This window comes from Mesoplodon mirus, assembly GCF_964341445.2.
Source record: "Mesoplodon mirus genome assembly, chromosome: 19".
NCBI classification, from domain to species: domain Eukaryota; kingdom Metazoa; phylum Chordata; class Mammalia; order Artiodactyla; family Ziphiidae; genus Mesoplodon; species Mesoplodon mirus.
In genome coordinates, this window is record NC_138995.1 from 53,613,482 (window position 1) to 53,672,215 (window position 58,734).

Here is a 58,734-nt window from a genome sequence, read left to right on the forward strand (position 1 = left end):
TTTAAAATTTGTATGGAGACACAAAAATCCCCATATAGCCAAAACTGTCCTGAGAATGAAAAATGGAGCTGGAGGTATCATGCTTCCTGACTTCAGACTATACTACAAAGCTTCAGTAATCAAAACAGCATGTTAGGGCTTCCCTGGTGGCACAGCGGTTGAGAGTCCACCTGCCAATGCAGGGGACATGGGTTCGTGCCCTGGTCCGGGAAGATCCCACATGCCGTGGAGTGGCTAGGCCCGTGAGCCATGGCCACTGAGCCTGTGCATCCGGAGCCTGTGCTCTGCAACGGGAGAGGCCACAACAGTGAGAGGCCCGCGTACCACCAAAAAAAAAAAAAACAAAACAGCATGGTAGGGACTTCCCAGGTGGCACAGTGGTTAAGAATCTGCCTGCCAATGCAGGGGACATGGTTTCGAGCCCTGGTCCAGGAAGATCCCACATGCCTCAGAGCAACTAAGCCTGTGCGCCACAACTACTGAGGCTGCACTCTAGAGCCCACAACCCACAACTACTGAGCTTGCGAGCTGCAACTACTGAAGCCCGTAAGCCTAGAGTCCATGCTCCGCAACAAGAGAAGCCACCGCAGTGAGAAGCCCATGCACCGCAACGAAGAGTAGCCCCCGCTCACCACAACTAGAGAAAGCCTGTGTGCAGCAACAAAGACCAAACACAGCCAAAAATAAATAAATTAATTAAAAACCCCCCAAAAACCAAAAAAACAGCATGGTATGGTTCTCTCTTTCCAGACCTGGCTAAGGAGGAGGCTCCATTATGGGAGCTGACATCCGCCGTGACAAGGACTGAAAGTTTTGGCCCAAGGAGCCCAAGAGCCAGGACATCCACCTAAGACTGTTGGTCAAGCTGTACACGTTTCTGGCCAGACGAACCCACTCCACTTTCAATCAACTTGTGCTGAAGAGGTTGTTCATGAGTCGCACCAATCAGCCACCTCCATCTATTTCCCAGGTGATCTGGAAGATGAAGCTTCCTGGACAAGAAGGCAAAACAGCTGTGGTTGTAGGGTCTATAACCAATGATGTGCCCGAACTGAAGGTGTGTGCTCTGCAAGTGAGTAGCATCCTCAAGGCCGGGGGCAAGATCCTCACCTTCGACCAGCTTGCCCTGGACTCTCAAAAGGGTTGTGACACTGTTCTCCTCCCTGGTCCTCGAAAGGGCTGAGAGGTGTACAGGCAATTCTGCAAGGCCCCAGGAACCCCACATAGCCACACCAAACACTATGTATGCTCCAAGGGCCAGAAGTTTGAGCAGGTCAGAGTCGATGGGTCAGCCATGGCTACAAAAACTAATCCCAGATCCTGCCTTGTTATTAAAAAGATTTTGGATGCTGAAGAAAAAAACACAGTATGGTATTGGCACAAAAACAGACACATAGATCAATATGACAGAATTGAGAGCCCAGAAATAAACCCACACATATATAGTTAATTAATGTATGACGGGGACTTCCCTGGTGGTCCAGTGGGTAAGACTCTGTGCTCCCAATGCAAGCGGCCCTGGTTCAATCCCTGGTCGGCGAACTAGATCTCGCATGCGTGCCACAACTAAGAAGTCTGCGTGCTGCAACTAAAAAAAAAAAAGATCCCACATGCCTCGAGGAAGATCCCATGTGCTGCAACTAAGACCTGGTGCAGCCAAAATAAATAAATAATTAATTAAAAAAATTAATATACAAAGGGGAAAAGACAGTCTCTTCAGTAAATGGGAAAACTGGACAACTCATGTAAAAGAATAAAATTAGGACATTTTCTAACATTATACACAAAAGTAAACTCAAAATGGATTAAAGACCTAAGTGTAAGATCTGAAGTCAAAACACCTAGAAGAAAACACAAGCAGAACAGTTTTTGATATAAATCACAGCAATAATTTTTTTTGGATTTGTCTTCTAAGGCAAAGGCAAGGATGAATGGATAAGCAACATGTCATGTATCCATACAATTGTACATTATTCAGCCATAAAAAGGAATGAAGCGGGGCTTTCCCTGGTGGCGCAGTGGTTGAGAGTCCGCCTGCCGATGCAGGGGACACGGGTTCGCACCCCGGTCTGGGAAGATCCCACATGCCGCGGAGCGGCCGGGCCCGTGAGCCATGGCCGCTGAGCCTGCACGTCTGGAGCCTGTGCTCCACAACGGGAGAGGCCACGACAGTGAGAGACCTGCGTACCGCAAAAAGAAAAAAAAAGAAAAAAAAAAGAAATATTACTCTAGTTTCAAGTCTGTGTTTTTGTCAGGAGGCAGTGTCAGTACAAGTACTTCAAAGGCAAACGTTCAGAATCAAAATACCTGTCCAGTGGTTGATGATCCCACAGTGTGGGAACCAGTTCAAGAATCCCATACAGTTATCTGTGTCTTCTGAACGTGCTTATCATAATATTTGAAATATTTTTCCAGTTTCAAATCCTCTTTTTGTCAGGGAAGCAGAGTTGGGATTTATAATTAGCACCAAAACTTACATTTCTGCTGTTATGATGGGTTATCTTATACAATAATATGTGATGTTGTCTTTTAAGATTTCACAAAGATATTTTAGATACAGAACAGATATATTAGGAGAAATTAAAGCACCATCACTTCTGCTGGTTGGCGACCAAACATCTTTTTAAAGATATATGTGATCTTAGTTTTTTAAACAACTCATGTCCAACTGGTTGTATGCCACCGAAGCTATCTTGTCTAGCAGAAATATCAGTATCCTTTTGGTTTGGTATGTAACCAACCAGATTAAGGGTGTCAGGGCCTGCTCCGTTCCATGTATCATTAGTTTATCTTTTACGATATTCCTTACTTTCTCTGTGAGAGATTCAGCCACCATACCTCCTAGAATTTCCATGGCCTTGTCCTTGATAAGAGAACTAAACAAATCCATGGGGGAGAACGTGAGGTGTGTCTGCTCATTTCAGTCCCTGTCCTGAATTTATCTCCTCTTAGAGAAGTCATGGGACATGCATATTTCACAAAGAAAGTGGTCCTGGACAATGAGCCTGTGACACAGTACATGGCGTCACTTGATGTACCAGGTTACTTCCCTCCCACTTGTTTGACCGCCATGATGTCTAATCATAAAAATGCCAGAAGTCGTGAGATGCAATGAGTCCTTCCTCCTGCAGTATTGTGGGAGCACCGCCGAGTGGTTCAACCACTGGGGCCACATCTCACCACCATCCAGTACTCAGAAGGGGAAGTGGGCGGTCTTTAAAAGCTTTTATATAAGAAATGAAACATTTTGAAGTTGTTTTCATGCTGTGGTAGGCTGAATAAGGGTCCCAAGGATATCCACAATCTGATCTCTGTGAGCTGTGAAAGTTACATTACGTGATCAAGGGGCCTTTGCTCATGGGATAAAGTTAAGGATCTTAACTTGGGGAGATGATCCTGGATTATCCAGGTAGGATCTAAATGGGATCACAAGGGTCCCTATACTGGGAGTAGACAGAGAGAGATTTGAGTACAAGAAGGAAGAAGGTGATGTGAGGATGGACCAGAGGGAGAAAAGGTGATGGATGTAGTGAGGGGCCATGAGCCAAGGGATGAGGAGAGCCTCCAGCAGCTGGAAAGGCAAGGAATCCAATTGTCTCCAAGAGCAGCAGAAAGGAACGTGATCCTGCAGACACTGATTTCAGCCCAGAGAAACCTACTGGAGATGTCAAGACCGCTGACTGTTAGAGGATGAATCTGTGCTGTGAATCTGCTAAATTTGTGGTAATTTGTCGCAGCAGCCATACATGCTATTGCCAATAGTATGCACGTCAGCCAAACGTAAATTTCTAAAGACTTCAGCATTAAGACCTAAATTGTTTATTTTTTTAAAAAAGCTTCTTTTTCAACCAGGTAAACACTAAGTATGTATTTTTATTTTTTTTTTTATGTTTTATTTTTTTTTTGCGGTACGCAGGCCTCTCACTGCAGTGGCCTCTCCCGCTGCGGAGCACAGGCTCCAGACGCGCAGGCTCAGCGGCCATGGCTCACGGGCCCAGCCGCTCTGCAGCATGTGGGATCTTCCCACACCGGGGCACGAACCCATGTCCCCTGCATCGGCAGGCGGATTCCCAACCACTGCGCCACCAGGGAAGCCCTGAAGTTTTTTGTTTTTTTTTAAGATGTTGGGGGTAGGAGTTTATTAATTAATTAATTTATTTTTGCTGTGTTGGGTCTTCGTTTCTGTGCGAGGGCTTTCTCTAGTTGTGGCAAGCGGGGGCCACTCTTCATCACGGTGCACGGGCCTCTCTTGTTGCAGAGCACAGGCTCCAGATGTGCAGGCTCAGTAGTTGTGGCTCACGGGCCCAACTGCTCCGCGGCATGTGGGATCCTCCCAGACCAGGGCTCGAACCCATGTCCCCTGAATTAGCAGGCAGATTCTCAACCACTGTGCCACCAGGGAAACCCCCTGAAGTTTTTTTTAAGGAAGGTGATAAGTCATGAAAGTCATCTTACATACTAAAGTATTTCTGGCTTTTTGTACAAGCTCTTTGGAGAACAACAAAAGAGAAAATGCACTGATGTTATTTTGAGTGAGGTGAAGAACATGTGGCCTGTGTTTCCTAAAGGAACATTCTCTCCTTTGAAATGAACCGAGCAAGCAAACAAAATCCTTTTTCATGAGATTACTTCCTTAAGGCTAGAGAGTAAAAATGTATATGATGGAAGCTTAAAAGCAGTTTAGTTAGTAAAAGCATGTGACAAAATGAGACTTTTCTCCATTTGACAAGGAGCCTCCATACTCAGAGAAGGGACTCTGTCTTGACACAGTAAGTGTGTGGTTAAATTTCATCTTAATTGAACCTAGCTTTGGCCAACTAATCTGCTCCTTAGAGCTCTTTTACTCTAATCAAATTTATTTTAAAAAGAGTGGGAAAAGAATCTAAAAATAAAAGAGTGGATATATGTATATGTATAACTGATTCACTTTGCTGTACACCTGAAACTAACACAACATTGTAAATCAACTATACGCCAATAAAAATGAAAAAAAATCTTTCAGTTTTGAAAGAGCCCTTTCAAAAGAAAGGCTCTTTACAGGCAAGTCACTTCCAGTGTTAACTATTAAAATATTTTACTGTTTGGCGTAAGTAGGCAAGCAGCAGTGCGTGTTTACATGGAGGCACAACGGCATTGCGTCCACGGTCTCAGGCTCCCTCCCAGTGTAGTCCCAAGAGATCTGGACAACCGGCAGAACAGCCCATCAGTCCTGGCCCACTATACTGATAACCACAAGGTAATCAGACCTGATGAACAAGAAGTGGCAAGTATTCTGAGTGCCTAGTATGACACATACGTTCCAAAGGGCAGTAGAGGAATACTATTAATATTGATCAGTGACAATGACATCAAAGATGACTGTGACATCCATTGGTGAGAATGATGCCAGTGGCAAGGTTCAGCTCTAGTTATCAGCAACTTAAGCAGTGTGTGAGGGTTCCATGGTCTGTGGGGCATCCTCATCTGTGACCATTCAGGGACCTGCCACATCTATGGAGCTCTTAGGGCTCCAACAGTCTGAGGGCTGCTGGACCACCCTCCAGAGTATAGGACAAGTTACTGCACATAAATCTCCATAAACTCCATGTAAGAGGATGAATGGTACTTTGTGGGGCTTCTGGCAGAACCTAAGGAGAGAATTCCATGCAGCAAGGCCATGGCTCTACAGCAGTAGCAAAACAGCTCCTAATCTGCTCCTAAGCCTCAGGAGACAGACGTGGGATGTAATGTGACCAGTTAGCCAGAACTTGGCATCATGTCCTTCATTCTATTACATCCCGCAAATTAAGGTCAGGTGGGGAGGGCAGCATTCATGACGAATGGAAGTGGTACGTCCAGGATTAGACAAGGGCAGGTGGCCCAGACCATTGGCACCTGTACACAGCTCTCTCCTGTGGGCTCCTGGGATGTTCACTCTGACTGGTCAACAAAGGAGAAGGTGGGCTTCCCTGGTGGCGCAGTGGTTGAGAGTCCACCTGCCGATGCAGGGGACACGGGTTCATGCCCCGGTCCGGGAAGATCCCACATACCGCGGAGCGGCTATGCCCGTGAGCCATGGCCGCTGAGCCTGCGCGTCCGGAGCCTGTGCTCCACAACGGGAGAGGCCACAACAGTGAGAGGCCCGCGTACCGCAAAAAAAAAAAAAAAAAAAAAAAATCTCTAGGAGGAAAAATCAACACCATTGAGAACCACTGAACTAGACAAATATTTTTTAAAGGCTAAATCTAAACGATGAAGATAATAATGAATGAAAAAAATAGAGATAGATAAACCTTATATGTAGCAAAGTGCCATTTCAATAAATACAAAATAATATTTCAGGCATAATACAGCAGATCAGAAACCAGGTAAGAGGTCCTTTGGGCACTTTTCATGTTCTGTTCTTTTCGTTCAAAGCATCTTTGAACACTGTTTAAACATGAATCTCATGGTTTTCCCTAATTATAGAGTCAGAAAATACAGCTGCAAATAAAGCAAAGTCACTTCTCTCATGGAGTTGTGGAGACAGAAGATAAACCAGTAACTAAATGTCTACTGTGTCAGTTGAAGATATGCACCATAAAGACAATTAACGGGTTCATTTCCTTTGAAGAGCTGACATATTAGCATGTTGGGTGGGAAATTCCTTGCTTTGTGGGACAGTCCTGAGCCTTCTACCGCGTTTTAAAATCTTGTCCCCACGTTCTAAGCTCTGGAAGGCCCGTCAAGTCACAGATAGAGCCAAACTATGGCCCGCCCCTACATTTTCTAATGCTGAGTGGCGGTCAGTGCCATCGCCAGTTGAGAAAAAATTCTAAATCTTTAACATTTATCTCCAGGGGTTTTTTTTTGCCTTCTCTTTGGGGAGTAAGGGACTTCCTGGGAAAGTAGACAGGTCTGTGACCTCCCCAGGATCACCTGGAAGTGATCTGAATAAAGAGGACCCTTGCCCTTTTAATTTTTTAATTTTTTAATTTTTTTGCTCAGGGCGATTTTCTCTTAGAAGAAATTCACCTGTAACTCGGAGTCCATTCTTTCCTGGGGCACACAGGAAAATATTATGTCTAAATTATCCCAACTCCCATCCCTATTTCCTGGGAAAGAGACGTTTTGGTGGCAGAATGTGGTGGGGAGAATATTAACAGGAAAGGATGACATTCCCAAGCGCTCTTGCCCAGGGAGGGCAGCTCTGGGCTGTCCTCACCGCGCTGAGGACCAAGAGACCATGGACAGCTCCCAGCCTTTTTTCCTTTGCGAATGCAGGAAGGGACACAGGAAAACAGGGCCAGGCAGGAGATATGGGGATATATGGATACATAGAGCTGATTCATTTTGTTGTACAGCAGGAACTAACACAACACTGTAAAGCAACTATACTCCAATAAAGATGAAAAAAAAAAAAAAAAGAAAACGGGGCCAGCTGATGCCCACACAAAGATGAGCAGGAGGAAGCAACCAGAGGTGGTAGACACATCATGAACATAACTTCTTCTTAGCCCCTTCCAGTGTCCTGAGCCCTCCTGGTCTCTTCAGCCCAGGCTCTGGGGGAAAAGATACCTATAAAACACACCAACACTTCATGTTTCATCTCACCTTTCCCCAAGAACTCCCTCTCACCTGCTCCTCATCACCCCCTTTCCACATGCACTGCCCCCTCATAACTCTTGGTCCATCAAGACTTGCTCCTGTCTCCCCGTATCTGCTTACACAGTCCCCGCCTGGGGTGCCCTCTTCCCCTTTCTCCATCAACCTGCTCCTTCCCCTTTTACAGCCAGGCTCATTGGCCGTCTGCCACAGTTTATCCCAGCCTCCAAAGGTGGACAGTAGGGACCCCCTCTGAACTCCCGCCTCCGACTCTCTTCTCCTTTGTGCTGTAACAACGTGTTCAGGAGCAGTTCCTCTACTCACGTCATGTGTCCTGTGGATCCCCGAGCACCCGAGAGACAGGCAGGCTGAGCCTAGATGTGCTTCTCAATGGGGCCATCACTCCTACTCAAGGGTCTGGCACAGAAAAATGGCTATAAAGTGTTCAGAGCATGAGGAAAGGAAGGAAAGATGGATGAATGGGTGGACACCTGCTTCAGCTCCCACATAATTACTATGGGAGTGCTTAGGGTGTGAAGAAACGGACATCCACATACACCCACAGCAGTGTGTTGGTGCCAGTTTTATACAAGGTAAGGTGTAGGGTTCTCTCCTAAATGTTTTTTGGGGGTTTTTTTTGTTTATTTTTTGCGGTACATGGACCTCTCACCGTTGTGGCCTCTCCCGTTGCGGAGCACAGGCTCCGGACGCGCAGGCTCAGCGGCCATGGCTCACGGGACCAGCCGCTCCGCAGCATGTGGGATCTTCCCGGACCGGGGCACGAGCCCATGTCCCCTGCATCGGCAGGGAAGCCCAGTGTTTTGTTTTTGAGGTAAAATTCACATAACCTAATATTCACCACTTTAACCATTTTGAAGTGTGAGACCAAGGGAATGTGGCCCATCCAGTCCTACCAGAGTTCTACTGTGCTGCAGGATATGCCCAGGGTGGCCACAGTCCTGCACTGCCTGCCTTGCAGGCAAGAGTCAGCCCATCTCTGCCTGGCAGTTGATGTCCAGAGCACTAATCTGAACCAGAGGGTGACATCAGGACACATAAAGGTATCTCTCACACACCCACACACCACACGCCCACACACCCACACACAACCCCCGTGGGAACTGCTAGACTCACTCGACCCAAAAATGTCCTCAAGTAGCCTGAGCATGGAGACAGGATGATTTGGGGAGGAGAGTAACTAACCACCATCCTTAGACAAAATGATAGACGTGCCTTTGTTTAAAAAGGATCCTGCTCTCATGAGAAGTGATGTCCCAGCGCACACCTCCTAGGGAGGGTGGTGCTGAGACATGCATCCCATCCGAATGGGGTAGGGGTGAGTCTCCTGTAAGTGCAAACACTGCAGATTTCCTTCTCCCTGCTCTTTCCCCATTAATGGACCTGCCGAGGAGCCTCAGCACCTTTCTCCCTGCAGAGGATATTTTGGGAATCATGACTGGGGTCCAAGCTGGGCTGACTCTGACACAAAACCCCTGACTGTCTTCTGTTCCCAGAAACCTGTGGGGTAGTGGCGCCCTTCTTCAGACTAGGCTCTCCTCTGCCAGACTTCCTCCTCTGCTTGGGGGGAGACAGAGGGCCCTCTCTCATCTGCAAATGGGTCTCCCTTTTTGTCCGCATCCCTCATTCTCAACTGCATGACGTTCTCATGCACTCATCTAAACAGGATGACTTTTCAATAGGCACTTCCCCCAACTCCATCCTGTGAGCCCAGGTCATCCACATCCTCCACCTCCTACCTCCTTGCACTGGGATCTTGTCACCATGGCCCAAGTTCCCTTCAAGTCAAAAGCACAGAAGATCTCACGGCATAGGACATTTTCAAGGAAAACAGAAACCCCCAATGGGGGACCCTCCAGACTGACTGTGTCACTCCTGACCAGAGGGCCCACATCCGTGAGCATCTCCTCATCTGGCTAACTCCCCTCAGGCACTCCAGGAGCACCTGGGACTCTGTGTGAGGTATTCTCTCTCTCCCTCCTGTGGGGCTCCATGGTCTGGGACATGTGAAGGTCTTCTCAGAGAAAAATACCTCCAAGTTTTTCCCACTCAGCTCACCAGGTCACTGCTAAGTTTTCCATCTGTATGTGTTTATCTTGACAGAAACACGAGGTATCTGTATCAGAGAAGAGACCATTTACTCAGAGAGAGAGAAAGGGATCCAAAGACTTGGAGAGATTGGAATGTGGTATGGATTTATCATTTCAGACCTGCTCACCCACCCTGGGAGTGTTCAGAGGACACACCTTTCACCATGACTGTGAGATATGAGTTTGTAAGGGAGCCCCAGCAGCCTTGAAGAGCTCTGTGATGGCTCTTCTCTGGAGGTCAGGAATTACAGGGGGAACTGCTGCTACAGAAGTGGGAAGTCTCAATGCAATGGGGGTAAACTGGATCAAGAGGTAGCAGAGCTAAGAGGCAGTACTTAATCACCAAAGGCAAGGTGGGCCATGCTCAGCATAATGGACAGCAGAGTCAAAGCCGCAATCAGAAGAGTCTGCCACAGAGAACAGTGGCACTGGTTAATTGATCATGGTTCCTAGAAATGAAAGAAATAGGAAGTCTACCAAATTCCTACTTGATCCATATAAGTGAAAGAGTTCTAAATCAAGTGAACAAAAGTTTAATTGAATCAAGAAAAAAAGAGTCAATGTCCTTGGATCAATTCCCAGACTGGGCCAGTTTAAAGACCCAGAATCCTTGGGGTACATGTATCTTTTTCAGCACTATTTACAATAGCCAGGACATGGAAGCGACCTAAATGTCCATCAAGAGGAATGGATAAAGAAGATGTGGTACATATATACAATGGAATATTACTCAGCCATAAAAAAGAACAAAATAATGCCATTTGCGACAACATGGATGGACCCAGAAATTGTCATACTGAGCGAAGTAAGTGAGATGCAGAAAGACAAATATCATATGATATCGCTTATATGTGGAATCTAAAAAAAAGGGTATAAATGAATTTATTTACAAAATAGAAGTAGAGTCACGGATGTAGAAAACAAACTTATGGTTACCAGGGGATAGGCAGGGGAGGGATAAATTGAGATATTGGGACTGACGTATACACACTACTGTACATAAAATAGATAACAAATAAGAACCTCCTGTATAACACAGGGAACTCTACTCAATACTCTGTAATGGCTTATATGGGAAAAGAATCTTAAAAAAAAAGAGTGGATATATGTATATATATAACTGATTCACTTTGCTGTACATCTGAAACTAACACAACATTGTAAATCAACTATACTCCAATAAAAATTTAAAAAATTAAAAATAAAGACCCAGAGTCCTGAATAAAGGGGAGGCCAGGTCTCCTTGAGGAAGGACTGCACTATACTACCCAAATTTTTACTGTTAATATTTCTTTTGTTTTGTTTAGTGTTTTTTTTTTTTTTTTTTTTTTTTTTTTGCGGTACGCGGACCTCTCACTGTTGTGGCCTCTCCCGTTGCGGAGCACAGGCTCTGGACGCGCAGGCTCAGCGGCCATGGCTCACGGGACCAGCTGCTCCACAGCATGTGGGATCTTCCCAGACCGGGGCACGAACCCGTGTCCCCTGCATCGGCAGGCGGACTCTCAACCACTGCGCCACCAGGGAAGCCCTGTTTTTTTTGTTTTGTTTTGTTTTACTGTTAATATTTCTCCAAGACTTCCTCCCCAAAGTGACCTTTGACCTTTTACCAGAGTGACTATACATCAGGGAAAAACACATAATCAGACTTTTGGGGGGCTTGATGGACACAGGCTGTGAACTGACACTAATTGCAGGTGACCCAAAATATCACGGTAGCCCACCAGTCAGAGTAGGACCGTATGGAAATCAGACAAGCAATGGAGTTTTAGCTCCAGTCCATCTCACAAGGGCCCACTGGGTCCCAGAACTCATCCTGTGGTTATTTCCCCAGTTTTGAAATGCATACTTGGAGTAGATATATTCAGCAACTGGCAGAATCCCCACACTGGTTCCCTGAGCTGTGGAGTGAGGGCTATTTTGGGCGGATAGGCCAAATGGAAGCCACTAGAACTGCCTCGACCTAGGAAAATAAATCAAAAGCAATGCCACAGTCCTGGAGGGACTGCAGAGATTAATGCCATCAAGGAATTGAAGAATGCAGGGGAGGTGTGATATTGTGGTTTATAATAAGAAGCATACATTTGGTCTTCATCCCCATTTCTGACACAGAGCTCCTTAAAACCCTTGGAATTTCCTAAGTGCTTAGAGCTACGAAGGTGTCTTTTGTTATGTTAATGAGGTCTCTACTGGACTGCATCTAAAGATGAGGGCTGGTGCCTAGTGGACCCAAAGGAGTGATTAGAGGGTTGGAACTTTCAGTCCCATCCTGCCGCTGGACAGCCACATGCAAAAGAGTAAAACTGGATGACTATCTTACACCATAAAGAAAAATTAACTCAGAATGGATTAAAGACTTGAATGTAAGACGTGAAACCATAAAAATCCTAGAAGATAAACATAGGCAGTAAGTTCCTTGACATTGCTCTTGGTGATGATTTTTTGGATTTGACACAAGCAAAGGCAACAAAAGCAAAAATCAGCAAGTAGGACTACATCAAACTAAAAGGCTTCTGTGCAGTATAGGAAACAAACCATCAACAAAATGAAAAGGCAACCTACTGAATGGGAGATAATATTTGCAGATCATATATCTGATAAGGGGTAAATACCCCCAATGTATAAAGAACTGATACAACTCAATAGCACAAAAGCAAACGATCTGATTAAAAAATGGGCAGAGGATCTGAGTAAGCATTTTTCCAAAGAAGACATACAGATGGCCAACAAACAGGCACAGGAAACGGTGCTCAGCACCACTAATCATCAGGGAAATGCAGATCAAAACCACATGAGATATTACCTCACACCTGTTAGAATGGCTATTATCCAAAAGACAAGAAATAACAAGTGTTGGTGAGGGTGTGGAGAAAAGGAAACCCTTGTGCACTGTTGGCGGGAACGTAAATTGGTGCAGCCACTAGGGAAGACAGTATGGAGGTTGCTCAAAAAGTTAAAAATAGAACTACCATATGACCTAGCAATTCCACTTCTGGGAATTTATCTGAAGAAAATGAAAACACTAAGTTGAAAAGATTTATGAACCCTCATGTTCACTGCATCATTATTTACATTAGTCAAGATATGAAACGAACCTAAGTGTCCATCGACGGGTGAATGGATGAAGATAATGTAGTGTACATATATATAATGGAATATTATTCAGCCATTAAAAACATGAAATCTTGTCATTTTCTACAAACATGTATGGACCTTGAGGAGGTTCACTTAACATAATGTTAAGTGAAATGTCAGAGAAAGACGAGTACTGTATAATCTCACCTATCTGTGGAATTTAAAACAAATCAAAAAACCTCAAGCTCAAAAACAGAGAACAGATTGGTGGTTGTCAGAGATGAGGAGTGGGGTGTGTGTGAAATGGGTGAATGGAGTCAAAAAGTATATATTCCGGTTTAAAATAAATAAACCATGGGGATGTAATGGACAGCATGGTGACTATAGTTAGTAATACTGTATTGCATATTTGAAAGTTGCTAAGAGAGTAGATCTTAAAAGTTCTCATCACAGGAATAAGATTCTATAACTATGCATGGTGACAGATGTTAACTAGACCTCTTATGGTGATCATTTTACAGTATATACAAATATTGAATCATTACGTTGTACACTTGAAAGTCATATATGTCAAATTATACCTCAATTTAAAATAATTTAAATTTTTAAAAAATAAAGCACTCACTAAAAAAAGAACAGGGTTCAGAGAGCTTCCAGACTGGTGAACACATGGAGATTTGGGGAGAGTGGAACACTCAGAGAGCATGGAAGCTCTGTGCCTTTCCCCCCATACTTTGTCCTATGCATCTCTTCCATCTGGCTGTTCCTGAATTACATCTTTTAATAATAATCCCATAATCTGGTAAGTAGAATGTTTTTCTGAGTTCTGTGAGCCGCTCTAGCAAATTAATCAAACCCAAGGAGAGGGCTGTTGGACACTCCCATCTGTAGCCTCTCTGTCAGAAGCGCAGGTGACAACCTGGACTTGTGATTGGTATCTGAAGGGGGAGGGGAACGGTTGGCAATCTTGTGAGGAAAAAGCCCACACAGTGGAACTGGTGACCAGAATGATGAGGAGGTGATTTCCACCATATCCTCTTTCAACTCCATTTGGCCTGTACAGAAGACAGATGGGTCAAGGGGAAGGCACAGTGGATTATTATACACTTGTCCTATCTCAGGGGTTTATCACCTCTCCAGCCCTGAGTCATAATTTAGTCCACGGGGATCATGATAGCCTTCTCCTCTCACAAGACATCACTCTGGTCCTTGATGACTTTATGCTGATTGGACTAAGAGAGCAAGAAGTAGCAACTACTCTAGGCCTAGTTTACAGATAGTTCTGCTTGATATGCAGGCACCACGTGAAAGGGGACAACTGCAGCACTGTAGCCCCTTTCTGAAACTTCCCTAAAGGTCAGAGTGAAGGGAAATTGTCTCGGTGGGCAGAACTTCAGGCAGTGCACCTGATTGTTCATTTTGCTCGGAAGGAGAAATGGCCAGACGTGTGATTATATACTGATTCATGGGCTATGGCCAATGGTTTGGCTGGATGGTCAGGGATTTGGTAAGAACATGATTGGAAAATTGGTGACAAGGAGGTCTGGGGAAGAAATATGTGGATAAACCTCTCTGAATGCTCACCATTCACTTCGGCAGAAGAAGATTTAAATAATCAAGTGGATAGAATGACCCATTCTGTGGACACCAGTCAGCCTCTTTCCCCAGCCACCCCTGCCTTCACCTGGTGGGCTTACGAACAAAGTGGCCATGGCGGCAGGGATGGAGGTTATACATGGGCTCAGCAACACAGACTTCCAGTCACCAAGGCCAACCTGGCTACAAGCCACCGCTGAGGGCCCAATCCGTCAGCTCAGAGACCAGCTGGGCCTCTGATAGGGCACCATTCCCCAGGGTGATCAGCCAGCTACCTGGTGGCAGGCTGATCCTAGTGAAGCACCTCTGTTATGAAAGGACGGCATTTTGTTCTTACTGGAATAGGCAGTTACTCTGGATACAGATTTGCCTTCCCTGCAAGCAAAAGCTTCTGCCAAAACTACCATTCATGGGCTCACAGAATGCCTTATCCTCCAGCATGGTTCTCCACACAGCATTGCTTCTGATTATAGCAAATGAAAGGCAGCAGTGGGCCCACGCTCATGCAATTCACTAGTCTTACCATCCTGAAACAACTGGCTTCACAGAAGAGTAGGGTGGTCTTTCGGAAACTCAATTTCAGCACCAGCTAGGTGGCAAGACCTTGCAGGGCCAGGGCAAGGTATTCCAGGAGGATGGATATGCTCAGAATCAGAGTCCACTATGTGGTGCTCTTTCTCCCATAGCCGGGATTCTCAGGTCCGGGAATCAAGAGGTGGAAAATGGAAGCGATACCACTCACTTACCTCTAATGACCCACTAGCGAAATGTACACTTCCTGTTCCCGTGACTTTATGCTCTGCTGGCCTAGAGGTCTTAGTTCCACCGGGAGACACAAAAATGATTCCACTGACACATCAGGGTTCCTAGCTTTCAAGCTGCCCCAGAAGTGTAGAACCTGGAGAGTATAGCAATCTCGGCTTCAACCCCCTTTCCTCACAGGGATCAGGGGTCAGAAAAATGAGAGAGACTAGTGAGGCCCAGAGATTGTGAGGGGGCAGAGATCACAGGGGTAGCTGCCTAGAACGGAAGCAGGTGAGGTCACTGGCTGAGGCTGTCCACAGAGGCCCCGGGAGAAGGTGGTAGAGGAGAGAAACCCCAGGAATGGGGGGAGGGAGAAGCAGAGGACCGCAGGTGCTGCAGGACTGCCCCGAGGCCCTGGGCGGGACTGGGTGTGTGAAGCCACCTCAAGACCAGGGGCCTCTCCATTCACAGCCTATGTGTACAGAGAGCGCCAACGACAACCCTGGAGAAAAGTGGACTTAACACTTGAGAGTTCAGCATGGGCACAGGGCACACGTGAGGTCCAGCTCTTGACGAACAAGAGGGAACCAGCTCCCTTCTCACCCGACCCAGGCCCCCGGAGTGAGAGGGGAAGTTGACTGTCCATCCTTTCCCCCTGTGCTCCCCTGACACAGACCTTCCCCTCCTGACGTGCCTGGTTCCCTGCTCCTGCCTCTTCTTCCCACAGACCCATCTCCTAGTGCTCCAGCCACATTCACTACTGTCTCCCAGGGATGCACACAGTATAACTTACTGGAGACAGACACAAACTCATATACATTCCTGGAAATCTGAGCTTGGTGACATCTCATTAAGGAATGAGATGTCACCAAGCTCAGATTTCCAGGAATGTATAGGCTGGAGTTCTTGGAGCAACAGAGACTGTGACTCACAGAGCTGGAACATGATGCAGCATTAACGTGATATGTAACCCATGTAAAAAGTTCGTGGTGTTGAATAAACATGCAGAGCAGCGTGGCATGGTAACTGCTGCACTTCCCTCCTTGTCCACCAGAGGGCGGCAGAGTTACTCCACAGGCTAGAGCCTCCCCAAGGGCTACAGACCTCCCTCAGCCCAGCAGAATCGGACCCTCACCAGTGTCACCTTAGTCCATAGCTCTCCTCGCGCTCTCCAAGCTCCCCACAATGGACAGCTCCTCCATCCAGCCAGGAGTTAGCCCACTTCACACCTTTAGGAACTACTATTCCTTCAGGTCATCAGTGTGTGTCCCAGGAGGCTGTGGCCCAGCTAGACCCCCATGGAGAGAGAAGGAGCATCCCTCTCACGAGGCATCACTCACTTTACACCCTTTCCAGCCCCTCAGTCCTTTCCTGGAGCCTTCTGGCAGGAACAGAATGAAACCTTCTCAGAGCATTTGAGAACATTGGAAAGACCCTCCGTGTCACAGAGGGAAATACTATCCTGGTTTGGGGACCTCTAGGTGTCTGTGTGGTGCTGACAGACCTTGCTACTGAAACTGTGCTCCACAGCCCAGTATGATCAGTATCACCTGACAGCTAGTTAGATGCAGACTCTCGGGTCCACCCCACACCTGCGGAGGCAGACCCTGCGCTCTAACAGGATCTGCAGACCCTCTGTGTGCACACGAGAGGGGAAGAGTCTACCTCAGCCCACATTATGGGGTCTCAGCCTGGCTGGGCATACATGTGACCTGGGCAGCTGCCGAAACGGCATTTCTAAGGTGTCATCTGTGCATTCACAGTCTATATAAAGTTCCACAGTGATTCCAATGCACAGCGTGGGTGACATTCCTGTGACAAGGGTTCGTGATGTAGCCGCAGGGCTCCTGCTCTAAAGGGAAAACCCGGAAGGGGAAGGGGAGGCTGTGGGGGAGAGGCTGACTGTGCACCCCAACTGCGAACTGTGGGGAATGCCCAGGACACTGAGCCCCAGGGTTTTGCTCCCCCCAACCAATGGCAAATTGTGTGTGTGTGTGTGTGTGTGTGTGTGTGTGTTTCTAGACTGAGAAGTCAAGCTGAAAAAGGCAGAAAGAGCAGCGGTTCGCAGGGAAATGAATTGTAAACAGAAAGGGAAGAGGGAAGAAGAGAGAAGGCAGGCAGGAAAGAGGGGAGGGAGAGGGAGGGTCCTGGGCAGAGACCCCGCCCCCGGCCCATGTGACCCAGCGAAGTGCTCCTGCCCCGGGAAGAGGCCCAGCACAGAGGGAGGAAGGACAGCGGAGCTCACACATCAGACAGCAGTGCTTGTGAGCGTTTCAGGAGCTGAAGCTCTTCTCACAGAGCGAGGGACACAGCAGACAGCAGACACCATGGAGCCCCCCTTAGCCCATGCCCGCAGAGGGTGCATCCCCTGGAATGGACTCCTGCTGGCAGGTGAGAGGGGACAATTTTCAGGGTGCGGGCAGAGGTGGGAGAACAGAGACTGGCTGAGGTCTCTGGGGCAGACAGGGCTCTGAGAGGGGACAGAGGGCTTCTGCTTGGACCTGAGGGGCGAGGACATGGGAGCAGGGGAGGGTCGGGGGAGGGACTGCGCAACAGGAAACCTCAATGAACTGGAATTGGTGAGGGGCAGGGAATCCTCAATTACAGTACCTTTTCCAAATTATTCATCACTGAGCAGTAATTTTTCAAAACTGGTGACAATAACAATTTATGTCAGGGTGTCAATCCAGAAAAAAATGCAGCCAGGAAGCTAAACACTGTCCTTACCCACCACCCTTAGAAACTGACAAATAAATACCAGGCGGTGGAGGCCCTGGGAACACTCATTCCTTCCTCACCTGGTATTTGGAGCCTGGTCCAGGCCCTGGGTTACAACCAGGATCAGACAAGTCCCTGCCATCCCAGAGCTCACACTCTATGGGGAGGAAGACAGACAAGCAAGGAGATCTAGAATGTGCTGTCAGGTGCTGATAAGTGTCATGAAGGAAACGGAGCAGGGAAAGGTCAGAAAGTGAAGACGGAGGGTCTTTGGAGCAGGTGTCAGGGAGGGCAGCTCCCAACAGGCCCCTGAGTGTGAGCAAGCGTGTGAGGGCAGCAAGAGAGTGAGCCAGGCAGACACCTGGGGAAACAGAGGAAATAACAAGCTCAGAGGGACTGAAGTAATGGGGGTCATGCTGCTGACCCTGAGCCAGTAGCAAACACACATGCACACACAGACACAGACACAGACACACACACACATGCACTACAAAAACACACACCAAGGCTGAGGGATGAAGAGACCTGCTCAGGACCCAGGGCCCCATTTTTCCATCCCAACACATAGGTCAGAATATTAATTTCTCTCTTTTCCCTCCTAGTCTCACTCGTAACCTTCTGGAACCTTCCCACCACTGTGCAACTCACTATTGAATCGGTGCCCTTCAATGCTGCAGAAGGCACAGATGTTCTTCTACTTGTCCACAATGTGACAGGGGACCTTCTAGGCTATGGCTGGTACAGAGGAGAAAGGGTAGAGAACAACCAACTAATTGCATCATGTAGAATAGACAGTAGCGCAAGTGCCATTGGGCCTGCACACAGCGGTCGAGAGACAATATACCCCAATGGATCCCTGCTGTTCCAGAACGTCACCCAGAACGACACAGGATACTACACCCTGCTCATTACAAAGAATGATTTACAGACTGAAGGACTAGCTGGACAACTCCGCGTATACCGTGAGTGATTCCTCTCTGACCTCTGGGTGTTGGGTGGGGTGAATTCTATTCACACGCAGAGGACTGACAGGCCTGGACTGTGTCTCCATCCCTCTCTGTATGACATCCCAGGTTGGGGTTTGAACATTTAGTGCAGGACACACGCACGGTGGAGATAAATTTTAAAGGATCAGAATTCTTTCGCAGAATCCGGACCCTGAAGACATTCTGTGCAGAAAGAAGGACCAGGCTGATGGGAGTAACACAGCAGAGGAAGATCAGCCTCAGTTCAACCCCCTGGGCCCCTCCCTGGGCCCAGGATGCTGAGGAAGACCCTGCAGGACTCAGTATGGGCCTGGCCTGAGGGCCCCCTGGGACCCCCACAGAGAAGCTCAGCCCCAGGAAGCCCCTGCCCAGCCCCTCAGCTCCCGCTTCCAGCGACCCCGGAGAACATTTGCCACTGTTGGGTTTTAGCCTCCTGGACGGGGTTGACTGGGAGCAATGACTTCCCAGCTGCCTGAGTCGCAAGGCTTCAGAGCTGGTCACCAGCCAGGTCTCAGCCCCAAGAGACCTTTGAGCAGGGGTGGAGTCTGGGCCTTCACCTGAGACTCAGCATGGAGAGCAAGACAGGCTAGATCCCCAGGTTATCAGCCAACCACCTGGGGACTAAGGAGACTCCAGAGGAAGGTCAGCATCCTTAGGGAGGAACAGAGGAGAGAAGATGCTCCTGGCAGCTCCTTGGCCACCGGGGCACAGCCCAGGGAGCCCTCTCCTGTGGATGCAACTAATAATAGATGCAGTTTTTATGGTCAGCTCCTCTATGCTCAGCTTTAGGGCAGTTAATTATTAATGATTTAAGGTTAATACATAGGCAACATGGCAATCCTGAGACAATTTACCATTTTTTCTTTTTTTCTTTCTTTTTTTTTTTTTTGCAGTACGTGGGCCTCTCACTGCTGTAGCCTCTCCCGTTGCGGAGCACAGGCTCCACATGCACAGGCTCAGCGGCCATGGCTTACAGGCCCAGCCGCTCCGCGGCATGTGGGATCTTTCTGGACTGGGGCACGAACCCGTGTCCCCCGCATCGGCAGGCGGACTCTCAACCACTGCACAACCAGGGAAGCCCCATTTTTTCTATTTTAATGAGAAGAAACTGAGTTAAAGGGGATTACACTCACTGAATCAGAGTCACACAGACCATGACTGGCCAGAGTCATGCCAAGATAACAGCCCCATCCTCTCCTCCATCCCGGGGGCCTTGTTGTGCATCTTTGGACCCAGAAACCAGCTGTTGGTTCAGATCCTTTCTGCTTGGGCATACCCAGCTCAGAGGGAGACTCTGGCATGGAAAGTAAAAGGAAATGGAAAATTAATCCTGTTTACTCTAGAACTAAATTACCTGCATCAATGATCATAGTCAGTGACAGGAATGTCCAGGCCTTCCCTCTTCAGGTAGCCAATGCACAAGCTCCTTGCACTGGATGAGAAATCATTTATTTGTTTGTTTCCTAACGTGCTGGGTGTTACTCCCGCTGGAATAACATAGAAAGGACTCGGTTTCCTCACTCTCCAACCTACACCTGCAACCAGCATAGGGCCCAACAGGTAAACTCTCAATCTTTCTTTGATGAAGAAAGGATGGAAGGTAAAAGAACGAATGAATGACCTATAATCTCTTCAGGCACTGGAATCTGGATGCAGAATCCTAGGAGGTACTGGCCACACCTATTGCCTGTCTCTCCAGCGATGGGACCCATGTTCCATCCTCTGACCACCCGCCCCTAAAGCACGTTGGGAGCCAGGTCTCACGGTGACTGTGGGGCTGCTCGGCCATGGGAGGGTTTTCCAGGGATGCAGGGGTCCTGCCTCTGGGCAGCAGTGGGGCTCTTGGATCTTTGATCTTTGAAGGCACTTGTAACCCCCACTTTGAAGTCACTTGTAAATGGACATTTTTTGCTCTCTCTGCTGCTTCCATGTCTCTCATTTGCCTCCTCCTTCTTTCCAGCCGGGACTGGCCCTGCTCTGCACAGCTCCCCTACCCTTAAGCCTTCCACAAGTACTCCCGCAAATAGCTGACTGCCCTGTTCCCGTCCTGCTAACACCTGTGGCCAGGCCCACCCTCCCGGGCAATAGTAAAGGACACACAAATCAGTGGGAGCAGCAGCCTCTGCGAGGCTCCAACATGAGCCAGTTTCCCCAGGTCACCAGGAGAATGAGCTCCCACTTTGCCCTGGTCCAGGGCTCCTTCCCTCCATGATGCCAACAAGTGGAATGTACCACGTAACAGGGCTATGCAACCCCTGAATCTAAGCCCTACATGACTCGACCAGGGAGTCAAAGGCAGAAGGACAGGTCTGCAGTCCCCAGTGGCTCACTTCACCTCTTTGATTTGTGACTCACATTCTCGTCCTTCTGTGAGCCTCCCGTTCCTCTCAGTGGTTCCCGAGACCTTCCCAGGGTGGGGCTGACAGACCCTGTGCCATCTGACTGCTTTACTGCCTATTTCATTGCCCGTGTGTCCTCATGATGGCACCTGTATCATAGGGCTCCCCAACAATGAGGTGCCCAAGCCACTGTCCTTTCACTTAGACTTGGCCCAACTCAGACAAATTTGATCCAGCTCTAGCTGTGTTTGCTGAGGTAGAAAGAAAAGAAAAGAAAACATGCCACATGCCACATGCCACATGCCAGTGGTGGGCCTCCTCCCCATTTGCCTGACTGGCCACAGAAATTGGTGACAGGGACCTCTTCTCCTAAAGTTATTAACATAACACAGAATGTTTCTACTAATTTAAATCATTCCTCTCTTTATAAAACAGAGACTCAGGGCTTCCCTGGTGGTGCAGTGGTTGAGAGTCCGCCTGCCGATGCAGGGGGCACGGGTTCGTGTCCCGGTCAGGGAGGATCCCACATGCCGCAGAGCGGCTAGGCCCGTGAGCCATGGCCATTGAGCCTGCGCGTCTGGAGCCTGTGCTCCGCAGCGGGAGAGGCCACAACAGTGAGAGGCCCGCATAGCACACACACACACAGACAAAAAAAAACAGAGACTCAGACCTCTCCCTGATCAATTCTGTCCAAGACTAAGGGCAGAGACGTTGGTTCTGCTGCCAAAGCCAGCCAGCATGTCCCCCTCACTTTTTTTTTTTAATATTTATTTATTTTGGCTGGGTCTTAGTTGCGGCATGCAGGATCTTTTAGTTGTGGCAGGCGGGCTTCTTAGTTATGGCATGCGAACTCTTAGTTGGGGCATACATGCAGGATCTAGTTCCCCAACCAGGGATCGACGCTGGGCCCCCTACATTGGGAGCGCAGAGCCTTACCCACTGGACCACCAGGCAAGTCCCTCCCCCTCACTCTTTTCTAATCATTCCTTGGACTCACCTAGACTTTATGGGGTCGCTTTCTTGTCAATCACCTTTATTTAGCACCTGGGCAGAACTGCCCCACCTCATGGCCCCGCAGCCTGAATACTGGACTGACCACCAGGCTTGCTCTGGATCATCCCGTGTGTTATTTCTGCTCAAACACCCAGTTCCAGGCCATGCTGCCCAGTCTTCTTGGGGTTTAAGGACTATGGGATGGCCCATCATTACCTATCTCTAGGGAACCTTGGAAATCAAGGACTCAGTGAAAACACATCTCCACCAGGCAACGTAGGTCTGTGCAGCTTGAAGGGTCTCAGGACCTGCATGTTCCAGGTGAACACCCCAAGGTCAGTCAGGTACTCACCTGGTCAGTAAAAAACTAAATGAGGGGGCTTCCCTGGTGGCACAGTGGTTGAGAGTCTGCCTGCCAATGCAGGGGACGCGGGTCCATGCTCCGGTCCGGGAAGATCCCACATGACGCGGAGCGGCTGGGCCCGTGAGCCATGGCCGCTGAGCCTGCGCGTCTGGAGCCTGTGCTCTGCAACGGGAGAGGCCACAACAGTGAGAGGCCTGCGTATCGCAAAAATAAATAAATAAATAAATAAATAAATGAGGAAGCAAGGGGTCTCTGATTTCCAGGCCTATGTTACTGCTCTCAAACCTTGATACATGACAGACACTTGAGGAAGTCTGTGCTTTCTCTCAGACATAGAGCAGGTGGCGTTATATTCTCTGAGTTCAGATGTTCATGCATTTGTCTTGTGATACAAAGACCTGCCTTATTCTTTAAGGACTCAGTTTGGCTCAAAGGTGAGAAATGCCAACTCTGATTGAAGTTGCTATTGGAGGAATCAAGGTATAAAAGGGGCAATGTTCTCTCTGTTGTCTTCACAGCGGTGGTGCCCACCCCCGTTATCACCAGCAACAACTCCAACCCTGTGGAGCAGGACACTGTAGTGTTAACATGTGGGCCTGAGACTCAGGACACCTCCCACACATGGTGGGTCAACAATCAGAGCCTCCCCAACAGCACCAGGCTGGAACTGTCTGAGGACAACAGGACGCTCACTTTATTCCATGTCACGAGGAATGACACAGGACCCTATATGTGTGAAACTCGGAACCCAGTGAGTGTCAGCTGCAGTGACCCATTCACCCTGAATGTCATCTGTGAGTAGCCTCTGTTCCTATGTGCCCCAGGCAGCCCGACTGAATCTCCACTGCTGGAGGCCAGACCACACCCATCCCTCTCAGGTCCAGGTACATGGACCCTCACCCCTGGATATCAGGCTGGCCATGACTTCCTGTCCCAGGCAAATCTGGGCAGGCCCAGCCTTGAGCCAAGACTGGGAGGCAACAGCTGCTCCTGTCTTGAGAGGCTCAGGGTCACCATCCTCTGATGGGAGAAAAGGTTAATGTCTCAGACTCAGGATGAGTGAAAATGAGGGGTAGTTATTGTTGGGGAATTTAAAAACAAGACTGTCCTTGGCTCAGAGGGATACTTAACCCTTCTACAGTCCAGGAGGCTGTGTTGGGCCAGTCTAAGAAATTATTTAACAGGAAGTAGATGCCTCCCCTACGTTATGGAAAGTTCCCTTGGCCCCAGAGATGCACAGAGTTGGCAAGCCTGCCTTCCCCAGTGTACTCGGAAGTATATATAAGGAATGGGACCTGAATTAGTTTAAAGTCAAAGAAAATTGTGGAAAAAGGTCAATGAAAGTTAATGAAAAATCCCACTTGATGTTGAAGATGCTAGACATATGGGCTGAGAAGACGTTCCTGGTGCCAATACTACAGAGCTGTCCAGGGAGACTGGTCAGGGGTCATCCTGGGGTATCTGGGTTTCAGAGAGGAGTTGCAGCCCTCTCCTTATGGATCGTCACCCAAAGAGAGACCCACGACCTTGTTCACAGGGTCAGGGCCAATCTCTGCATCACCTTTACAGAGCTCACGGGCCCCGGGGGTGGCTGAGACCTCTGAGGAAAGAGCATGGCCCCAGACCCCTGACCTATTCTCAGTCAGTCACCCCCTGTCTCTCCACAGACCCAGTGGCACAGCCCTCCATCGAAGCCAGCAACACCACAGTCACAGAACATGAGAATACCGTAGTCCTGACCTGCCGCACAAATGACACTGGGATCTCCATATGCTGGTTTTTCAATGGCCAGAGTCTACTGCTCACGGACAGGATGAAGCTGTCCCCAGACAACAACACCCTCACCATCAACCCCGTCAGGAGGGAGGATGCCGGGGATTATCAGTGTGAGGTCTCCAACCTGGGCAATTCCAGCAAAAGTGACCCCCTCAGGCTGGATGTGAAATGTAAGTGACCACTCGCCCCATACTACATCTTCCCTGGAGGATTACTCTACAAACGGTGTGCAAAATGGATAGAGGTCACAGGGGGCAGAATATCAAATAAGAGACCGTTACAGTAAACAGCAAAATAGATAAGAGCTTAATCTCTAAATCAAATATACTTAAGTTTCTTATCCTGGGTTTGGGATTTTAGTGTGACTTTCACAAGATTCTTCTTGTTTTTTTTTTTTTTCTGTTACCATTTTTAATGTGGTAAAATATACATAAGATATATGATTTTAGACATTTTTAAGACTGCAGCTCAGTAGCAATAAGCATATTCATATTCTCCTGCAATCATTACCACTATCCATCTAGAACTTTTCCACCTTACCATACTAAAACTCTGTACCCATTAAACAATAACTCCCCAGTCCCCCAACCCAAACCCTGGCAACCACCATTCTACTTTCTTTGTCTCTATGAATTTGACTATTCTAGTTATTTTGTATAAGTGGAATCATATAATAATTATCCTTTTGGGTCTGATTTATTTCACTTAGCATTATGTCTTCAAGGTTCCATCCATGTTATAGCATATATCTGAATTTCATTCCTTTTAAAGACTGAATTATATTCCCTTGTATGTATATACCACATTTTGTTTATCATTCATAAGTTGATTGTCTTTTAAATTGTTTCCACCTTTTGGCTGTTGTGAATACGCCACTGTGAACATGGGTGTACAAATATCTGTTCAATCCCTGCTTTCAGTCTTTTGAGCACACACCCAGAAGTGGATTTGCTGGGTCAAATGGCAATTCTTTGTTCAACTGTTTGATGAACTGACATACCATTTTCCACAGTGGTTGCACCATTTACGTTCCCACCAGCAATGCACAAAAGTTCCAATTTTTCCACATCCTTGCAAACACTTGTTGTTTTCTGTTGTTGTTTTTTTTTAACAGCCATTCTAAAGGGTGTGAAGTGATATCTCACTGTGGTTTTGATTTACATTCCCCTAATTATTGGTGATGTTGAGCATCTTTTCATGTGCTTATTGGCCATTTGTATATCTTTTAAAAAAATTTTATTGGAGTATAGTTGATTTACAATGTTGTGTCAGTTTCAGGTGTACAGCAAAGCGATTCAGTTATACATATTCATATATTCATTCTTTTTCAGATTCTTTACCCATATAGGTTATTATAGAATATTGAGTAGAGTTCCCTGTGCTATACAGTAGGTCCTTGTTGGTTATCTATTTTATATATAGTAGTGGGTATATGTTAATCCCATGCTCCTAATTTTTCCCTCCCCTCTGGACGTTTCCCTTTTGGTAACCATAAGTTTATTTTCGAAATCTGTGAGTCTGTTCCGGTTTTGTAAATAAGTTCACTTGTATCATTTTTTTAAAATTACATTCCACTTACGAGTGATATCATATCTTATTTGTCCTTCTCTGTCTGACTTACTTCACTTAGAATGAGAATCTTGAGGTCCATCCATGTTTGTGAAAATGGCATTATTTCATTCCTTGTTTTACAGCTGAGTAATATTCCATTGTGTATATATGTACAACATCTTCTTTATCCATTCCTCTGTCAATGGACATTTAGGTTGCTTTCATATCTTGGCTATTGTAAATAGTGCTGCAGTGAACATTGGGGTGCATGTATCTTTTCAAATTATGGTTTTCTCCAAATATATGTCCAGGAGTGGGATTGCTGGATCATATGGTAGTTCTATTTTTGTTTTTTAAGGAACCTCCATACTCTTCTCCATAGTGGTTGTACCAATTTACATTCCCACCAACAGTGTAGGAGGGTTCCCTTTCTCCACACTCAATTCAGCATTTATTGTTTGTAGACTTTTTAATTATTATTTTATTTATTTATTTTATTTTTGGTTGAGTTGGGTCTTTGTTGCTGCACACGGGCTTTCTCTAGTTGCGGTGAGGGGGGGCTACTCTTCATTGCAGTGCGCGGGCTTCTCATTGTGGTGGCTTCTTTTGTTGCGGAGCACAGGCTCTAGGCATGCGGGCTTCAGTAGTTGTGGCTCATGGGCTCGAGAGCGCAGCTCAGTAGCCGTGGCACACACGGCCTTAGTTGCTCCATGGCATGTGGGATCTTCCCGGACCAGGGCTCAAACCCATGTCCCCTGCATTGGCAGGAGGATTCGTAACCACTGCACCACCAGGGAAGCCCCTGTTTGTAGACTTTTTGATGATGGATGGCCATTCTGATCAGTGTAAGGTGATACCTCATTGTGGTTTTGATTTGCATTCCTCTTATAATTAGTGATGTTGAGCATCTTTTCATGTGCTTTTTGCCCATCTGTATGTCTTCTTTGGAGAAATGTCTATTTCGATCTTCTGCCCATTTTTTCAGTGGGTTGTTTGTTTTTTTGACATAGAGCTGCATGAGCTGTTTGTATATTTTGGAGATTAATCCCTTGTCGGTCACTTTTACTGTGAATATTTTCTCCCACTCTGTGGGTTGTCTTTTCATTTTGTTATGTTTCCTTTGCTGTGCAAAAGTTTTTAAGTTTAATTAGGTCCCATTTGTCAATTTTTATTTTTATTTTCATTACTCTAGGAGCTGGATCAAAAGAAATATTGCTACGATTTATGTCAAAGAGTGTTCAGCCTATGTTCTCCTCTAAGAGTTTTATAATGCCCGGCCTTACATTTAAGTCTTTGATCCATTTTGAGTTTATTTCTGTGGATGGTGTTAGGGAGTGTTCTCATTTCATTCTTTTACATGTAGCTGTCCAGTTTTCCCTGCACCACTTATTGCAGAGACTGTTTCTTTGGAGAAATGTCTCTTCAGTTCCTCTTCCCATTTTAAAAAAATTTTATTTATTTAATTTATTTATTTTTGGCCGTCTTGGGTCTTCATTTCTGCATGCGGGCTTTCTCTAGTTGCGGCGAGCGGGGGCTACTCTTTGTTGCGGCGCGTGGGCTTCTCATTGCGGTGGCTTCTCTTGTTGCGGAGCATGGGCTCTAGCTCTAGGCTCGTGGGCTCAGTAGTTGTGGTGCATGGGCTTAGTTGCTCCATGGCACGTGGGATCTTCCTGGACCAGGGCTCGAACCCGTGTCCCCTGCATTGGCAGGCGTATTCTTAACCACTGTGCTGCCAGGGAAGCCCTCCTCTGCCCATTTTTATATTGGGTTGTGGTTGTTGAGTTGTAATAATTCTTTGCATATTCTGGATGTTAATCCATTAACAGATATATATGTTTTGCAAATATGTTCTCCCATTCTGTGGGTTGTCTTTTCACTTTGATGCATAAAAGTTTTTAAATTTGATGAAGTCCAATTTACTGATTTTTTTTTTATTCCTTGCCTGTGCTTTTGGTTTCCTATCCAATAAATCATTGCCAAATCCAGTGTCATGAAGATTTCAGCCTATGTTTTTCTTCTAGTTTTAGCTCTCATTGAGATTTTTTTATGCATTGTGAGTTAATTTTTTTGTATATGGTGTTAGGTAAGGGTTCAACTTCACTCTGTTGTATAAATATCTGGTTTTCCCAGTTCCATATGTTGAAAAGACTCTCCCATATAATCATCTTGACACCCTTGTCAATGTCATCTGACCATATATACGAAAGTTTATTTCTGGGCTTACTATTCCATTGTTGTGCATGTCTGTCTTTATTCTAATACCACACTTTTTTTTTTTTTTTTTTTTTTTTGCGGTACGCGGGCCTCTCACTGTTGTGGCCTCTCCCATTGCGAAGCACAGGCTCCGGACACGCAGGCTCAGCGGCCATGGCTCACGGGCCCAGCCGCTCCGCGGCATGTGGAATCTTCCCGGACCGGGGCACGAACCCGCATCCCCTGCATCGGCAGGCGGACTCTCAACCACTGCACCACCAGGGAAGCCCCATAATACCACACTTTTGATTACTGTAGCTTTGTAACAAATTTTGAAATCAGGAAATGCGAGTCCTCCAACTCTGTTCTTCTTTTTCCAGATTTTTTTGGCTTTTAGGGGTCTCCTGAAATGCTATATGAATTTTAGGGCTGATTTTCTATTTCAGCAAAAAAAAAAAAATGTCATTGGGGAATTTTGATAGGATTGCGATGAATCTTAGATCACTTTGGGTAGTACTGTCATCTTAACCATGTTAAGTCTTCCAATCCACGGACATGGAATGTCTTTCCATTTATTTATGTCTTTAATTTCTTTCAGCAGTGTTTATTTATAGTTTCTCAGTGTATAAATCTTTCACCTCCCTGGTTAATTCCTGAATATTTCATTATTTTTTTTTTTTTTTTTTTGCGGTATGCGGGCCTTTCACTGTTGTGGCCTCCCCCGTTGTGGAGCACAGGCTCCGGACGCGCAGGCCCAGCGGCCATGGCTCACGGGCCCAGCCGCTCCGCGGCATATGGGATCCTCCCAGACCGGGGCACGAACCCATATCCCCTGCATCGGCAGGCGGACTCTCAACCACTGCGCCACCAGGGAGGCCCAATTTCATTATTTTTGATAGCATTGTAAATAAAATTTTCTTAATTTCCTTTTTGAATGTTTCATTGTTTGTGTATAGAAACAACTGATTTTTTTAATAGTATTTATTTATTTATTTTTGTTTTTGGCTACATTGGGTCTTCGTTGCTGTGCGCGGGCTTTCTCTAGTTGCGGTGAGCAGGGGCTACTCTTCATTGTGGTGCACGGGCTTCTCATTGTGGTGGCTTCTCTTGTTGCGGAGCACGGGCTCTATGTGCGTGGGCTTCAGTAGTTGTGGCACGCAGGCACAGTAGTTGTGGCTTGCGGGCTCTAAAGCACAGGATGAGTAGTTGTGGTGCATGGGCTAAGATGCTCTGCGGCATGTGGGATCTTCCCAGACAGGGATCGAACCCATGTCCCCTGCATTGGCAGAAGGATTCTTAACCACTGTGCCACGAGGGAAGTCCCGAAACAACTGATTTTTACATGTTGATTTAGTATTCTCCAGCTTTTATTAGTTGTAACAGTTTTCTGGGGGATCTTTATGGTTTTCTACATATAAGGTCATGTTATCTGCAAACAGAGATAATTTTACTCTTCTTTTCCAATTTGGATGTCCTTTATTTCTTTTTCTTGCCTAACTGCTCTGGCTAATACATCCAATACTATTTTGAATAGAAGTGGAAAAACAGGCATTGTTGTCTTGTTCCTGACCTTAGAGGAAGAACTTTCAGTCTTTCACCATTCAGGATGATGTTAGCTGTGGATTTTTTATATATGTCCTTTATTATGTTGAGGTGGTTTCCTTCTTTTCCTAGTTTGAGTGTTTTCATCATGAAAGGTTAGTGGATTTTTGTCAAGTGTTTTTTATTGATTTAACCTCCTTACTTCATATGTCTATTCATAGTCTTTATTTCTTTGTGATTTCATCTTGGTAGCTTTCATGTTTCTAGGAATTTGTCCATTTTGTAGAAGTTATCCAATTTGTTGCCAAATGATTATTCATAGTACTCATATTTTGTAGAATTGGTAGCAATGTTCCCACATTCATTTCTGATTTTAGTAATTTGAATCTTCTTAGTCAATCTAGTTAAAGATTTGTCAATTTTGTTAAAATTTCTGAAGAACCAAATATTGGTTTTATTGATTCTCTCTACTGTTTTTCCATTCTCTAATTTATTTATCTCCATTCTAATTGTTATTGTTTCCTTCATTCTGCTAGCTTTGGTTCATTTGGTTTTTTTTCATTGTTTCGTTTTTCATGTCCCTTAAGTTGTAAATTTAGGTTGCTGATTTGAGATCTACTTTTTTAATGTAAGCATTTACAATTATAAATTCTTGCACAGGATTCTTTTTTTTTTTCCTTTTTTTTTTTTTTTTTTTTGTGGTACACGGGCGTCCCACTGTTGTGGCCTCTCCCGTTGTGGAGCACAGGCTCCGGATGCGCAGGCTCAGCGGCCATGGCTCACGGGCCCAGCCGCTCCGCGGCATGTGGGACCCTCCCGGACTGGGGCACGAACCCGTGTCCCCTGCATCGGCAGGCGGACTCTCAACCACTGCGCCACCAGGGAAGCCCTTGCACAGGATTCTTGACTTCTCTGAGCCTCAGATTCCTCAACTGAAAATTGCAATAAAAGTACCTGCTTCATGGTTTTGTTTCAGATTTAATGTAATATTCAATTAAACCACAGCAAAATACACACAAAGGAAAATTTTTCCAAAAATGTTAGCTGCTATAATTACTATTATTATCATTAGGCTATGTGAAATCGGGAACTCCAATTCAAGGACTACCTAACTCTAGATCCACCTCTTATTAGCCATATGACTTTGGGTTTTTCACTACTGGAAGCCTCAGATTTTCCATCTGTAAAATGGAAATAATGTCTATCTGACAGGGTTATTATATGAATTAAATGAGATATATGGGAAATATTATATGTAGCACAGAATCTGGCACCTAGTAAGTACATCATAACAATAGCTAACATTAGTATTAATTTTCAGTTTTGAGTTGAATGGTGAGGAAAACTGAAATAAAAAAGAACAAAGAGGGCCTCCCCGGTGGCACAGTGGTTGAGAGTCCGCCTGCCGATGCAGGGGACATGGGTTCATGCCCCGGTCCAGGAGGATCCCACATGCCGTGGAGCGGCTAGGCCTGTGAGCCATGGCCGCTGAGCCTGTGCGTCTGGAGCCTGTGCTCCGCAGCGGGAGAGGCCACAACAGTGAGAGGCCCGCGTACCGCAAAAAAAAAAAAAAAAAAAAAAAAAAAAGAACAAAGGGCAAAAGGTATTATATATTTGGGGAAGGAAGGCATAACATAAAAGACCCATAGGAACATGTTACTGAGTAAATATGGAAGAGAGAAAAAAAGGAGTTGAGTGCAAAGTTTCACGTCTAGTATGTTAGTTTTCATCCCGTGAGATGTAGCCCAGATGGGATTAGACATACAAGACATTCATTGGGAAAAATGCCTGTGAAGGAAAGCGGGGCAGGAGTGGGAGGAGCCTGGGAGGGTCCTCAGACCATGATGCATATTGTATCCCTGGGAAGGAGAAAGGAAAGGAGGAAGTTTTAGGCTGCAGTGCAGTTCTAAGAGAGTGTCTGCAAATCTGATGAGGAGTCCTTGAACTAAAGTCACCCATCACAAAAAAATCATTTCTCGCAGAACTGGGATTGATTTCATATTCCTGCTGGGAACCTGTGTGAAGGGTGGTCTCTGTGCAGAGGGGCAGTGAATTCAGAGGGCCTTCCATCAATAAATCCCCACCAAGACACCTAACAGGCACATATTCATGGCGGCCACACCTGGGCCACACCCAGAGAAAGATGTAATCATGAAAAGATGGGAAGCTATAACATAGAAAAATAACCATTAGCGCTTCTTCCATGTCCAAAGCCTTCAAAAATACCTGAGTGCAGAAGGGCCACACTGGAATTGAGGCATGTCTGACCACCAACCTAGAAATACAGTCAGAGAGAAAAAAATTACAAAAATATAGTCGGCTAGTCACCTCACAGCAACCTTCCACAGAAATTTTATTCCTTGAAGGAACAAGTCGAGACTATTTCATATTGAGAGTTATTTCCCAGAGCACCCCCCACTGTAAAATAATGTCACCTACATTGACTCTTCATTTTCCTTTCCGTGACAGATGATTCAACACAAGGAAGTTCTTCTGGCCTCTCAGGTGGTGCTATTGCCGGCATCGTGACTGGAGTCCTGGCTGGGGTAGCTCTGATAGCAGCCTTGGTGTATTGTCTGTACATCAGAAAAACTGGAGAGTATGGTGCCTTTCCTCTTGTTTTGCTTTCTCTGAGGCTAACTGCCATGCTCGGGAGAGGGAAGGAGACTTCATCTCTGTCTCTGGACCTGGATCTGCTCCTCATTCTTCTTAAAGCCCTGCTTCTTGGCATTAATTCCTGTGGGTCTCTTCTTCCCTGGTCTTCATGCTTCCTGTGCCTTCCTCTCTCTTGGACATAGTTATTCCCAACCCCATCTGGTTTAGAGGGGGCAGAACCAATTATGTTCCTTGGTCCCCAGTCAGGGAAGCCAAGGTCCAAGAAGGAAAACTAATGAGGAAATGAAAGAAGCAGGAGGAACGGAGTCCTGTGCTCTGTCGACAAGAGTAGCAGGAGGAGGGAGGGACAGGACAGGAAGAGAACCTAAGAAAAGCAGAAACAACCAAAGGCCTCCTGGGCAATAAATAAAGTGACAAAAAAACAGCATCAACCTACAAAAGGGGAAAGGTGTCAGGGTAGAAATAAGCTCAGAAGCAGTTGGCATGAATGGCCCTAAATGTGAACAGCCAGTAAGCAGGAGAGGAGTAAACACTAGAAGGGATGATAGGTAGATTGAAGAAGGAGGTCCTCAGAGGAAAGAGGACCAACCAAGGTATAAATGAACATTGAGGAGCCCCAAGGAATCATGCTGACAGTGTCCTTCCTAATTCAAGGAGCAAAGATCCTGTGCCTGGGAATAGTGGTCACAGTGTCTGATATTTATTTAGGGCAAGTGACCAGCGCGATCTCACAGAGCACAAATCCTCAGACCACAACCAGAGTAAGTAAACCTGCTCCCCTAGTGAGAGCTTGTATGTTCTACTATATACCCTGCCCTACCAGGGAATCCCGGACTTCCAAGTGAATCCCTACTTTCTGAATTATTAGAGGGGATCTCAGTTTCCCATTCTTAAACTGGCATAGGTCCTCACACCCTTCCTGCTGCAAAAGATTCCCCTGAGACACAGCTGGGGGAGAGACACTCGCCCCTCCTAGGCTAGGCAAGCCAAGCAGGCCATGAGATGGACATGTTTCCAGGAGCCTTTTCCTCATCCTACCTCCTTCCCCCTCCTGCCTCTATTACGGATGCGGACATCTCCTTTGGTGAGACTTTCCCTGCCTTTGGTGCTCTGGGTACTGTGGGCCTCAATGCCCCTCCTTGCCGCTGGAGCCTGCTGCTGAGACACACACCTGGGCAAAACTCATGCCTTGTGAACTAGAAGAATTCTTCAGAAGTGCACTGAGGCCTCTCCCCACCCCTCCTTGGTCTAATGCCCTGGGGTCTGGACTGCAGACTGAGGGAAGCGAATTCCTTAAGTCTTAATCATGGGCCACCTCCCCACTCCACCCTCTCACCACCTGCCACCTCCTTCAGCTAGAAGCACAACAGCTTAGGAACACCACGTTCTGAGGCAATAAGTCAGCTCTGCATTTTCATGGGTTGATAACTCTCCTTTGTTTCCCTAGGTCAGGGCCACTCTGACAATTCACCTAACAAGGTAAGCACAGCCAGTTTCACTGGCTCCTTTTCTCATGGAAATATCTCTGTGTAGAATGGGTTATTCTTGAAGATACAAAAGTGAGATCAAGTTTGGGTCAAAGTTCCTCACTTCAGCAACAGACAAAGAAGTATTACCCCCACCAGCCTACCTCATTGCAAGATGTGAACTTGAATCCTGGCTGGGACCTTGGGCTGGTAACTTAACCTCTTTGATCCCTGGCTCTTTCATGTGTAAAATGGACATGGTGCCTCCTTCAAAGAGAAGTTCAAGGAATTAAATGACCTAACAAAGGTAAAGCACCTGACACAATGCCCAGCTCAAGGAAGGCACTAGATCATTCTCCCTCTTCTGCCTCCAACCTGACCCTGCTCTTCCTATCAAATGATAATTTCCAATCTAATAGATCTGAGGTCTTAGTTCCTTTACTTTCTGATAATTGTACTGAATTTTTCTCATCTTAACCTTCAATAGAATATACATATATATTGAAAAATGCTTCAATCATAAGTATATTTTAACAATGTTTAAGTTTCTACGAGTTGTACATACCTATGTAAACAGCACCCAAATCATTAAAAAAAAAAATCAACCCCCGCAACAAACACACACACAGATCGCTCCAGTTACTTCCCTCCAAAGAGTAATGACTGTCCTTATTTCCAGTGCATTAGGTTCGTTTTACCTGATTATGCACTTATATAAATGAAAAATACAGTGTATACATGTGTCTGGCTTCTTTTTTTTTTTTTTTTTTTTTGCGGTACGCAGGCCTCTCACTGTTGTGGCCTCTCCCATTGCGAGGCACAGGCTCCGGATGCGCAGGCTCAGCGGCCATGGCCCAGCCGCTCTGCAGCATGTGGGATCCTCCTGGACCGGGGCACGAACCCATGTCCCCTGCATCGGCAGGCGGACTCTCAACCACTGCGCCACCAGGGAAGCCCCCATGTCTGGCTTCTTTGATTCAAAATTGTTTTATGAGATTCATTCATATTGTTGTGTGCCTTTGTCGTTTATTTATTCTCATTGTTGTATCACCATATTCCATTGTAGCATTCCATAATCTATCTCTTCTAATGAACATTCAACAGGATGTTAGTAGGCAGAGAAAATGGGTAATAAAAGTACTTCTCTGAACTAAAAGTTTCAAAGTGAAACAAAGTGAAAGCGTGTGGTGCTGAATCACACTGGACAAGGTGAGGGCCTGGCCCATGACACTGATTTAATTGACTGCTGTTCATTCCTTTCAGACTAACGAAGTTGCATATTCTGCCCTGAACTTCAATGCCTGGGAATCAAAGAAACCAACTTCAGCCTCCCCATCAGCCACAGAAACAGTTTATTCAGAAGTGAAAAATAAGTAATAATGCGACCAGTCCTGCTCACTGCACTTATTCCAAGCTTCTCATCCCCATCCCTAGGAGATCCCTTTGCCCTCTGGGGAAAATGGGAATAGTGTCTTTCCCCGCCTTTCATCCCTAATGAGGCTCCTCCAGGCTGCCTGGTCACAGTCCCTTCCTTCAGTGTCAGTAGATGAAAAGGTACATCCAGGAGGAGGTCTGTAGGAAACCCAACCTTCCTTGTCATTGAACTTTGGCAAAGCAGACCTTGGGAGAGAGTTGCCAGAACCTCCATGCCTCCCCATTTCCTGACCTAAACTGGTTTTAAACTTGCCTATTCAGAACACTCATTCCTTCCCACCCCAGCCCTTTCATATTGGAGTTTAACTTGAATTTGCCATAACCTGGAAAATTATGTCCTTGATCCACTGAAATGCATGTGCCAGAAAAGGAGAGGAAAAGGAAAAACTTCTCTTGCTCTCTGAAGCCCGGTGTGAACCCACCATTCACAGGAAAACACATACATAACCAATTCTGAACTGGGAAATTCTATACCTTTGTCCACTTTCAGGGTCGTCTACCTGCAGGACCAGGGCTAAACAACTTACTACTTAGCTAGAATACCACCTAAACCTTTGAAAGCCTGTGTTCAGAGAACCTACTAGAAGCAACTAGAAAACAACTTCTCAAAGTCCATAAGTGAATCCTAATGGAAGTTGCAAAAAAATGCACATACTGTTTTAATAACTTTATGGGCTTCATTAAAGGAAATGCCCAGAGATGGAGGGATTATCGCTTTAGAGGACAATCAGCTCTTAACAGAGACAATCTTCTGGGATTTGGGAAAGGAATCAGAAAGTTACCCTGCAGAGATTATTTAAATAATGGTTAAAGAATGTACAATTTGGGGTATTGGGTTTTTTCCTTCCTTCTGAGACATTCACCATTTAAATTTTTGTAATTGTTTGTTTATGTGAAAGGGGTTATGTTTACTTAATTTGCTCTGTAAGCCAATCTGACCGCCTTAGGTGAAAGAAGCCACCAAAACCCCTCAAGTCCCTCTGGCCAGAAGCTCCTCAAGCCTTTTATGTCAGGGGCTCCAAAAAGAAGATAAGAAGAAGCAGTTTTCTACATTCATGGCCAGAAATGGATCTCGCTCAGTTTCTAGGCATCTCAGACCAACCATCAGCACCATTCTATTCCGCGTTGCTGCCTGTGCACGTTCCATCTGCCTCACTCACCTTCTCAGGAAGCCTTGGCCTCTGCTAAGGTGCGTTTGGTTCTTGAGAAGCAGGAGCACCTGAAGGGGACACGACCACCCACGCGGTCGGCATCGTTTACAACCTAGAAAGCTGCAGTGGTGCCGATGCTCCTTAGGACACAAGGGGAGGATTATAACTCAGCGCTTGGCTTCGTGAAAGCCTCTGAAATTTGTTTTCTCCCATGGGGTCTATGAGACCCAATGTGTCAGCATAAAAACGAGGGGCAGGAGAAGGAGAGGCACGTCTACTTCCCACCCAGCCTCCTTCTGCACGGATGGAACCTCCTTGAGGCTGTTGAGAGAAAGGTTTTATTCCATATTCATTACTTGATCTAATGCTGTGTGGAACTGGGCCCCTCAAAGAGGGTTGGTTGGGAGTTCTCTGTACTCAGGTACCTCTTTCAGGGTTTTTTAACCCTGACACAGACTGTATATACCTCCCCTCATCCACGCTATTCTGTGTCATTGAATTTTGCCTGGCTAAGGCCGCTTCTGAATTATTTGTAAAATTTGTTCTCTATTTATAGTAAAAATTATATATCAGGCATCAACATGCTGCCTCACAGTTGGTACTATTTTCTACAATGTTTTCTTTACAGGCAGAAGAAACAGAAATTGCTTAATAGGGAGTCAGCGTGAGCCTATTTCTAAGTCCACATGGTATCTGATCTAGTGATCAGAGAATTCGCTAAATTCATTTGCACACCTGCTAACAAAGTGAGTCTATCTAGAGCAACAAGCCACAGCTCCAACCTGCCTGGAAGAAACTGCCTGTCTTCCTCTGGGACAGAAGATGATTTCATGAGTAGAAGCTCTCCTGGCCTCTTTACTAGGGACGAATCACACTTCCCACGCAGATGGCTCCAGTGAATCAGATGCAGCGATACAGCTTTCACTCCAACAGTCTCCACGGCTTCAGGGGTATAGAAATCTCTCTAGCACCCTCCCTCTTCCTTGTACCCTGTTCCTTTCTTTCGGCCCCTCAGAGGGTCAGAGCTCTTCTAACCTGGATAACCTTCATTCCTTCATTAGCCTGTTATCTCACTTCCTTCACTTCCAAGCAATTGAAACGTGTGCTGTCTTTCTCCTTCCTCGTGCCCTGGTTTCTCCTGGCCCTCTGCAGTGCTGGCTCCCTTCCCAAGACCACTGGAAGCAGCAGAAAATCAGCACCCATCTCTTGGCCAATTCAAAGGTACTTTCACTGTCCTCACATTGTTCACTTTTACAACATCTGAGACCACACACAACCTTTTCCTTCTGGACACTCGCCTCCTACCAGCCCCACCTGTGCATTGCACCCCGACGTCAGATTTCCTACTCAGACCTGCTTGTCTCGCTCCACACCACCCTCTTTCCACAGCTTCCATGACCTCTCTGCAGGTGACTCCTTCATCTATATCTCTAGCCCGTTCTACTTCCCAGAACTCGTGACACTCACATCCAAATACCTTCTGAAATTGCTCCCCATCTGAACTGGCTTTCCCCCACAGGTCACTCATTCCTCTCAGTGACGCCACTGCTTCCTCAGCCCTTGCTCTTCCGTTTTCTAGATTCAATACATCGTCGAAGCCTGTTGAGTCCTTGTTTAACATCTCTCAGTTATGTCATTCTCTCCATTCATACACCTAAATAACCCAGGCCCTCAACACCTCTGCTGGAAGTACCGCTTCCAGTACTGAAGTTAGCAGAGTTAGCATCTCCCCATAACTAGGGCGCCTGCCGGCCACTGGTGGGGAACTCTGACCCCCAAGGAGACGGGAGGAACCCCAGAGTGAACCGGTAGGATGTAGGGGGACCGAGGGGGGAGGAGAAGTGAAGGCCAGACAAGATCGGCTCCCCTGTGGCCGGGGAGATCAGGAGAGGCAGGTGGGAGGGATTCTCCAGGAAGAGCGGGAGAGGAGCCGGGGGTGATTGCCCTGCCCACTCAAGCCCAGGAAGCCTGCTGGGCTCCCAGGTGAAGTCCCCCACCCTCTGATACCAGGGGTGGGGGGCACGCCTGGGCCCCTTCTGTTCTGCTGAGACTAAGCCCTACCCCTCACAGCCCCCAGGGCCTTTTCCAGCCCTATGGGTCCTAAGCATAGGCCCCTCCCACTGCCCAAACCTCACCCTTGCTTAGGTCCCACCCTCCACAGCCAAGGCCTTTTCCCCCTTTGTTTTTTCTTTTTTTCTTTTCTCTCCTCCTCTTTTTTACTACTGTGGTACTGTTGCACCTTCTGGTTGTTGATTCATCTATATTTCTATATTTTTATATTCTTTCTAACATATCTGTTATTTTCCTAGTCTAATTTTATTTTGTACTTTGCTATTGTTCTCTCTCTCTCTCTCTTTTTTTTTTTTTTTTTGCCAACCCCCCACCCCCACCCCGTGGCTTGCAGGATCTTGGTTCACAAGCTGGGGGTCGGGCTGAAGCTCCTGTGGTGGGAGCTCCCTGTTGGAAGCCCTGGACTAACAGAGAACCTCAGAGCCCAGGGAATATTCATCAGAGTGAGGTTTCACGGAGGTCCTCATCTCAACACCAAGACCCAGCTCTCCCCAACAGCCTACAAACTCCAGTGTTGGAAGCCTCAGGCCCAGCAACCAGTAAGACAAGAACACAATCCCACTCATTAAAAAAAAAAAAAAAAAAGAGAGAGACGGCAAAAAAGTACATCACAGATGAAGGAGCAAGGTAAAAACCTACAAGACCAAATAAATGAAGAGGAAATAGGCAATCTACCTGAAAAAGAATTCAGAGTAATGATAATAAAGATGATCCAGAATCTCGGAAATAGAATGGAAGCATGGATTGAGAAAATACAAGAAATGTTTAACAAAGATCTAGAAGAACTAAAGAACAAACAGAGATGAACAACACAATAACTGAAATGAAAAATACACTAGAAGGAATAAATAACAGAATAACGGAGGCAGAAGAACGAATAAGTGAGCTGGAAGACAAAATGGTGGAAATAACTGCCAAGGAGCAGAATAAAGAAAAAAGAATGAAAAGAATTGAAGACAATCTCAGAAACCTCTGGGACAACACTAAACGCACCAACATTCAAATTATAGGGGTCCCAGACAAAGAAGAGTAAAAGAAAGGGTCTGAGAAAATATTTGAAGAGATTATAGTGGAAAAGTTCTCTAACATGGGAAAGGTAATAGTCACCCAGGTCCAGGAAGCACAGAGAGTCCCATACAGGATAAACCCTAGGAGAAACACACCAAGATACATATTAATCAAACTAACAAAAATTAAATTCAAAGAAAAAATATTCAAAGCAGCAAGGGAAAACCAAAAAATAACATACAAAGGAATCCCCATAAGGTTATCAGCTGATTTTTCAGTGGAAACTCTGCACGTCAGAAGGGAGTGGCAGGATATACTTAAAGTGATGAAAGAGAAAAACCTACAACCAAGGTTACTCTACCCAGCAAGGATCTCATTCAGATTTGATGGAGAAGTCAAAAGCTTTTCAGACAAACAAAAGCTAAGAGAATTCAGCATCACCAAACCAGCTTTACAGCAAATGCTAAAGAAACTTCTCTAAGCAGGAAACACAAAAGAAGAAAAACACCCACAAAAACAAACCCAAAACAATTAAGAAAATGGTAATAGGAACATACATACTGATAATAATCTTGAATATAAATGGATTAAATGCCCCAACCAAAAGACACAGACTGGCTGAATGTATACAAGAACATGACCATTTATATGCTGTCTACAAGAGACCCACTTCAGACCTAGGGACACATACAGACTGAAAGTGAAGGGATGGAAAAAGATATTCCATGCAAATGGAAATCAAAAGAAAGCTGGAGTAGCAATACTCATATCAGATAAAATAGACTTTACAATAAAGAATGTTACAAGAGATAAGGAGGGACACTACATAATGATCAAAGGATCAATCCAAGAAGAAGATATAACAATTATAAATGTTTATGCACCCAACATAGGAGCACCTCAATACATAAGGCAAATGCTAACAACCATGAAAGGAGAAATAGACAGTAACACAATAATAGTAGGGGACTTTAACACCCCACTTACACCAATGGACAGATCATCCAAACAGAAAATAAATAAGGAAACACAAGCCTTAAATGACACATTAGAATAGATGGACTTAATTGATATTTATAGGGCATTCCACCCAAAAGTGGCAGAATACACTTTCTTCTCAAGTGCACATGGAACATTCTCCAGGATAGATCATATATTGGGTCACAAATCAAGCCTCAGAAAGTTTAAGAAAATTGAAATCGTGTCAAGCAGCTTTTCCGACCACAACCCTATGAGATTGGAAATCAATTACAGGAAAAAAACTGTAAAAAACACAAATACATGGAGGCTAAACAGTGCACTACTAAATAACCAAGAGATCACTGAAGAAATCAAAGAAGAAATAAAAAAAACACAGAAACAAATGACAACAAAAACACGATGACCCAAAACCTATGGGACGCAGCAAAAGCAGTTCTATGAGGGAAGTTTATAGCAATTCAATCTCACGTCAAGAAACAAGAAAATCTCAAATAAAAAATCTAACCCTACACTTAAAACAACTAGAGAAAGAACAACATAAATGAAATAGAAATAAATGAAATAGAAATGAAGAAAACTATAGCAAAGATCAATAAAACTAAAAGCTGGTTCTTTGAGAAGATAAACAAAACTGATAAACCCTTAGCCAGACTCATCAATGGGAGAGGACGCAAATCAATAAAATTAGAAATGAAAAAGGAGAAATCACAAATGACACTGCAGAAATATAAAGGATTATAAGAGACTACTACAAACAACTATATGCCAATAAAATGGACAACCATGAAGAAATGGACAAATTCTTGGAAAGGTACAATTTTCCAAGCCTGAACCAGGAAGAATTAGAAAATATAAACAGACCTATCACAAGTAATGAAATTGAAACCATAATTAAAAATCTTCCAAAAAACAAAAGTCCAGGACCAGATGTCTTCACAGGTGAATTCTATTAAACATTTGGAGAAGAGCTAACACTGATCCTTCTCAAAATCTTCCAATAAATTGATGAGGGAGAAATACTCCCAAATTAATTCTATGAAGCCACCATCACCCTGATACAAAAACCAGAAAAAGATATCACAAAAAAGAAACTTATAGACCAATACCACTGATGAACATAGATGCAAAAATCCTGAACAAACACTAGTAAACAGAATCCAACAGCACATTAAAGGATCATACACCATGATCAAGTGGGATTTATCCCAGGGATGCAAGGATTCTTCAATATATGCAAATCAATCAATGTGATAAACCACATTAACAAATTAAGGAATAAAAACCATATGATCATCTCAATACATGCAGAAAAGCTTTTGACAAAATTCAACACCGATTTATGATAAAAACTCTCCAGAAAGTGGGCAGAGAGGGAACCTACCTCAACATAATGAAGGCCATATATGACAAACCCACAGCAAGCATCATACTCAGTGGTGAAAAAGTGATCCACTAGGATCAGGAACAAGACAAGGATGTCCACTCTCGCCACTCTTATTCAACATAGTTTTGGAAGTCCTAGCCATGGCAATCAGAGAAGAAAAAGAAATAAAAGGAATACAAATTGGAAAAGAAGTAAAACTGTCACTGTTTGCCGATAACAGGATACTATACATAGAAAATCCTAAAGATGCCACCAGAAAACTACTAGAACTAATCAATGAATTTGGTAAGGTTGCAGGATACAAAATTAATGCACAGAAATCTCTGGCATTCCTATATGCCAACAATGAAAAATCAGAAAGAGAAATTAAGGAAACACTCCCATTTACCATTGCAACAAAAAGAATAAAATATCTAGGAATAAACCTGCCTAAGGAGGCAAAAGACTTGTACTCAGAAAAGTATAAAACACTGATGAAAGAAATCAAAGATGACATAAACAGATGGAGAAATATACCATGTTCTTAGATTAGAAGAATCGATATTGTGAAAATGACTATACTGCCCAATGCAATCTACAGAATCAATGCAATTCCTATCAAACTACCAATGGCATTCTTCACAGAATTAGAACAAAAAATCTTACAATTCGTATGGAAACACAAAAGACCCCGAATAGCCAAAGCAATCTTGAGAAAGAAAAATGGAGTTGGAGGAATCAGGCTCCCTGACTTCAAACTATACCACAGAGGTACAGTAATCAAGACAGTATGGTACTGGTACAAAAACAGAAATACAGATCAATGGTACAGGATAGAATGCCCAGAGATAAACCCACACACATATGGGCACCTAATTTACGACAAAGGAGGCAAGAACATACGATAGAGAAAAGACAGCCTCTTCAATAAGTGGTGCTGGGAAAACTGGACAGCTACATGTAAAAGAATGAAATGAGAACACTACCTAACACCATACACAGAAATAAATTCCAGATGGGTTAAAGCCTTAAATGTAAGACCAGACATTATAAAACTTTTAGAGGAAAACATAAGAAAAACACTCTTTGACATAAAACACAGCGAGATCCTTTTTATCCATCTCCTAGAGTAACAGAAATAAAAACAAAAATAAACAAATGGGACTTAATTAAACTTAAAAGCTTTTGCACAACAAAGGAAACTATAAATAAGACAAAAAGACAACCTTCAGAATGGGAGAAAATCTTTGCAAATGAAACAACAGACAAAGGATTAATCTTCAAAATATACAAACAGCTCATGGAGCTCAATATTAAAAAAAACAAACAATCCAGTCAAAAAATGAGCAGAAGACCTAAATAGACATTTCACCAAGGAAGACATACAGATGGCCAAGAAGCACATGAAAAGATGCTCAACATCACTAATTATTAGAGAAATGAAAATCAAAACTACAATGAGGTATCACCTCACACCAGTCAGAACGGCCATTATCAAAAAATCTAGAAACAATAAATGCTTGAAAGGGTGTGGTGAAAAGGGAACCTTCCTACACGTTGGTGGGAATGTAAATTGATACAGCCACTATGGAGAACAGTATGGAGGTTCCTTGAAAAACTAAAAATAGAACTACCATATGACCCAGCAATCCCACTACTGGGCCTATACCCTGAGAAAACCATAATTCAAAAAGAGACATGCACCACAATGTTCACTGCCGCACTATTTACAATAGCCAGGACATGGAATCAACCTAAATGTCCATCGACAGATGAATGGATAAAGAAGATGTGGCACATATATACAATGGAATATTACTCAGCCATCAAAAGAAACTAAATTGAGTTATTTGTAGTGAGGTGGATGGACCTAGAGTCTGTCATACAGAGTGAAGTAAGTCAGAAAGAGAAAAACAAATACCGCATGCTAACGCATATATAGGGAATCCAAAAAAGAAAAAAATGCCCCGCAACTAGGTTCATCAATCAACTGATGAACCTAGTTGCAGGGCAGGAATAAAGAGGTAGACATAGAGAATGGACTTGATGCAATGGGGTGGGAGGGCGAAGCTGGGGCGAAGTGAGAGTAGCATCGACGTATACACACTACCGAATGTAAAATAGTTGGCTGGTGGGAAGCAGCAGCATAGCAGAGGGAGATCAGCTCGGTGCTTTGCGATGACCTAGAGGGGTGGGATAGGGAGGATGGGAGGGAGGCTCAAGAGGGAGGGGATATGGGGACATATGTATGCATATGGCTGATTCCCTTTATTGTGCAACAGAAACTAACATGGTATTGTGAAGCAATTATACTCCAATAAAGATGTATTAAAAATAAAAATAAATAAATAAATGAAAGACTGATGTTACCAAGTGTTGTTGAGGATGGGAAACAACAGGTATTCTTACAGACTGCTGGTAGAAACATAAAATGGCACAACCACTCTGGAAAAGAGTTTGGCATTGTCTCATACATTTAAATGTACTTATACAGTCCAACAATGCAACACCCAATTATTTACCCAAGAGAAATGAAAATAGATAACCACACAAAGAGTTATACACGAACATTCATAGCAGCATTATTCATAGTAGCCAAAAAGTGGAAACAACTCAAATATCCATCAACGTGTGCATGGATAAGCAGACTGGTATATCCATACAATGGAATATTAAATGGGAATTTTAAAAAAGGGGAGGGGGGCACAAATGACTACTAATATAAGATGGATGCATTTCTAAAACATTCTGCTATGCAAAAGAAGCCAGACACAAAGGAGCACATGCTGTATGATGTCATCTTAATGAAGTTCAAAAATAAGCAATAGTAATTAATGGTGTTAGAATTCACCGCAGTGGGGTAGAATTAACTATGAAGGTGCACACAAGAGCTTTTTGGGCTGATGGAAAGATTCTACATCTCAATTCAGGCGGTGATCACATGGGTGTGTACAGTTACCAAAAATCAAACTGTACACTTAAGATCTGTGTGCTTTTTAATGGATTTTAATTTTATGTGAATTTTAAAAAATAAAACAAAGGAGCAGCTAATTCAACCTATCAGGTACAAAGCACCTGTATTCATTTTCTACTTTTGCAAAACAAATTACCACAAATTTAGTGGCTTAAAGCAACACCCATTTTTTTAGCTCGCAAAATTCAGTTCCTTGAAGTTTTAAGACCGAGGTCCTCACTGTCCTGATACAAACACTCTCAGCTACTACAGGACCTTTTCAGGTCCTAGGCACGAGGCCCCCTCTATCTCAGCAATGGAGAACATCCCTTAAATCCAATCCCTCTTACACGTCTAATCTCTCTGATTTCCCCTTCTGAGACCAGCTGGAAAAAACTGTCCATTTTAAAGGGCTCCTGTGATTACACTAAACCTACTTAGATCATCTCTTTTTGTTAAACTTAAAGTCAACTGATTAGTGACCCCATTTACACCTGCAAAATCCCTTTTGCCACATAAGGTAACACAATCACATGCATGATTACTCATCATATATTCACAGTCCAGGGATTAGGAGTAAATCTTGGGGTACCATCCTAGAATGCTGCCTACCACAGCACCATATGAAAGCTGTTTATGCTCTCAGGGAGCTCCTTCAGGGTCCCTGTTCTGAAGAAATGGAAAAAAAGCCAAAGGGGGTCGGTCCAAACTCAATTTGTTATTACAAGAGACTAAAGACAAAAAACAGAGACAAGAAAGCAATGGCCCATTTCCTGCTAGCCTGTAAATCTAAGTCACAGGTGCATTCAGTACCCTCAAACCTTTAGTAATGTTCACAGGCACTGACAGTAGCTAGCACCAAAGTTAACCCCTAACTAAAGTTATCAGAAACCAAAAGACATCCCAATAAACCAACCAAAAGTTACAGTAAGGCTGCACTAATCCAACCAGGACATTTTATAGACTTCCGACGATTCATTTATTCAACATCACTTATTGAGGATGTACTATATGTCAAGCACTAAGCCACTTGCTGAGAACACATGATGATTATAAAATAAAGCCCTTATTTGGATTGTTTTTCAAAAAATTCTACTGTAAAAAAAGGGGGAGACAAAAAAGAAATGAAGGAGTTACAAAAAATGGGAAGGGAAGGAAAGGGGAGAATTCTGAGGTAATTGCAGAAATTCAAACACTGAAAATGTTATGGTACTGAGGAAGTACTACTTTTTAGTGTGACAATGGTACTGTGATGATGTTTTTCAAAAAGCCCTTATATTTTAGTAACACAACTGAAATTTACAGACGATATGATTTGATATCTGGGACTTGCTTCAAAACAATTCAGATTTGGAGAAGGGAGCATAGATGCAACAACGTTGGCCATGAAGGGGACTTCCCTGGTGGTCCAGTGACTAAGATTCTGCGTTCCCAATGCAGGAGGCCTGGGTTCGATCCCTGGTCAGGGAACTAGATCCCACATGCTGCAACTAAGAGTTTGCACGCCGCAACTAAAGATCCCACGTGCTGCAACGAAGATCCCTCATGTGGCAATGAAGATCCCACTTGCCTCAACTAAGACCCTACGCAGCCAAATAAATAGATAAATATTTTTAAAAAAAGATTGGCCATGAAATGATAATTGCTGAAGCTGCGTGATGAGTACACATAGATTCATTGTATTATTAGCTTTACTTTTGCAACTATTTGAAATTTTCAAGACAAAAAATCCTTGCTCTCCAGAAGCTTATAACACAAGAGTCAGATATTCCAACAAACAGATTGCTAAGTAGTTTAACAAAATATACACAAATTGCTAGTCCAGCTCTGAGGACCGTGACTGTCCTGGAATAGGCAGAAGGAGTCAGACAAGATGTCAAATGAGTGGCTCCCTTGACCAGAGTCTTCCAGGCAGAAGGGCAGGCAAGCGGGTACAAAGGCATGCGGATGTCAAGCCACAGAGCTTCCGCACACCCTTCGGATGACTTGCTAGAGGCCATGTTACTTAAGAGCACATGTTCTAGAGCCAGACCAGCTGTGCTGGAGTGCCTGCTCCTGAGTCCCTCCTGTGAGACCTCAGGCAAGCTGTCTGTCATGTCTACGTGCCTCAGATTGTTCACCTATAAAATGCAGATTATAACAATACCTACTTCACAGGGCTGTTGTCAGGAGTCAATGAGTTAATCCATGTGCAAAGAGTTAAGAAAAAAATGGGTGAAGAATAAACATGAGCTGTTAGTGATGGAAGCAAGTATCCCAGCCCACAATACCACACATCTTGAAAATGTCATTGAATTTCTATTTGTTACTTATCTTCTTTGACTAGACTGTATATTTGCACACTAGGGACTATGTCTATGGATCTCTACAGCTCAGAACATAGCCTAAGGTCATGGCCATAACAGGCACCAATCAGTCAACTCTTCTTTCAGGCAGCAGGGGTGGGACCACCCAAAGGCTCTGTCTAGGCCCCTGTTTATTCTTCTATGGATTAGACCCTGAATTCTTACAGTTCTTTGGCTTCCTTTCACTTCCCTTCCTCGTTTGCACCCTGTCCCTTACTCTGCTCCAGAGATGTTCATTCACTAATGGTGCTCTCTGGTCCACTCCCTGGCAGGTGACCCAACGCTTCCTTTATCTCTCTCCCCACTGCTATATTATCTAAACAGACACTGCAACACTTATTCTGCAACTAATAAAGGGTGAAAGGAGGATGAATTTATAGACCATTGGCCTCACACCTATTTGTGAGAAGTAGACACCTCTGGAAAAGAGAAAAGCAAGTAAGATGGTAGCCAGAACATAAAGCCTTCAAACATAGTCCCACTACTGAAGAGAACCCATAGACATATTAGTAATAATCAGCTAACACCTCACTAGGGTTTGGGGGTACTCAGATACTTCTGGGGAGGAGAGAGAGGCACAATGGGCAGGGAGTCCAGTTTTATGTTAATTTTTGCTGTGCAAAATAATTTCTTTCTCCCCCACTAGAGACATCCTCAATTACCCTCCAAAGCAGAGACTTAGAGAGGAAGATCCAGAGTCTGAGAACTCAGAAGACACAAGACAACAGACATATAGACTCTAAAGATGAAGTATGAAGCCCAGATGCAGGTCTCTCTTGAATCGCAACTGTCTGTACAAAGTGCCCTCTGCCCTGAGCAGCAATCTGGGGCTGGAACGTGATCCTGGTCTCCCCAAGAGTGGGAAGTGCTGGTAGAACATTAACTAACTATCTGAGAGCAGAAGGAAGTGGAGCCCCCTGAAGGGCCTCTCCCTACATATTCTCCCCAAGTTACCTCTGAGAGTTGGGCCATTCAAGGCCATGTCCCAGCCCTAGGATTTTTGGGGTTTTTTTGGTTTTTTGTTTGTTTGTTTTTTTTGCGGTACGCGGGCCTCTCACTGTTGCGGCCTCTCCCGTTGCAGAGCATAGGCTCCAGACGCGCAGGCTCAGCGGCCACAGCTCACGGGCCCAGCCGCTCCGCGGCATGTGGGATCTTCCCAGACCGGGGCACGAACCCGTGTCCCCTGCATCGGCAGGCGGACTCTCAACCACTGCACCACCAGGGAAGCCCCCCAGCCCTAGGATTTAATGGTTCTTTTCTTTTATAACGTTTGGGGAGGGATCACAGAGCAGAAATGGGACACTGGAAAGGACAGACTAAAAAGAACTGGTTAAGCATGCTTTGTTTAAAGGTCAAAGTCTTGTGAACCATGCCAACCTCCCTTCCCCGCCTGGGCTCTCTGTGACGATGAGCCTTGCCCTGTGCTTTGAGCCCCACTGAACCCAGCACTCTTCTTGCTTGAGGGCTAGAGAAGTCAAGGAAAAGGGGAACTGGAAACAGGAAGACAAATGAAAAAAGCAGAGTGGCAGGACTCTTAAAATACTCAGTGTGACTATAAGGAAATGAAACTGGTCTTCTTGTAGGGCTCAGACTAGTTTTGAGAGCAACTGTACATAAGTGACTAAAATATTCTGAGTAATGACAGAACTTTTGGGATAAAAAGGTAGCCAACTAGGACAACTACCTTTAAGGTGCCCATACTTATTTGGATATGATATACTTGTAAAAGGAATCCTATAACTCACCTGAGTCTCATAACTTTGTCTTAACATAGGACTGAAGAACAATTTGATACAACTAGGAGTTTAAGGAGAAAGGGGAGATTAGGGGGGAAAAAGGAGTGTAAATGGTGGCAGAGATTTGTAGATAAGAAAAAAGAAGACCCAAAGGAAAGAGTAATACAAAGGGAACGATAAATTCCAAAGATGGAAGCACTGTGTTAATTATGACTAAAATCAGCTAATGGGCCCCCTTCCCCAGCTGAAGCTTTTCTGGGTAATGCTGTCACCCAGCCCTGTGTGGTCTAGGATGAAGTGAAGTAGGAGTGGAAATGGGCAGAAACAGACATTAAAGTCTCCCAATTCCATTTAAACCCAAGAAGGGTTTTATTACCCTACACTGGAGTGTTAGACTTTGTGCATTTTTTGGTTAGTTCACATTAGACAGAGAAATTTGTTTACATCAATTCTTCAATGATAAAGAATTGGTAAAGAATCAACCATGGGACACAGAGGCAACCTGGTCCCAGGGCAGAGTCTGTGTGGGGTGGTGGTGGGCATTGTTGGCGCTTACTCAAATAGTTCCTCAGGAGCAGCCCAGACCTCTGAGGGCTGCTCCTCCACCACAGCTCACCCTGATACATGCTGAGATCCCACATAGGCCCCACCTGCCTTGCAACATGGTTCTACAACACAGCAGGGGGAGCAGAGGCTGGGGACAGTGACCAGCTGTGAGGGACAAAGGGGACTTGCAACCAAAGCTATGTCAGAGCAGAACCACAGGCGCCTGCACAGGCAGTGCGTTGGACCTCTGTCCGTGGCCAATGCAAAGCCAAGAGCCCGCAAGAGCCCCACTTACTTTGGCCCTCCCCTGCTCTGGGGCAGGGGTCTAAGCATGGGGAGAGTGAAAAACATACACTTAAAGGGGACAGAGCCGGTTCAGGCCAACACGCACAGCTTCTTCTCCAGCAACTTGGTATCAGACCCCACCTCCAATAGGGCAGTGATGGCCACTGAGCAGAGGGGAAGTCCCACCAGACACCTGGCTCCAGTTCTAGCCCCTCCATCTCCAGCCCCACACCCTACAAAGGTTATAGATACCAGCACACTCAGAGGCAAGACATGACTTATGTCCATGTCAAATCCAGTTTTCCCACCAAAGGCACTGGGTACATGCAGTCTATAGAGGGATGCTCCCACACAAGAACACCATTTCAAGACCACAGTAGTTATCTATTTCACCTAAACTCATAGAGGTAGAGAAAGTTACGCAAAATGAAAAGGCAGAGGAACTACTCTCAATTGAAAGAATAAGAGAAAACCCCTGAAAACCTAAATAAATCAGAAAGAAACAATTTATCAGATAAAGAATTCAAAGAATTGGTAACAAAAATGTTAACGGAATTAGAGAAAAGAATTGATGTACATAGTGAATACTCTAACAAGGAAGTAGAAAATATAAGAAAGACCTAATCAGAAATGAAGAATTCAATAGATGAAATTAAAAACACATTAGTAGGAATGAATAGCAGGGACTTCCCTGGTGGTACAGTGGCTAACACTCCATGCTCCCAATGCAGGAGGCCCAGGTTCGATCCCTGGTCAGGGAACTAGATCTCATATGCCGCAACTAAGAGCTTGCATGCCACAACTAGAGATTCCGCATGCCACAACTAAAGATTCCACATGCTGCAACTAAAGATCCCACATGCTGCAACAAAGATCCTGTGTACCACAACTAAGACCCAGCACAGCCAAATAAATAAATAAACAAAGGAATAAATAAAGGAATGAATAGCAGACTAAGTGATACCAAAGAACACAAAAGTGATTTGGGAAATAAAATAAAGGAAATCACCCAATCAGAATAGCAAAAAGAAAAACAAATTTTGAGAAATGAAAACAATTTAAGAGATTTCTGGTATTACATTAAGGATATCAACATTCACATTATAAGGATCTCAAAAAGAGAAGAGAGAGGGGGAAGGGGATCAAAAATGTATTTGAGGAAATTATGGCTGAAAATTCCCAAACCTGAAGAACAGTACAGATATCCAGGTACAAGCACAGAGGGTGGCAAACAAGATGAAGCCAAACAGATCCACATGAATACATATCATAATTAAAATGGCAAAAGTTAAAGATAAAGAGAGAACTCTAAAGGTAGCAAGAGAAAAACAAAGAGTCATATACAAGGGAATTCCCATAAGGCTATTAGCTAATTTATCTGCAGACACTTTGCAGGCCTGAAGGAATGGCACAATATTTTCAAAGTGCTGAAAGGGAAAAACCTACAACCTAGGATACTCTACCCAGAAAGACTATCATTTAGAATAGAAGGAAAGATAAAGTATTTCTCAGATAAGCAAAAACTAAAAGAGTTCATCAATACAAAACTTACTCTAAAAGAAATTTTAAAGGTCTTTTCTAAGTGGAAAAGAAGTAAGAATCTATAGGAAAGGAAAAATCCCACTAGGAAAGGCAACTATATCATAAGGACTGAGCATCAATCACTTAAATAAGTCAGTTTTTAATAAGTCAGAGATTTTAAATAAGTCAGAGATTAAAAGACAAAAAAAATTGTAAAAAGCAACTACAACTAGAATAAATAGTTAAGGGATAAGCATGAAGATGTAAAATATGACATCAAAAAACACAAAATGTTGGGGAGGGGAGTAAAACACTGTAGATCTTTAAGAATGTGTTTGAGCTTAAATGACTACCATACTGAAACAAATAGATATAGTTACAGGTTGACATTTGTGAACCCCATGGTAACCACAAATCAAAAACCTACAATAATACACAAAAACTAAAAAGAAAGGAACACAAGCATACCACTAAAGAAAATCATCACACTACAAGTGAAGAAACAAAAAGAAGAAATGAACAGAGAACTACAAAAACAACCAGAAAACGAGTAGTAAAATGGTAATAAGCACATACCTATGAATAATTACTTTAAATGTCAATGGACTAAATGCTCCAATCAAAAGATATAGAGTGGCTGATTGGATTAAAAAAAAAAAGGACCTGTCTATATGTTGCCTACTAGAGATAGACTTCAGAGCTAAAGGCACATACAGACTGAAAGTGAGGGGATAGAAAAAGATATTTCACACTAATGTAAATGATTAGAAAGTGGGGGTAGCAATACTCATATCAGACAAAACAGATTTTAAAAGAAAGGCTATAACAAAAGACAAAGAAGGGCACTATATAATGATAAAGGGATCAATACAAGAGGAGGGTATTACACTCATTAACATATATGTATGCAACACAGGAGCACTTAGACATATAAAGCAAAAACTAACATACATAAAAAGAGGAAATGACAATAATACAATAATAATAGGAGACTTTAACACCCCTTACATCAATGGACAGATCACCCAGACAGAAAATCAATAAGGCAATAGTGGTCTTTTTTTTTTTTGGCCATGCCCTGCAACATGTGGAATCTTAGTTCCCCGACCAGGGACTGAACCCATGCCCCCTGCACTGGGAACGTGGAGCCTTAACCATTTGACCACCAGGGGAGTCCTAATAGTGGTCTTAAGTGACACAATAGACCAGTCAGACTTAATAGATATCTACAGGACATTCCATCCAAAACCAGCAGAATATACATTATTTTCAAGTGCACATGGAATGTTCTCCAGGATAGATAACATGCTAGATCAAAAAACAAGTTTCAACAAATTTAAGAGAATAGAATTGATATCAAGCATTTTTTCCACTACAATGGTATGAAACTAGAAATCAATTATGGAAAGAAAAATGTGAAAAGAAAAAACACATGTAGACTAAACATGCTACTAAGAAACCAATGGACCAAAAGAATTTGAAAAAAAATAGATACATGTATATGTATAAGGGAATCACTTTGCTGTACAACTGAAACTAACATAACATTGTTAATCAACTATACTCCAAAATAAAATTAAACGTTTAAAAAAACAATGGGACAATGAGAAATAAAAGAGGAAATGAGAAAATACCTTGAGACAAATGAAACTGGAATCACAACTATCCAAAATCTATGGAATGCAGAAAAAGAAGTTCAAAGAGGGAGTTTATAGTGATGCAGGCCTTCCTGAAGAAACGAGAAAAATCTCAAATAAGCAACCTAACCTACCACCAAAAGGAATTAGAAAAAGAAGAACAAACAAAGCCCAAAGTCAGCAGAAGGAAGGAAATACTAAAGATCAGACAGGAAATAAATAAAATAGAGACCCCCCCCCATAATAGAAAAGATAAAGTAAGCCAAGAGCTGGGGCTTTTTAAAAAATAAATAAAATTGATAAAAATTTAGCCATGCTCACCAAGAAGAAAAGAGAGAGAAGCAAAATAAACAAAACAAGAAATGAAAGAGGAGAAGTAACAGTTGATACCACAGAGATACAAAAATCATAAGACAATACTATAAACAGTTATATGCCAACAAATTAGACAACCTAGAAGAAATGGACACATTTCTAGAAACATACAGCCTGCCAAGATGGAATCAAGAAGAAACAAACACTTTTAACTGACCAATCACTAGTAGTGAAATTGAATTGGTAATTTAAAAAAAACCCAGCAAACAAAAGTCTAGAAGCAGATGGCTTCAGAGGTAAATTCTACCAAACATACAAAGAAGAGCTAATACCTATCTTTCTCAAACTATACTAAAAAATTAAAGAAAACAGAACACTCCCAAAATCATTCTATAAGGTTACCATTGTCCTGATACCAAAACCAGCAAAGACGCTACAAAAAAAAAAAGAAGAAAGAAAATTAAAGGCCAATATCGTTGATGAATATAGATGTAAACATTCTCAACAAAATATTAGCAAAATGAATCCAACAGTATATTAAAAGGGTCATATACCATGATCAAGTTGGGTTTATTCCAGGGATGCAAGGACAGTTCAATATTCAGAAATCAATCAATGTGATACACCATGTTAACTAAAGGAAGGATAAAAATCACATGATCATCTCAATAGATGCAGAAGCAGCATTTCACAGAATTCAAAACCATTCATGATAAAACACTCATCAGGGAAGAAACATACCTCAACGTAATAAAGGCCATTTATGACAAACCCACAGCTAACATTACACTCAATGGTGAAAAGCTGAAAGCCTTTTCTCTAAATTCGGGAACAAGATAAGAATGCTCACTCTTGCAACTTCTATTTAACATAGTGTTGGAAGTCCTAGTCATAGCAATCAGACAAGAAAAAGAAATAAAGGCATCCAAATTGGGAGGGAAGAGTTAAAGCTGTCACTATTTGCAGATGAAATGATACATTATGTAGATAACCCTAAAGTCTCCACCAAAAAAACTATTAGAACTAATAAATGAATTCAGCAAAGTTGCAGGATACAAGATTAAGATACAGAAATCTGTTGCTTTTCTATACACTAATAAAGAGCAATCAGAAAGGGAAAGATAAAAATCCCATTTAAAATCACATCAAAAAAATAAAACACCAAGGAATAAACTTAACAAGGAGGTGAAACACCTATAATCTGAAAACCATGAAACAATAATGAAGGAAATTAAAAGAAAAGAAGCATTCAGGGCTCTGCCACACTTTCCCTGGCCTCCCTGCTACTAATCACAGAAACAGAACTTGAGAGCAAAGATGATCTCACCCAAATCCAACAATTTCCAGATAAGAAACTCAAGTCCAGAGTGAGCAAGTGACTTTCTCATGGTAACAAGGGAAACTGGTCGCTTAGCTGACTCAGAACCAGCTCTCCTCACTCCCAGCCCAGGGCCCTGTCCCACCTCTGGATGTCCCCAAGGACCCAGTGTGTGAACAGCCCCAAAACTGAACTCTATAAACTCTCAGCTGTCCTCACTCAGGGTAGGGAGTGTAACTGGATCGGCCCTCCAAACGTGTAGTGGATGGTTCATATTTCCTCCTGTTTATCTGCACTGCCGGGCTCAGGGCCCTGAGGGAGACTAACCCTCCACTTCAGAACAGATGGGGAGCACGCAGACCTCTGTGTGGGTGACAGGATTTCCACTTCACATGCCAGGCTTCAACTCCGCTCTCAGCATGTCCCCGTGCCTCATGGGGTGAAGCGGCTGAACCTCATGGAAAGCACCACCTCCGTGTCGAGTGTGGCCGGGCCTGAGAGGAACCACAGTGCGACTGCGGTAAAAGTGTTTATAGCACGCTGCCTGGCCTGCAGTAAGCGCACATGTTTGCTGACCATTAGTTGTTCTGTTAGTACGTGACTAGTGGTACTAGCTGTCAATTGTACTGTGATTATTAGCAAGCAGGCTGAATGTGTTGGCTGTTAGGAGTTCATAGTGCAATATGTACATATAAAACTCATTACTTCCCTGGTGGCGCGGTGGTTGAGAGTCCGCCCGCCGATGCAGGGGACGCGGGTTCGTGCCCCGGTCCGGGAGGATCCCACATGCCGCGGAGCGGCTGGGCCCATGGGCCATGGCCGCTGAGCCTGCACGTCCCGAGCCTGTGCTCCGCAATGGGAGAGGTCACAGCAGAGAGAGGCCCGCGTACCGCAAAAAAAAGAAAAAAAAAAAACTCATTACTCCCAAGAAATTGACAGGTCAAGTAATTTTTCAGCAAAAAGTAGCCTTCCAAGGAGGTTTCTAGACCTAGTAGCCTAGATACTAGCTTCATCCTTCTAAGATGCTTCTTCCCCTCTGCCCTCCCAGTCTCACCCCTCCCTCTTCTGCCCGTGGACATGGTGCTCTCAACAAAACCTTACGTTCACATTGTGCTCTGTGTTTCATAATGAACGTTACAGTGCTTTATAGTGTGTGTTGAGTGCCTGCCCTTCTCTCCCACCTTCTCCACAAGTCCTTCCTTTCCTCCTCCCCTCTCCACCTCCCCCCTCATCGACTAACAGCTCCCATTTACCATAAGACTTACAGGCGGTTAGGATGGGACCCCAGGTTAAGAATATCTATCTGACCAAAACCCTGAAAAGTCACCCCTATCACAGAGAGAAGGTTGATGAAGAGTAGAACTCAGCCCTGGGCCCTTGACGAGGAGACCAGGCCGAGCAGTACGGCACAGGCATAGACTCTGGGCTTGCTCCCTCTTCTCCACCTCGGCCTCCACCGCTCACTCGCTGCAGCCCCAGCCTCCCTGTAGACCTCTCCCCACTGCCCATACAGTATTTCCACCCGCACAGCCCACAGGCATCTTATCTAAACGTATCCAAATCTGAGTTAGCATCTCGGTCCCTAGGCAACCACCCCTCATCCTTCTCTCAGGGCTCATGACATCTGATCACCCAAGAGCCCAAACTGGACGCAGCTGCCACTCATCTTCAGGCCTCCTCCTCACCACCCTCTCCTCTCTGGTCACTCACCAAGGCCCGCCAATTCTTCACAAAGCTCTCCTGTCCCCTGCTCTCCATGCCCTCTGCTCCCCCACTACAGATCTCAGACTCTCATGGGGACTTCTCCACAGCCACAGTTCTCTCAACATAACAGCTACCAGAGAGCAGGCCCCGAAACGCAGATCTGACCAGGTCACTTCCACTTAAAAACGCTGGTAGCTGGCTTCCCTGGTGGCGCAGTGGTTAAGAATCCACCTGCCAATGCAGGGGACATGGGTTCGATCCCTGGTCCGGGAAGATCCCACATGCCACAGAGCTACTAAGCCCGTGCGCCACAACTACTGAGCCTGTGTGCCACAACTACTGAAGCCCTCGCGCTTAGAGCCCCTGCTCTGCAACAGGAGAGGCCACTGCAATGAGAGGCCCGGGCACCGCAGCAGAGAGTAGTCCCTGCTCACCGCAACTGGAGACAGACCGCACGCAGCAACAAAGACCCAATGCAGCCAAAAATAAATTAATTAATTAAAAAAAAAACAAAAACAAAAAAACAACTCTGGTAGCTCCTCACTCATGAGAGTACAAACTCCTTGGCTGTTCCTCATCAAGACTTTCACTGCTTCATAAAACCCTACCCCTCCTGCCACCAAAAAGGGCCCCAAATAAGACCAGGCCAAAAACACCCACCCCGTTCACTCTATTCTAAAAAACCAGCAACCGGTTACATGATACCTGGGAGTGGGTCCCCTCTCATACAGGCATTAGTCAAATTTATTTTACCTGATGGTAGATCCTTGGGCCCCCAAAGGGGTGATACAGATTTCAATGAGGAAGAGGAAAGAAAATGCATGGGAGGGCATTCAAGCTGTAGGGCTTGAGTTCATCCAGTCAAATCTCCTCATCTTGCAGCAAGCAAAGGTAAGGCCTAGAAGAGTAAATCTACCAATTCAAGGTCAGAGCTTAGTCATCAGCCCCAGGGCGCAGGTTCCCTGGCCCACAATTCTGTTTCTTCTGCCAACAGGCCTAGAAACCTTTCCCAAGCACAACTGTCTGGGATTCCCACAACCCTCCCCATTCCCTGGATGCAAATCAGGACCCCTACCACACCACACAAGCCTGCAGATTCTAAGATGACCTGGAAGAAACAGAACAGGAAAGCTCAAACTGTGACATCAGTTCAGGGTGGAACTCCTGGGGACAAACACAAGGGCCTTTGACTATAGGGAAAAAATAGGCCTATTGTTTTCATGGGCAGAACCAAACCACAGCAGGATCAAGGAGACCAGTTCTATGCCCAGAGATCAGGACTTGGCCCGAAAATATCAGAGTGGAGAAGCGGGAAACGAGAAAGAAACACATACTTTAAGAAAACAAGGGCATTAAAACAGTTCTTACCCCTGGTTTTTGTTTTTTAGTGTTTTGGTTTTCTTTTCTCACATAGGCCTCTGAGTCTCCTAGGGTCTAGGAGGGCCAGGAAAAGGAGTCGTTCCCTGGAAGGCAGAGGGCTCAGGATGAGATTTGACATTATGACACTGTTAACAGAGAAGAAAGCTACTCCATCATCTCCCTAATTACAAGTAAAAGAAAAACAAAAAACCTAAAACTAACTCTATCCCTCAACAAAGGAAACATACCCTCCTGCAAAATACAGGGGACTCATTTGGAAACTGCCCACCTGCCCACCTCAGTAGTGCAAGAAACAGGAGGAGGGAAATGCAGAAAAGCCTGAACCTTAAACAACAACTATTTCATGAGCACATCCTCTGCAGCCACCAAGTCTGAAGCTACTTGATATGATTTCAAATTGCCAGAATGTCTTGTTTCGCACCCTAACCCATCTCTGACCATATTCCTTGATGCCTAGAGATTCACTCCTTTGGGTCTGATCCTTTGAAGTGATTGAACATTTAGACTGAAGAACAAAGTCTCGTGCTCAGCCCCAGACCAAGTCTATCATTCCTCCCTTCCTGCCCTGACACAAGCTATTCCTCTACGTGTAATATCCTTCCTTCTCCTGCCTTTGGCCTCAGCGAACTCAAATGGCATGATCTCTCAGAGAGCGGGAAGGGGCTCCACAGGCAGATGAGTAGTGGTTCCCCCTCCATGCTCCCACTACTCGTTGAATGTACCCCTATTTATAACATCACAAAGTAATGATATTTAATTTTTTATTTTTATTTTTTAATTTATTTTAATTTATTTTTATTTTTTTATTTTTTTAAATTTATTTTTATTTTATTATTATTTTTTGCGGTACGCGGGCCTCTCACTGCTGTGGCCTCTCCCATTGCGGAGCACAGGCTCTGGACACGCAGGCCCAGCAGCCATGGCTCACGGGCCCAGCCTCTCCGCGGCATGTGGGATCCTCCCGGACCGGGGCACGAACCCATGTCCCCTGCATCGGCGGGCGGACTCTCAACCATTGCGCCACCAGGGAAGCCCTAATTTTTTATTTTTGAAAATTAAGATACAGTATGAAAAGATAAAGCATCACCCATATTCCATTTTCTACCCACAATCTAGACTTAATCATTGTTTAACAATTTGGCATATTTCTTCCAGTCTCCTTCTCTGGGTGGCAAACTGTAACTTCCTGGAATGCAATGACAATATACTCTTTCCCCTGTTCCTACAGTTCTGGAGGTTAGAAGTCCAAAAAGAGTGTCACTGGACTAAAATCAAGGTGTTGGCAGGATGGCATTCCTTCTGGAGAGCCAAGGAGTGAATCCACTCCCTTACCTAATTCAGTTTCTAGAAGCCACCCACA

The 58,734-nt window shown here is 44.6% G+C and overlaps 1 protein-coding gene and 1 pseudogene across 3 annotated transcripts; both read left to right on the plus strand.

Annotated features, from left to right (window-relative positions):
* The first annotated feature begins 775 nt into the window (after positions 1–775).
* On the plus strand, positions 776–9,092 carry LOC309794794 (large ribosomal subunit protein eL18-like; annotated as a pseudogene). Its single transcript has 2 exons — positions 776–1,273; positions 9,078–9,092. The product of its transcript is annotated as a large ribosomal subunit protein eL18-like (transcript).
* Positions 9,093–17,326: 8,234 nt separating this feature from the next.
* Positions 17,327–36,965, plus strand: CEACAM1 (CEA cell adhesion molecule 1). 2 transcript variants are annotated; one of them, XM_082608305.1, is made up of 8 exons: positions 17,327–17,474; positions 18,404–18,763; positions 23,002–23,277; positions 24,151–24,429; positions 32,015–32,144; positions 32,870–32,922; positions 33,609–33,640; positions 34,891–36,965. In XM_082608305.1, exons 1-8 carry the CDS (start codon positions 17,411–17,413, stop codon positions 35,002–35,004), a joined length of 1,308 nt encoding a protein of 435 aa, XP_082464431.1. In that variant the 5' UTR covers positions 17,327–17,410; the 3' UTR covers positions 35,005–36,965. The 2 variants fall into 2 exon arrangements, with proteins under 2 accessions (XP_082464431.1, XP_082464430.1); XM_082608304.1 differs by lacking the exon at positions 32,870–32,922 and having other exon boundaries at positions 17,334–17,474; positions 34,891–34,996.
* The last annotated feature ends 21,769 nt before the right edge of the window (positions 36,966–58,734 follow it).

Bases quoted from the DNA above. Each gene is read 5' to 3' on its own strand.
- CEACAM1 (XM_082608305.1), top strand. From the start codon at position 17,411: ATGGAGCCCCCCTTAGCCCATGCCCGCAGAGGGTGCATCCCCTGGAAT. The intron at 17,475-18,403 runs GTGAGAGGGGAC...TTTCCCTCCTAG, and splicing joins GAATGGACTCCTGCTGGCAG to TCTCACTCGTAACCTTCTGG. The intron at 23,278-24,150 runs GTGAGTAGCCTC...GTCTCTCCACAG, and splicing joins ATTCACCCTGAATGTCATCT to ACCCAGTGGCACAGCCCTCC.